Source organism: Carcharhinus amblyrhynchos, chromosome 21, assembly GCF_965287045.1.
Source record: "Carcharhinus amblyrhynchos chromosome 21, sCarAmb.v2.hapA, whole genome shotgun sequence".
In the NCBI taxonomy this organism is placed as follows: Eukaryota; Metazoa; Chordata; class Chondrichthyes; order Carcharhiniformes; family Carcharhinidae; genus Carcharhinus; species Carcharhinus amblyrhynchos.
This window is the reverse complement of record NC_137344.1, coordinates 34,130,233-34,202,321: the sequence shown is the minus strand read 5'-3', so window position 1 is coordinate 34,202,321 and position 72,089 is coordinate 34,130,233. Positions and strand designations below refer to the sequence as shown.

Here is a 72,089-nt window from a genome sequence, read left to right as displayed (position 1 = left end):
CAGGAGCAGGAGTAGGCCATTTGGCCCCTCAAGCTTGCTCTACCGTTCAATAAGATCATGGCTGATCTGATTGTAACCTCAATCCCGCATTCCTGCCCTATCACCACTAAACTTCCACCCACCCCTTGTTAATCAAGAATCTATCTAGTTCTACCTTAAAAATATTCAAAGATTCTATTTCCACTGCCTCTTGAAGATGGAGTTCTAGAGACTGTCAACCCTCCGTCAAGGGGAGGTGATAGCATAGTGGTATTGCCTCTGGAGTAGGAACCCAGGTAATGTTCTGGGGATCAGGGTTTGAATCCCACCATGGCAAATGGTGAAATTTGAATTCAATAAAAAAATCTGTAATCAAAAGTTTAATGATGACCATAAAACCTTTGTCGATTGTTGTAAAAACTGATCTGGTTCACGAATGGGAAGGAAATCTGCCATCCTTACCTGGTCTGACCTACATGTGACTCCAGGTCCACAGCAATGGGTTTGCCTCTGAAGTGACCTATAAGCTGCTCAGTTCGAGGGTAATTAATGATGGGCAACAAATGCTGGCCCAGGAATGAATAAGAACAAATAGAAAAAAATTGTCTTCGCCTACATCTTAAATGAGCAACTTTTTTTAATAAACAATGGTCCCTAGTTCTAGATTTTCTGACAAGAGGAAACATTCTCTCTCTATCCGTTCTGCCAATGGCCCCCAGAATCTTAAAGGTTTCAAACAAGTCACCTTTTCCCATCTAAACGCTAGCGGATATAAACCTAATCTCTACAACCTTTCCTCATGTCAACCCACCCGTTCCCAATGTTAGTCTCTAAAACCTTCTCTGAACTGCCTCTAACGCATTTACATCTTTCCTCAGATAAGGAGACCAGTGCTGTACACAATACTCCACATGTGGCCTCACCAATGCCCTGCTTTAGTAACCTACTCTCCTCACAATAAATAAGCTATAATATACTTCTGTACTCAGCAGAGCCACTGGGGCAGAGTAACCGCTGCCAGTTTGACACCCACCTGAGGCCTGGGATCAAGCAGGGACCCAGGCACAGGCGACCAATGACAGGGTGGGGGGGGCGGTGGTGGTGGCTCGGTCATTGGAGAGGGGGGTGGGCAGCAAGGGCAGGTTTGATGCCTCCTAACAGCTATCACCAACCCCCCCCCGCCCCCGCTTCCTGATGCTGGGACCCTCCCAGGTACTGAGTACCTTTGAACAAGGGAGCTTCCATTCCTAGGAGCCTGTGAGCAAACATGCCAGGGTTCGGTTGTGGTGTACCCTGCATGCCTAGCCCCCTAACCAGTGCCGGGCCTCAGTTGCGACTGGGCGGGAGGAACGTCAACAGACCTTCCTGCCATCGATTTAACTGAGGTGGAAGCGGAAAGCTGGCAGGGTCGTCTCTATCTGTCCCCCCCACCCCTCCACCAAACCTGCCCAGGAGGAGGGCACAATACGCTGCCGTGTGTCTGGATTGGCATTTTGCGCTAGCTTTTCTAAGGGATGGTGAGCACTTATTAAACAGCTGAAATGAAAGCAGAAAATCCTGGCAACATTCAACAAGTCATCTGCGGAGAACTAATGTTACACAACACTGACTTCGCATCAGAACACAGTGAAAGTTCTCCGACCAGAAACAGTGGCCGGAACCTTACCAACATTCACGCCGGTAGGATTTTCCCATCCTGCCGCAGTGAAGGGAGATTTGACTGCCCACTAAATTCTCCATCCTCGCTGCAGCAGGAGCGTGTCTTGAATGGTAGCTAGGATTGCGCACCATGTTGGAGACACGGTGGCACAATGGTTAGCACTGCTGCCTCACAGCGCCAGGGACAGGGGTTCAATTCCAGCCTTGTGTGACTGTATGTGTGGAGTTTGCATGTTCTCCCTGTGTCTGTGTGCGTTTGCTCTGGTTTCCTCCAAAGATGTGCATGTTAGGTTGATTAGCCTTGCTAAATTGCAAATTGTTAGGGGGGTTAGCAGGGTAAATAAGTGAAGTCATGAGGATAGAGCCCTGGGTGGGATTGTGGTTGACGCAGACTCGATGGGCCGAATGGCCTCCTTCGACACTGTCAGGTTTCTGTTATTCTATGTTCTCTCTGCTGATTCTGCCTATTCTGCTGAGTATTTCTAGTGTTTTTTGTGTGTTTTGTTTCCAGTTTCTGGCATCTACAGTCCTTGTGCTTGTGTTAAATGGTTTTGCAACACTTATTCATTTTTTAAAGAACAGCTATCAGCCATTTCTCAAGCTCTCTTCTCCAGTGTATCGTACAGTGTCCCCTCCTCAATGCACTGCACAGCCTGGGCTGACAATATGTTCCTCGCTGGTATGCTGTTCTGCCCTTCTTCAGCAGTGTGTTCCTCTTCAATACACTACACAACTTCTGTCCTGCAGTGCAATGCTCAGATTATCCTCTGGAGTGTGCCGCTGAGCAGTTTAAAAAGCACCCTGTTGCGATAAAATACATTTTTGTTTTGATCTTTGGGCTTCTATTTTGCTGGTTCTTTTTGAAATGATATTTTGTCGTGCCAAATGTGCCTTAAAAAACATCCACATGCAAGCTAAAAATTTTGTTTCTTTCCTTTACAGCTTCAAAGAAGGTGGCCCCCATAGCACCCAAAATCCCATTTGACCAGTCAACTGGCCAGCCTTCCCCTGCAAGCCTTTCTCCCACACCTCCAAGCACTCCCTCGCCATATGCTGCAAACTACCCTCAATCCTACACCTTGCCATCAAGCCAAACACCCCCAGCCGCACCATCCCTGTCATCTCCCCCATCCCAAACAAGCACTTTAACTAAGTCTCGACCCACACTCAAGCCTAGACAAAGACCCACCCTCCCACCTCCGCAGCCTCCAACAACAGGCCTTTCTGGGTCTAGCCCACAGCCTCTGGACCATACAATTTTAGACAACCTCTCAGCTGGAGAAAGCATGTCTACAGGTAGGAGCTTGCCTTAATTTACCAATCATTACAGAGGAGGATACAGAATCACGCTAACATGTTGCATTGCATTGTAAATCAATGGATTTAAGTATTATTAAATTATTCAGTTTGGAATTATAAGATCAGTGAAATGAATTTGAATTCTTGTTTTACAAGTTGTTTAAAATATTCTGTGGATTCAAAATCATACAGTTTCTTTATTTCACTCCCAGAATGTAGACATCACTGGAAATCTGGCATTTATCACTTATCATGTATTGCCCTGAGAAGGCAATGACGGATCCCCTTTTTGGACCACTCCTTGTGGTTTGGTGCAGCTGTATAACTTGCTCAGCCACTTCCGTGGGCAGACAGCCAGAGTGGCCAAAGAGAGCACCATTCATCCCCAAAAAGACATTGGATAATTCATTGGGTCGTTATGACGATTACAGTAATTTTTAACTGATTATTTTTTTTTCCATTTTTTAAAAACCTGAATATATGTTCCTCAAATTGCTGCAATAGGCTTTGAACTCAGTTTCTCTGGATTATTAAAAGTTTTAAGTTTATTTATCTGTGGCACAAGGAAGCTTACATTAACACTGTAATGAAGTTACTGTGACAATCCCCTTGTCGCCACACTCCGGCACCTGTTCGGGCACACTGAGGGAGAGTTTAGCATGGCCAATGCACCTAACCAGCACGTCTTTCAAATTGTGGGAGGAAACCAGAGCACCTGGAGGAAACCCACGCAGACAGGGGGTGAATGTGCAAACTGCACACAGACGGTGAGCTAAGCTGGGAATCAAACCCGGGTCCCTGGAATTGTGAAGCAGCAGTGCTAATCACTGTGCACCCCCCCCCACCCTCCCCCATGTTGGTCTATAACGTAACCACTACATTACCATACCTGGTAGTTCAACATTCGGCAAGATTGATTTGCTCCCTGATACTATCTAATAGTATTGATCAGAGTCCATTTTCAGACAGGTCGCCAGACAAAGCCTCTGATGATAATCAAATGTTGTACAACCATATTAAAAAAAACTGGTGCACCTTGTGTTCCTCTAATGACTTTATACTGGCTGATTGGAGCAATATTGGTGGCCATTGTAAAGTAGCTCCATCTGATGGCCTAATCTCCCAAGCATAGAAAATATCTTTGACCAATGACCAAATTTCATGGCACAATTTGGAGGAAAATATAAATTAAATGAATTTTTTAAAAAAAGATTAAAATCAAACTTCAGAGTGTGTATTTCTACCAGTTCTTACTGTTCAAATATTGTGGTATAAAAGGATGAAACAAGAATTCAAATGCATGATTTGAACCATGGTCATATTTGGCCACGTAATCTTAAAATAAGCAAAGTTTAATGGTTGGATATTGCCCTTAAGAAACACAGCACTTTTCATTGAACAGTCCACGTAGTGAATCTCTCACAATTACTTTATTTCCATAACCTGTTCTATGCTCTACTGGAATTGAAGAGCTACCTCAAAAAATAATGGGTCAGGAATTTCAACCCATGTCCAAGGTGACTAGGGAGCTCTCTGATTTATAGTGTAGGGCACATTTTCACTTTCACAGGCTTATATCTTCAATTATCCATCATAGTCCAATTCCTTCATCACCATACCTTCCTCAATAGCTGAAAATTATTTTAAAAAACAATGAGCCAGACTCCATACTGTTGGTATCTATAGAGAATGGAACCAATTAGACACAAGATCATTTCCAAAGGCAAGCCCAGTTTCTGATTACAGCGTCACCTGGGATGGCTGACCAACATTACATCCTGGGACTCTTGCAGAGATGACCTTGCACATCATTAAAAGGCAATTTCAGTGTTGCGGCGACACCACGTTGCCAATCACTGCCCGCTAAATTCGCCGCCATGTGAAATAATTACATCTTACCAATGGCTCACTTAGCAATGTAAATGTGCCATAATGAATACTGGCAATTTCAGAAAATTTTTCCGGTGGAGAGAGTTAGGGAAAATGGGACCCTTTAAGAGGCATCGCAAGGCAGTGTCTTTCTTTAATTGGCTGATCCATTACTGATTGCCGGTATTGATTTGTTCTAGCGATAAATCCATTTCAAACACCGCTGGTTCAGCTTTTTGAGAAGCAATTGGTGAAAATATGTTGAAACCGGTGAAAATCAAATTGGAAGGCTAAGCATCTCTTTCACTGTTCTTTGATTTTGGGGGAAGAATGCTTCTTCTACCCACTGATAACAGCCTTCGCGATGACCATGAAGTGTGTATTTCTGATCAGTTGGAATGCGAGGTGTAGAGATGCAGCATTAATACGCTATAAAGTACTTAACACAACTCCAGTAATGGGGCTGAACACCCCTTTGGTTAAAGCACCTGATGGATCTGATACCCAATTCATTGACATTGTCATTGACCAACCTGTCCCAAAATTCAGTCATCAGTACTGCAAGAATAAGATGCATGGTTACCAGATATCATTCTGTGAAATTCAATTGTGAGAAATTGGAAACAATTAAGCAATTTCCCAATAAGTAAAAAACGCTTTGGACCAGTGTTCGTATTTCCCAGTTTTTAGCAGTTCTTTCCTCCTGGGTTGGAAGAATATTAATATTACAATTAACACTTTCAAAAGATATTTACACCAGGTCAATTATCTTTTGACGCCCCAAAAAATGCCAACTCTATTTTGGTGGTGTGGACAGCCACATAGTGATTAAAAGCATATGGGGTGGGATTTTCCGGCCTCACTCGTCCCGAAACCATAAAATCCCACCCAAGGTCAACAGACCTTTCCATGTCTGCCCCTCATCGGCTCCAATACCCGTGGCAGGCAGGACAGTAAAGTTCTAGCCTACATTTTACACTGGAATCTGATTTGACGTTTTAAAGAGATTGGGAGGATCAGGACTCTACGAGAATCAGTACATTTTTGTCCCCCGCTGGAAAAAGGAGGGATTCTAGTTTTGTTGCAGATCCGTTAACTCCCAACAAGTCACTTAAAAGCCAAATAATTTAACCAACTCTACCAATTTTACTTCTGTTCTGTCAGATTTGCCATGGCACAATTAGCTCAATGTTTCATCCTGTACTTGAGAGATTACTGCCCGATTCACTAGTCAGAAGATTGCAGGACACACAGAAGGTGTTCATTTACCTGCCATGAAATGGCAAGCATCCCACTAAAAGTGAAATTTGAGTAAATTAGTAGAATTTGTTCACAAATCAGTTTGCTCGCTGATTTAATTCCAGTCTCCTCAAAATGATATGGACGTGTGAAAGCATTGATAAAGCTTCTGATAGTCATCATTTTAATGGAACACTCATTCACTGATCTTGTGGTAGTTTGTTTCTGTTGAAATGTTTTGTACTGTCATAATGATCTCAATTTTAAACTTGAAGTTCAGCACCGTGCCCAAGATTATATGCAAATGTTTCCAGACCATTCCAGTTTATTTCACCTCGCCCCCATTGATTTCCCTTCCTCACCCAGTTTGTAATTATTTTTGACAGTGATACCAAAGCAACAAGAGAGTGCAGATTACCATTTAGCCTCAAGACTGTTCAGGGTTTAAATACGTTGCAATTTACAACCTCATTTTCGTGAATGGAATTTAGTAGTTTGCCAGAGTTTTTGTCCCGAATTATTCCCCCTCTTCCTCATTGATAGACTTTATATAAAAAAGTAATTATTTCTCTTGTTTAGGTCTCTACGTCAACAAGGGGAGTACCACAGTTTTCTGCCAATGCTGATCTCTAGCCAGTAGAGTTCTCTGGCCAGTGCAATTCTCTCATTGCCCTGTGCAGTTCTCTATTTATGATGTGGAGATGCCGGCGTTGGACTGGGGTGGGCACAATAAGAAGTCTCACAACACCAGGTTAAAATCCAACAGGTTTATTTGGTAGCGCAAAGCTTTTGGAGCGCTGACCCTTCATCAGGTTCTCTAATTAGCCAGTTTGGATTGGCCAGTACAGTTCTCTAATGGGGCAGTGCTGCTCTCTAATTATAGAATCAGAGAATCCAACAGTGCAGATGGAGGCTATTCAGCCCATCAAGTCTGCACTGACCACAATCCCACCCATGCCCTATCCCTATAACCCCAGTTATCTACTCTCCTAATCCCCCTGACACTAAGGGGCAATTTACCACAGCCAATCAACCTAACCTGCACATCTTTGGAGTGTGGGAGGAAACCCATAAAGGGAGATCGTGCAAACTTTGCACAGACAGTCACCTGAGGCTGAAGTTGGACGTGACCCCCTCGCACTGTGCTAACCACTCTACTACCCTGCCACCAGTGCAGTTCTCTAATTCATAGAATCATAGAAACATAGAATCCTACATTGCAGAAGGAGGCCATTTGGCTCATTGAGTCTGCACCGACCACAATCCCACTTAAGTCCTATCCCCAAACGCATGCTAGTCCCCCTGACATGAAGGGGCAATTTGGCATGGCCAATCCACCTAACCCGCACATCTTTAGATTGTGGGAGGAAACATAAGAACTAGGAGCAGGAATAGGCCATCTGGCCCCTCGAGCCTGCTCTGCCATTCAATAAGACCATGGCTGATCTTTTCGTTGACTCAGCCCCACTTACCCACCTGCTCACCATAACCCTTAATTCCTTTACTGTTTAAAAATTTATCTATCCCTTACCTTAAAAACATTCAATGAGGTAGCCTCAACTGCTTCACTGGGCAGGGTATTCCACAGATTCACTGGAGCACCTGGAGGAAACCCACGCAGACATGGGGAGAATGTACAGATTCCAAGCCAGGAATTGAACCCAGGTCCCTGACACTGTGAGGCAGCAGTGCTTACCACTGTGCTACTGTGCCTCCTAATTGGCCAGTGTTGTTCCCTGCTTAGCCTGTGCTAATTGGCCCTCTAACTGGTCAATGTGGCCCGAGCTTGTTCTCTGAAATTTGCCTACCTCGTCAGCAGCTGCCAAAACGTGTTCTCTGTCTTCGGGAGCACAGTTGAGTATGTCCTTGTCGGTCATTCTCAGATTATGTTTCCCATTTCTGTGTTGCAGCAATTTGCCTAATCTTAGACTGATCAGTCCAAATGGAATTATCAAAGAGGAAAAAATTCATGAAGAATTGTTACCTGGAAAATCAGATTATACCAGTCAGTAGATAGAACTTCTCACATCAATAAACAGTGACCTGTTTCAAACGGCTGTTTTTGTTTTGGGTCATGGTGAGAGATACAGGAGGGATGTCCGAGGTAGATTCTTCACTCAGAGAGTGGTTGGGGTGTGGAATACACTGCCTGCTGTGGTAGTGGATTCGGACACTTTAGGAACTTTCAAGCAGTTATTGGATAGGCACATGGAGCAGACCAGAATGATAGGCAGTGGGATAGCTTGATCTTGGGTTTGGACATAGCTCGGCACAACATTGAGGGCCCAAGGGCCTATACTGTGCTGTTCTATGTTCTATATTTTAGGTGCCTAGATTTTTATTAAATTTAAAAAGCTGAAGCCATTTTTAAGAAGTGCCCACCCTATAGTTTTCTGCATCTATCATGTTGTTAAATAGAAAAGTTGAGTTCAGTCGAGCGTTTATCAGTTATCCATTTTTAAAGCCTCTAGAGACACTTGCATTGTTCCCTTTACTCCTTCCAAGCAAGTCGAACAGCAGTGGCATTTCCAGTATATCCATGCAGTTCACAAATGTGGCTGCAAAATAAGTTATAATTTTAATAACCCACAGACAGGCAAAAATGATTGGCTCTTGCCTCTGATTCTTTACTGAGTCTACGTTCACGACCAATCTGATTTAACTTCAGTAGTGGCTAACTAATGAATCATTTGACTTGATAGACAGCGAAGATGGATAAAATGATGAATGGGATAGAAAAAGATGGATCCTGAACACAGTTAACCCATGAACGTGGGAGGGGACAGCAAAAATTCAATCTAATATTAGGCAAATTTGAAATTATCTCAGCTTTCACGCGGACGGTAAGCTATGTTATTATGATTTGCATTGGCATCCAGCTTAGAGTCTTTTAAGAGTGTTGCCATTTGACATGAAATATAAGCAAAAGTAAAATGCCAATGGAATTAGAGAAGTGTGAGGGAGGCAGAGAGTATTTTGATTTGATTTATTATTGTCACATGCACTGGGATACAGTGAAAAATATTGTTCCTTGCGTGCTATATAGGCAAAACGTACTGTTCATAAAATAGATAGGGGAAAGGGATAGAGTGCAGAATATAGTGTGTAGCTATAGGTAGGGTGCAAAAGGGGCAATTTGAAAGACTTAAAAGCCAGATTTAGAAGCACAGAACATTATAAAAAATGAAATTAGAGGGTACGCTGGGGACAGCTCACAAGAAGTCACCTTTCTCCGGCGCCATTTTTTTTTAAGGTGATCGCTAATCGATTGCAGTAATGTCATCACTGTGTTAAATGCATTACAAAAATAATATTGAATAAGTAGAACAAACTTCTCCCCTAAATCGTTGCTGGCTCGATGCAAGTGGAACTCCCTAACTAAACAGCCTGTCAGCATTAATTGCCTTTTCTTACATTAGAGTTCCCGCTTGGCAATGTCACCAGTGGACCCCAACATGCATTAGATGGTAACCCAATGAGAGGCAGCACTGTCAGTCTGGAAGTGGAGGGCAGCAAGTAGATCAGAAACATTTGCATATAATCTTTAAAATTGAAGGATAAATTGGAAAATATGAATCTGTTTTAGTTGATAACATTTCACACAAGCTTTTACACGTATACTATGTTTTTTCAGTTATTGCATTTCATTATTCCATGTTAATTTGACTGTAGTTTACATGTTTCTTACCTAAATGGACAGTTAATTTCTTGTGTGTGTTACATTTCAACTTTGTGTGATTGATATAAATATTCTTTTCAAGTGTGGAATTTCTCGGATTATCGTTTTCAAAACTCTGAACAATTTTTCTATGATGTTTTTTTTTCCCTTTTGGGTGCCTATGTTTCATACTTGCAGCTGTTTGACCAGAATGAGTCTGTATTGGCTAAGTGTGAGGGGGAATTTAGGGTAAGCTGGAGCAACAACTTCCCCTCTGGCACTTCAGCTAACTCTGGAACTCCTTCAGTTGCTATTTGTATGTCACCACTAACTCATCTGAACTGGCCTTTGCATGAGACTGAAGCAAAGTTGCATGGCTTGTTGTTGGCACAGAATTCACAAATGTTTAATTCGTGACTCTTGCTCTTTTTTTTAAACGTCCTTATTGTCTGCCCCTTATAACCATGTAATGTACTTGAATGAATCTTTTTGATCCCATGGCTTCAGCAATTCAATGTAACTTGCTTTATTTGTATGAAATATTTGCCCTCTTCCATTTCATTATTATTATTTTTAAGGGATGTCATGATATTCCAGTGTGAGGATAATATCCAGCAAGCCACCATGATACTGTGTATTCTCCATATTCTGAACAGGACTTCAAGTTTACCAAAGCTTGCATCTCCCCCGCAGAGAAATTTAAACCCTGCGTATCATTCTATTTGAACCAAAACACAAAAGAAGAAATAAAAGTGGTTAATTATCTTAACACAAAGCAGGGTTATAAAAAGGACATGTGTGACAAAACATTTTGGCTCTGTTTAAGGCTAGAATTGCATACTCTGACGAGAGTTTACTGTTTGTACGCTCACCAACTCGGAAAGTAAGTGGGTGGCAAAAAGCAAGCTCCCCGTGCTCAGAAGTTAAAACTTCAGCCTTCATTGATATTCGAGACTGTGCTTACATTGAGACTTAATAGGATCTCTCAACAACTGCACTGGCATCACCAGATGCATTTACACAGACACACTTTAAAAACGAACACCAAGTTTGGTGCAGACGCAATCTATGTTGAAATAATTTTTAATATAAAACGTCTGTTAATAACTGAGTTATGAATTCCATACAGCACAGCTGATCATTTTATGAGGCACCGTGACTACATTCTGTAGCTGTAGTTTGTAGTTTCTTATTCATTTCACTGTTCTTTGCTGTGCAGTATCATTGTACATTAAAGATACAGAGATAATGAAGAGTTCACAAACTTAATATGGTGCCAATGACTACAGGAGTCATTCAGCAAAAAGGTTACACGTTAACATGTAAAATGCAGATTACACTTTTAAATCCAATTCTGTTATCAATTTAGCTTTTATTTTGTTGCTGATAGGAGCATTTGTGTTCTGTTGTGTGTGTTTGAGTGCAAGAATTGAAATAAGTAAAATAAATCGAGTGATACACATCAAATCAAATTGCCCAGCCATTTTCTCCAGTTACAGATTTGAAAGGGGATCTCAAGGCAGGAAGGAAGTACAAAGTCTAGAATCGCATGGTGAAATGTGGACTGTGGCTTAGATAGAATCATAGAACCCCTGCAGTGCAGAAGGATTCAGCCTATCGAGCCTGCACCGACTCTTCAAAAGAGCAACTTGCCCAAGCCCACAACTCTACCCTATCCTCATAATTCCGTGCATTTACCAGGTTAATCCACATAACCTACATGTCTTTGGGCACTAAGGGGCCATTTGGTATGGCCGATCAACCTAACCTGCACATCTTTGGACACTAAGGGTCAATTTAACATGGCCAATCCACCTAACCCGCACATCTTTGGCTGTGGGAGGAAACTGGAGCACCCGGAGGAAACCCACACAGACACGGGGAGCATGTGCACACCCCACACAGACAGTGACCCCAGAGCTGGAATTGAACCTGGGTCCCTGGTACTGTGAGGTAACAGTGCTAACCACTGTGTCAACATGCCACCCCTTACTAATGAGCCATCCCCATCAAGCAATAGTATATTGTGTTAAGCAGAATTGACCAGAAAACAAGCAAAGACTGGAACAAGATGCCAGAGGTGCACAACAAGAAGGCAGCTCACCACTACCTTCTCAAGGGCAACTAGGGATGGGAAATAAATGCTGGCTGGCCAGTGACACCCATATCCCACAAATGGATAAAAAAAGTTGATCAGTATTTGAAAGAGAAAGGTTAATGTTTCAGGCGTGGCACTCCATCAGAATTCCTTAGTTCTGAGAAAAGACCAGCGCTGAATATTGGCCTGTTAATTTATTTCAGCTACTGATTGACCTGCTGGGCAATTTCCAGCTCTCTTGTGTTTATTTCAGCTGGTTAATAAAGACTTCAGGTCCATGGATTTCTAAATAGAATTCTAAACAGAGTACACAGCCAAGGAATTTGGATTAATCCTTTGTAAATTGCCGGTTAGCCCTAAGCTGGAGTACTGTGTCATACTCTGGGCACGGCACTTTCAACTCATTGGCGAAGGTGCAGAGGAGAATATCTAGAATGGAAACCTGGATGGGAGAGCTTCAATTACCTTGAATGATTGGAAAAGCCATGATGTGGAGATGCCAGCATTGGACTGGGATGGGCACAGTAAGAAGTCTCACAACACCAGGTTAAAGTCCAACAGGTTTATTTGGTAGCACGAGCTTTCAGGGTGTTGTTCCTTCATAAAGTGAGCAAAGAGTTGTATTCACAAACAGCGCATACATAGACACAGACTCAATTTAGAAGATAATGGTTAGAATGTGACTCTTTACAGATAATCGAGTCTTTACAGGTGCAGGCAATGTGAGTAGACAGAGGGTTAAGCACAGGTTAAAGAGATGTGAATTGTCTCCAGCCAGGACACACGACAACGCAGGAATGCCAAGCGAAAACTGATAGCCAAGTTCCGCACACATGAGGACAGTCACAACTATCTGTAACCGCCACGACTTTCCTGGGCTTGCAAAATGTCAGTAACTGTCCTGGCTGGAGACAATTCACACCTATTTAACCTGTGCTTAACCCTCTCTCCACTTACACTGTCTGTACCTATAAAAACTTGATTACCTGCAAAGACTCGCATTCCAACCATTATCTTGTAAATTGAGTCTGTGTTTGTATATGCCCTGTTTGTGAACACAACTCCTCACTCACCTGAAGAAGAAGCGACACTCCAAAAGTTTGTGCTACCAAATAAACCTGTTGGACTTTAACCTGGTGTTGTGAGACTTCTTACTAGACTGGAGAAACCAAGGCTGTCTACCTTTGAGTTGAGAACAATAAGGCAAAATTCAAGAGAGATGTTCAAAATCATGAAGGGTTTTATTAGAGTAATATGGGAAAACTGTTCCCACCAACCTAAAGGTTAATAAGCGGAGGACACAGATTTAAGGGAATTTGCAAAAGAGCTGGAGGTGAGTTGCAGAGATTTATATTTATTAGTTAACTAATAGCTATCAATTATTCTGACCTGGATTCCACTACCTGAAAAGGCGGTGGAAGCACTTTAAATTGTTACATTCAAAGGGTAATTGGATGAATACTAGAACTTGGCAAGGATATGAGAAAATAATCAGCTAGACTAATTGGATAATCCTTTCAAAGTGTCGACACAAGGCGTGACAGACCAAATACCCTCCTCCTGTGTCGTAAGATTTTATATTTCTGGGATTTTAGAAAATTATTTAAAGAATGCTGGTGAAAAATATAGCGAAAGTTTCTACATTTCACTAAATTTGTTAAAGGTGCAGTTAACAGATTTCATTGGGAACATGAAAATCCAACAATGGTCAACCTGCAGCGGTGTAGCAGGATGTAATGGGACCTGATTTCTACTTGAGAACATTGCCTAGGTCACAATCCACCTTAGCCCACCTTCCTTAATGGTTGAGATGCTGTGCACAAACAGGACTGTACATGACTGAGACATTGCACTGTAAACCGACACACAAAGAACAACAAAATTGATATTTATCTACATTAAACTTTCTCAGCTACGAAGCAGCAAAAGGACAGAACTGGCAGGATCTAAAGCCAGGGACAAAACGCTAAAAGAACCAAGAATCAGTTGTCAGATAACCATATTGTGGCATCCCTATTATTTGTCACAAGCTAATGGCACTAACAAGGATGTTTGATGGAATGACATTTTTTTAAAGTATATATATTTGTATGTGCTATAATGGTAAAATTGTATCGTTGCTAATGAATCATTTCCTTTCACTGCTTGCAGATATTGACAATCCAGATCCCTCTTTTGTACAGTCAGTGGACCTTCATGACGCACTCTACACTGAATCTTCAGACCAAATTTGCACAAACTCTGGGGCAGACTGTAGGATAAGAGCAGATTCTGATGGGGAGTCAGAAAGTACTGTCCTATGACGAAAGAACACTCCCATTTGTGTGGCTCAAGCTGTACATATATTACATCTACAGGATGGTAGATAAGTGGGCATCTCTCCACATAGCCGCAAAGAAAGCTGCTTCCCTTGATGACGGGAATGGAATTCTATAAGAGAAAAATGTTGCTTTGGTTTGAATGTGTTTGGTCAGCCCTTTAAAACACTGTTCTGTTGTCTGTGAATCAATTTTTTTTTACTTTTTATTTAGCCTTGCCAAAATGATTTTTTCAATAAAGAACTTGGCCTTTCAACCTACTACTTAATTTGATTTATATATTTTCATAATGTATAATAATGGCATATTGTACAATGATATTTTCACACACACATGAAAATCAGCATTTATGTATCTTCTTTACAAGGAGATGGTCTTTCTGGGACAGTGATTTGAGTTTCTGTATCTGGCGAAACTTCTGATTCTACAGTGAGAATGGATCCCACAACTAGGAGGTCAGAGTCTTGTGTTTGTAAATCTTCCCATTGACAGGAGGAACGCCCTTTCTGATAGACACTGGAATGAGCTCCATCCTTAGAGTAAGCAGAAAGGTGGGCCAGAAAGAAAATTGTAGATTAACGCACGGTATGGAAATTATCAAAAGAAAATCTTCATTGTCCGACAGACGGAGAAGGTAAACTCAGGATTAAGTCGACAAGCACTGTTGGTGAGAGAATTAACCGTTCTAATGTGTACCCGTGGCAACAGCCAGTCAAAGATTTTGACCCCCTAGAGTTTTACAGAATCGCAAACTAAATCCAATTCTAAAGTAGCTGTTCACAAAATGAAAACCCCAGACTATATTTCCGATGTAATATAAGTGATCATAGAAAATATAATTTTGCGTTCCATTGTACACATCCTAGTACTTGTCTGTTTATACAGTTCAAAGGAGAAATGTGCTAAACACAGTGATATCGTTTCAATTTGTATGATACATGCACAAGAGTCTGGCAATTGCCAATCCTTCTGAAAGTTTAGCCAGAAAAAAAGGGACGAAAGTTGTCAGTATTGTACTTTTTTTAAAACAGAAAAGTCTGTTTGTGGATGGTGACTATTACAATGGATTGTTGTGGCTGTAAAAGCTTACTTGTTATCATGCCAGAATACCTTGTATGAATAGAATTTAATTAATGTCTCTGTAAATGTTGTATTAAAATATACTGTGTATTTAAGGGAAAAGGGCGAGACTGGCGACTAGTTATGTGGCTATTGTCTTCGTAATGTACAGGACTGAAAACATTGCCCCGTGCAGTGACCTATTTTAAATGATCATAGAGTGTAGAGTTATGGGAGAACATAATATATCTGTTATATAAACACTTGTTTCATGCATTATGTTTCACTTGAAAATATATTATAATTATAGTGCTTTACGATAAACACTCCTTGAAATTAGAGGGTTTAGTGGCTATGTCTGAGAAATAAACTAGTGCTGACTCCCTCATCTGTGGTCTCTTGTCTAAAACCTGGAGAAAAAACTGAACTGAAAATAAATGAAATATTACAAAATGTAGAGCAGACTTGGTGTGTCATAGAAAAAAATGTTACAGTTTCATATCAGCAAAAAAATAAAATGTACACATTTTGACAAAATATGAAACATTCCCGTCATTATGTAAATGTGTGGCTATGTGTAATGGATGACAATGGATACAATTTTTTTTTCTTAAGGCCATGATCCCTTGTAGGACCCAGAGATTAATACTGTAAGGTGCAAACCCTTTCATCAGTCTGAAAATTTATGGGTGTCATTATCCAGGACAACCCTTCTGCCACAAGGTGGAAGCAGAGATAGCTGTTGTGTTGCTGTGTGCATTACAATGGAACTAGATTTCAGCTCTGTCCTCAGAGAAACTTCAAGGACGGGATTCTCCAACTTTGCCCGCAGCTGTGATTTTCCAGTCCCACTGCAGTGAACGGAGATTTGGCTGAGTACCAAATTATCTGTTCTCGCTGGCAGCGATGGCAGAGCAAGAATCATAGAATCCCTACAGTGCAAAGGAGGCCATTCAGCCTATCGAATCTGCACCAACAACAATCCTACCCCAGGTCCTATCTCCATAATCCCAGATATTTACCCTGCTATTCCCTCTACGCATTCCAAGACAGTAAGGGCCAATTTAGCATAGCCAATCCACCTAACCCTTACATCTTTGGACTATGGGAGGAAACCCATACAGACATGGGGAGCATGTGCAGACTCCACACAGACAGTGACCCAAGCCATGAATTGAGAATGGCCAGAGAATTCCAGTCCAAATCATAGGATAACGCTGAATGTCTTGCAATAGGACACACACAACAGTGATTTCTTTCAAGTTGATGGCTGAGGGTCTCTGGACCAATATCTTTCATTGTAGGTGACTAATATATTCTCCTTAATGAAATGATTGATATTCCTAAGATCTAAGGTAGCTTTAGTCCTTGTCCTTTAGAAAGTGAACAATAAACAAGGGCGGCATGGTAGCACAGTGGTTAGCACTGCTGCTTCACAGCTCCAGGGTCCTGCGTTCGAATGCCTGTTCGGGTCACTGTCTGTGTGGAGTTTGCACATTCTCCTCATGTCTGCATGGGTTTCCTCTCACAGTCCAAAGATGTATGGGTTATGTTGATTGGCCATGCTAAGAAATTCCCCCTTAATAGCCAGGGATGTGTAGGTTAGAGGGATTCGTGGGTGGGATATGGGGCGTAGGGCCTAGATGGGATTGTGTTTGGTGCAGACTCGATGGGCCGAAGGGCCTCTTTCTGCACTGTAGGATTCTATGATAATGAAATAAAATTGCTGACTAACTGACCCTGAGGTAACTCCTCAGTTTTTGTCAACGCGCCCAAAACACACAGTTGTCTTATTCTCTGGTGAGGGTCAATTGCTCTGGCTGGATTACTTTTTAATTTATCCACAGAATGTGGCCACATCTTCAGCTTTTGCTCACCTCTAATTACCTGTGAGTCTAGATCTAGATTTTCCATCAGTTGAATGAGTAGAGGAAATAAAACTCCACACTGAGATTCACAGTGGAATCATTGTTGTGTGCCCTTTGCTCAACACTCATCAGCAACTCACCAAACCTGGTACTTCCAACACTTTGAGAAAACAAGAGCAGTTCAAAGCCTTTTTTGATACATTAAAAATCTCATTTCTGACTCTAGATTGATTTTACTTTGGTTCAAAGTCTGGTTATTGGGCTTTTCTCAGTAATTCAGCATTTTGTGACCAATTTCTCACATACTGACCTCTTGGTTTCCTGTCAACAATTACTGCCTGGAAGTCAGGCATTTCTCAGGGAACTAGATTTGCCTTAGAACCACAGGACCCAAAACTCACATTGTTTATCCAGCAGTAAGGATCCTCTAGTAGCAAGTAACAACAAACAAAGAACCAACTTCACAAATAAATCCAACGTATAGGTTTAATGACGATTCTTCGGTACCATACCATGCCCTGGGCCACAAGTGTTTTGCCCCCGCAATCCCCATTCTGCTTCCTATCCCTATCAAGTCAGGTGGTTAGCTGACCGCCACAGCATGTTGTCATTGGCTACGTTGTAAGAACATGGACCTGTCACTTACCACATTAAAGCTGAGAGAACCATGCAGATTCGCATCACTGCTTTCTTTGATTGAAGAACAGGAACTTTGGCTGAACCCCGCCCCCACCCCCACCCCCCACCCCGCCCCACCCCCCCGCCCAACATCCAAAAACTGTGATATGAATGGAATTAAAGAGGAACATGGCTCAGTCTGTCTACCCAGCACCCTGTCAAATGGTTTTGAGTCACAAATGACTATTACAATTTTAAGAGGAATGAATGGTGACATTTTCTTATTGTTGGGCTGATTCTGCAATTCCGCTTTACCATTTGTGTTGAAACTGTACGGTTCTTTTATGAAGCTGTTCAATGTATGAATAATCTACATGTTCTAAGGATATGTAATAAAAATATATCAACCATCTGGATTAATGAAGGCATGCTGCTAAAATTTGCAAATTGAAATTGTTCAGCCAGTTAATTTAGATTTGAACAGACACACACATCGGTGCTCCTTCTTCAGCCAGAGTGGGAAATTGTCACAGTGTTTCACAGTACTGATTCATCCATCCATTCTATATTGAACCCAAGTCAATATGGTGGCATAATGGTTCGCACTGCTGTTTCATAAGGCCAGGGACCTGGGTTTGATTCCTGGCTTGGGTAACTGTGTGAAGTCTGCATGTGCTTCCTCGGGGTGCTCTAGTCCCACAGCCCAAAAGACATGCTGGTTAGGGGCGTTGGCCATGCTAAATTCTCCCTGTGTACCCAAACAGGTGAAACTAGGGGATTTTCACAGTAACTTTATTGCAGTGCTAATTTGAGCCTACTTCTGACAATAATAAATGAACTTTAAAAAACTTTATTCGATGTGATATATAATGTGGGCAGTGTGTCTGCCAACACCATTGAAGCCTTCTGTGTCTGGTGGGCACCGTAGGGACTGGGGTGTTTAACTGACCCTCTTAATCACATTTTGGTTTGATGTTTAAAGTTTCCTTTGCAATTTGTTTTTGATTGACGCAGTGTTCCTTTAAGGGACTGCTTTTTGATTTATCCCTTGGTTTATTTAATTCAGTTTAACTTGTTTAGCACAAAATAGTATAATGTCAACAAATGGCACAGAAAAGGGTACTTCTTGTAGAATCCATAGTCTGCCACATGCTGAAATTCAACTTGATGCCCACAACATGTAGTGATATTGCAAATATCCTTCCAGCTCCAAGTCAGTAAGTGACACTGCATCCTACCTAAAACCAAAGCCTGATGGTAGCAAATGTCCATCTTCCCTTCCCTTTAACCTTGCCATCACTTGAATGCCCAATCCTGTTGGCTGTTCTATTTACTTTCATAAGGTACAATATATCAATGTCAATATTGTCAGCCTTAAAGAGTTCAATTTTGTTAAGAATTGGGGAAACTTAAAAACATTAAAAACAAAATCAAACAAGTGTTAAGAGAATATAAAAAATAGGGAGTTGATTAGGGGCTGTCATCTGGAGATGCAAAATAGCCTATCCATGGAAAAACAAGTGTTTACATATGTGACTAGGGAAAACAATAGGACTATCGAAGGACTAACTCCAAAGTGAAGAGATAAAGAAATTGACCAATCTGCCAAAAGCCAACAGGGTGGATAACATTAAAGGGCAAGAAATGGAGTAACTGCTAAACACTAACTAGGAGGGAGAGCAACACAGCTAACATCAGAACTACAGCAGTTGCAGATATAAGCCCCTGAAAGAAGTAGCCATTTTCCACCTTCACTGAACCAGAAGACTGTTTCCCAGACATGGCTATTTGAACATGTATGTGGTAATTATTTGCTAGATTTAACTCACAGACTTAATTTTGGAAGTTGTTTGAGAAAAGGTGCATCTCAGAGTTTCAGGTAACTAGGTAGTTCAGGACCAAGGGATAATTTGTGTTATGTATAGTCATCAGTTTATTTAAGTGTTATATTGTATTATAGTTCTTCTTGTCATGTGTGTTTTTATTTTCCTTTTAAGTTAATAAATATTCTTTATTAATTGTTCACATACAGATTGGACTTCTCCTCACTGGGTTATACATTGTTCATCACATTATATCAAAAAAAGCATACATACCACTATGAAGCGGTGTTCCAAGTTATCCTTCTGGGTTTTGGGAAACTTGTGCAAAGCAACATCAGCAGGGGTCGTAACAATTTCATCTAATGCTGTGCAGCTGAATACACTGATAAAGTAATTAAAGTTTGGTGTGCCAAATGCAATCTGCTAACGAGGATTGCACCTTTGCATTTTATACTATGGGGTCAATTATCTTGAGCTGGGCAATGCCTGTGGAAATTTATGAGTAATATGTGCAGAACGTTGTAGCATCATGTCTCAGAGAAACCTATAAAATTCTGACAGAGCTAGGATAGGGCACAGTGGTTAGTACTGCTGCCTCACAGCACCAGGGACCCGGGTTCAATTCCAGCCTCAGGTCACAGTCTGTGTGGAGTCTGCACGTTCTCCTTGTGTCTGCATGGGTTTCCTCCGGGTGCTCCAGTTTCCTCCCAAAGTCCAAAGATGTGTGGGTTAGTTTGACTGACCATGTTAAATTGTTCCTTAGTGTCATGGGCATTATCAGGGTAAATATATGGGGTTATGGCAATAGGGCCTGGATGGGATTGTGGTTGGTGTAGACTCGATGGGCTGAATGGCCTTCTTCTGCACTGTAGTGATTCTATGACTTAGCAGGGTAGATGCAAGAAGGATGGTCCCAATGAGGGGGGTGTCCAGAACCAGGGGTCACAATCTGAAGATACAGAGCAGACCATTTAGGACAGAGATGAGGAGAAATTTCTTCACTCAGAGAGTGGTCAGTTTGTGGAACTCACTACCATGGAAAGTAGTTGCAGCCAAAACCTTGAAGGTTTTCAAAAAATAGATATAGTACTTTTAGGCCTATACTCTCTGGAATTTAGAAGAATGAGGGGAGATCAAATTGAGGTATACAAGATAATAGGAGGTATGGATAAAGTGGACGTGGAGTGGGACATTCCAAGATGAGAGGTCATAGTCTTAGGATAAGGAATAGCAAATTTAAAACAGAGTTGAGAAGAAACTACTTCTCCCAAAGGGTTGTGAATCTGTGGAATTCGCTATCCCAAAGCGCGGTGGATGCTGGGGCAGTGAATAAATTTAAGGAGGAGTTAGACAGATTTTTAATTGGGTAATGGGTTAAAAGATTAAGGGGGGAAGGCAGGAAAATGGGGATGAGGAGCATATCAGCCATGGTCGAATGGCGGAGTGGGCTTGATGGGCTGAATGGCCTAATTTTGCTCCTCTATCTTATGAACTTTAGATGAAGGATATGGGGAAGTGGAGGGTGGGTGAGTTGGATGATCAGCCATGATGATAATGAATGGTGGCGCAAGCTCAAAGGGCCAAATGGCCTCCTGTTGCTCCTATTTTCTATGTTTTTGTTACAAAATATGGTAATTTGTTCACTATTCATTTTTCTAGAAGTGAAATTGTAGCCAGCTGTGGAGACTTGGACAGAATGCTGAAATACTTCCACTGTTTGTGATATCAGCTGACGGGCCGAATTACCCTGACCCCTTGACAACAGGCACATTGGAACGGTTCTCTCACAAACCCCCATCGGGAATTAGATTGGTGGATATTGTACCTTGTTCTTTTCTGCACTGCAGTACAGGCTAGCGAGGGCACCTCCATGCTGAGTCCCAAACCAACCTCATCAACACTCATCTCAGGCGATGGGATGGCCAACACTCTGGGGCCGCACAGGCCCCTGACTACGCCTGCCGCCTCAAGGGGCCACAGGGCATTTTATGCGCAGGCAGCCATTAGGAGGGGTTAAAAAAAGCCGTCCGCAAGATCCAGCCCACTGTGTCATATCAGCTTCTTTACAAAAGGAAGGAAAATTCTGATTTGCTCATTAGGCACAATATGCCAGCAAGACATTGGAAATGAGAGGGTTGACTTGCTATAATCAAACTAGCCAACAGATGGTGGTGTTTGTTCTGTAAATGGAATGTGAAATTCTGTCAGCAGTCGTGCGTTAATATAATGATACAGTCAATTAGTTTAGAAGGCTGGAAACAATCAGCTTTTCAACATATTTGTACACTTTTAATTACGCTTTAATTACTTCTGTAAATGGTTGCATTTCCTCTTACTTTAATGGGATAACAAAGCTCTCAGCTGTGATACTGGAACAAAATCTGAAACAGAAAATGTTGGAAATGCTCAGCAGGTCAGGCAGCATCTGGGGAAACAGGGTTACTCGTTTTGGTGGAGGTGACTTTTCCTCACAACAGAAGGAAGATAGAAAAAAAAGTAGAAGTAATGTTTATTTATTAATCACATGTAAGGCTTACACTAACACCACAATGAAGTTACTGTGAAATTCCCCTAGTCGCCACAGTCCAGCACTTGTTCGGGTCAATGCATCTAACCAGCACGTCCTTCAGACTGCAGGAGGAAACAGGAGCACCTGGAGGAAACCCAGGCAGACACGAGGACAATGTGCAAACTCCACACAGACAGTGACCCAAGCCAGAATCGAACCTGGGAATGCCTCTAAGTCAGGATCCTGTCTAAAAGTTATACATTCTCCCCATACCTGCAAGGATTTCCTTTAGGTGTTCTGGTTTCCTCCCACAGTCCAAAGATGTGCAGGTTAGGTGGATTGGCCGTGCTAAATTGTCCCAAGATATGCGAGTTAGGGGGATTAGCGGGGTAAATACTTGGGATTATGGGGAACAGGTCTGGGTGGAATTGCCCCTTAGTGTTGGGGGATTATGTGGGGTTACAAGGATGGGTCCTGGGTGTGATTGTTGTCGGTGCAGACTCAATGAGCCAAACAGCCTTTTTCTGCACTGTAAGGATTCTTTGATTTGATTCTATTCTGTTCTATTCTATGACATCAATGCTGCCCACGCATGACCAGTATGTTACTGAGCTGGAGTCACCTGCTCTTTTGAAGCAGTGTTAAACTGAAGCAAAAGCAAAACCCAGTTGATGTTAGCAAATCTACAATAGAAACAGAAAACGCTGGCAATACTCAGTGGCAGCATCATGTCATACAGTCATAGAGGTTTACAGCAAGGAAACAGGCCCTTCAGCCCAACTTGTCCATGAGCCCTTTTTTTAACCCCTAAACTAATCCCAATTGCCTGCATTTGGCCCATATCCCTCTATACCCATCCTACCCATGTAACTGTCTAAATGCTTTTTAAAAGACAAAATTGTACCTGCCTCTACCACTACCTCTGGCAGCCTGTTTCAGACACTCACCACCCTCTGTATGAAAAAATTGCCCCTCTGAACAATTTTGTATCTCTCCCCTCTCACCCTAAAGCTATGCTCTCTAGTTTTAGACTCCCTTATCTTTGGGAAAAGATATTGACTATCTAGCTGATCTGTATCCCTCATTATTTTATAGACCTCTTCTATAAGATCACTTCTCAGTCTCCTACACTCCAGAGAAAAAAGTCCCAGTCTACCCAACCCCTCCTTATAACTCAATCCATCAAGTCCTGGTAGCATCCTAGTAAATCTTTTCTGCACTCTTTCTAGTTTAATAATATACTATCTATAATAAGGTGACCAGAATTGCATACAGTATTCTAAGTGTGGCCTTACCAATGTCTTGTACAACTTCAAAACGCCATCCCAACTCCTGTATTCAATGTTCTGACCAATGAAACCAAGCATACGGAATGCCTTCTTCACCACTCTGTCCACCAGTGACTCCACTTTCAAGGAGCTATGAACATGTACCCCTAGATCTCTCTGCTTCATGTACAGAGAGAAAAAATGAGTAGGTGGAAATTTTCCCAGGCAAGGGCAGGCAGATTTGGGTGCTGGTAGAGAGGTGAATTCCCTAAAAGCATGCCAACATCATCCTGCCGTCTTCCAAGTGTCACCCAGGCAGGATTGAAAGTGAATGGGAAAAATCCCTATGTGGGTGGCAAATGCTTAATTAAAAATATCAAGTGACTCATTAAGTTTGAACTCCCGGTTCTGGATTTAACAGGCAGCAGACCTGTTTCCCAATCTGTCAGCTATTTGCCAGGATCACTGGGGCCAGTGCACAGCAGCCAGTGCTTCTTCAGTGGAACTGACAGATAGGGAAGTATCTGATTAGTGAAACTGAAGAGTTGTAGCCATGGCCAGGTTGGAAGCATAGCACTGGTAATAGGACTTCTTTTCTCAGCAAATGTTCTGTAAGTGATTGTCAACCTCTTAGAAGTCACTTCCCCTCTCTAGCACTTCACTCACCTTCAGCTGCATTTCCATGTTACCAGCATCCAACACAACATGGGAGCAACTTAGGCAGCTCCACCTTACACCCCTGGTGAGGAGAAACACCAGCACCAACATCACCAGAAGGCACACCACCCTTCAGCAGCACCAGTCGCCTTCTCCTCGACCAGATATCTCCCCAAAAGGCGAAGGCTGGAATGTTTTGGTCGTTCGTGCCGGCGGGATTTTCTCATTCCACGGCAGTGAACGGAGATTTGCCTGGGCGCCAAATTCTCCGACTTCACAGGACCATGGTGTAAATGGCCAGTAAGATTGCATCTAAAGTGTTTGGACACCAAAACCAACCTGGAAGGAGGCAAAGTCCCCATCTGGCAGAGGATCATCTCTCTCGACATGTCCCTCAGGTGGCTCAGCCTCTCGCGGCAGCTGATTGCTGACACCTGGAACAGGACCCAGTGGAACGGGAAATTAGCAGCCTACAGGGTGCCTGTCACTGGAGGGCCACCCTCCCACAACCATCGCTCCCCAGGTCTCCACACCTCACTAGGGTTGTGTGCACTCTACTGCAAGGAGAGAAAGCAAAGAGGTACGAGTGAATGTGGAGAGGGGAGGACATTTGTGAAAGGTGCCTGAGAGGGTAATGGGCTGAAGGTGAAAGGGAGTGTTGGTTGTTCAGGTGGGGATGCAAGGTGCCTGGCAAGGGAGGAATGAGTGAAGCTGAACCGTGTGTTTACCTGAAGAGTGGTGTTCCAGCAAAACGCTGGGAAGATCGGAGTGTGGGGCCTCGCAGATGTAAGGGTTCCACTGCTCACCTATCATCCCCCTGGGGTCCGAGAAACTCTCGGTGAACTCTCTCCAGCTTGGAGGGAACACTCTTTTGCTGCTGACTTCCTCAGCCATTTCCATTCACACCTACTGGATTGAAGAAGTGGTCCTTTCTCCCCATCCCTGGGCAAACTCACCTCACTGCAGCCCTGCAAATTCCCCCAGCAGAACCTCCAGATAAGGGAGAGAGACCTAAACAGCCTGAAATCACAAGCATTCAGAGAGTCTTCCCAGGTCTCTCCGTCTTTGTGGTTGCTTCAGCCTCAGCAATCCAAATGCTGATGAGTTCTATAACCCAATGTGTTATAGTCTTATTAATTAGAAATCCTTCAGTCCTTCCTTGGCGGGTAAGTGGAGCTGAGTCCGCAAAAAAATCAGCCGTGATCTTATTGACTGGTGGAGTGGGCTCGAGGGGTGAGATGGCCGACTCCTGCTCCTAGTTCTTGTGTTCTAATGTTCTTAATAGATCCAGCACAGCGTTCCACCCAGCCTCCCTGATCAGATGGGGAACACTAAGATGGGATACTAAGCCCTGGTTCAGTTAAACAGGCTCTGCAAACCTCTGTTCCTTCACCATTCACATTCCTGACCCACAACTGGTCACCATTGTTTGATGTGGAGGTGCCGGCGTTGGACTGGGGTAAACACAGTAAGAGGTCACAGTAAGAATACCATTATTTGCCCAGAGGTTAAGTTGGAAATTCATCTCAGAATCTTTGGTAGAGAGAAAAATTTTAATATAACAAGTGACTTATTGCCAGAATTTTCCGCCCATTCACACCAGTGGGATTTTCCCCTACCCATTCCAGGGAATTGAGGTTTGGCTTGATGCCAAAATCTCAATCTTTGCTGCAACGGGAGCATGGCATGACCAGGTGGTAGGATCGTGCCCAGTTTTCAACTTCATCTTCATGTTGTGCCCTCAACTTCTAATTCCACGTCAGTCAACCTTGTGGACCAGTTTCACATTGGAAACTCATATTTATCAGGACATGTGTTGAGATCAGTGTCCCAACGAAATCTTTTACTGTGTGTGTGGCCTGTTCATTTGAATACGTTATCTTTATTTTTCCCCCCCCCCCTTGGGCTCACACGTACATTATCATTAACGGGAAGGTTGTAAGTTGTCTACACGGTAACTTCCAGGTTATTGAGTGGCTGTGTGCATGCGCAGCTTAGAGGAAACATTATCTGAATCACTGTGGACTGCCACAACCAGAATTCATCCTACCAGCCTGGATTGGATTTGAAGCTGGACATAAAAATATTCATCACTTTACTCATTGCAAACACTGAATTGGTTGGACAATCCAATGTATACATTTACTAAAATTTATTTCGTTGACATGCGGACTTATTTCCCCAAAAATTCTCTTTGACCTTTTGAGGAATTGATGATATCTTGCACATAAGATGCACAGTGGCTAGCACTATGGCCTCACAGCCCCAGGGGCCCAGGTTCGATTCACGGCTTGGGTCATTGTCTGTGCGGAGTAATAAGAACATAAGGTCTAGGAGCAGGAGTCGGCCATCTGGCCCCTCAACTCTGCTCCGCCATTCAATAAGATCATGGCTGATTTTTTTTTGGACTCAGCTCCACTTACCGACCCACTCACCATAACCCTTAATTCCTTTACTGTTCAAAAATTAATCTATCCTTGCCTTAAAAACATTCAATGAGGTAGCCTCAACTGCTTCACTGGGCTTCACTGAGTCTGCATGTTCTCCCCATGTCTGCTTGGGTTTCCTCCGGGTGCTCCAGTTTCCTTCCACAGTCCAAAAGACGTGCTGGTTAGGTGAAATGGCCATGCTAAGTTCTTCCTCAGTGTACCCGAACAGGCGCCAGACTGTGACAACTAGAGGACTTTCACAGCAACTTGTTTGCAATGTTAATGTAAGCCTGCTTGTGACACTAATAAGTAAGCTTTTAAACCATAAAAATATATTGTCATAACAGTGAAAAGGAGTCCATTATGCATGATAGCACCATTCCTTTATTTTTCTGTGGAAGTACGTGTGTGTTCATTTTACACATTCCAGTTTTTCCATTAATAATTCTTGGTAATCACGGCATTTTCAATTCTGAAGCAAACTACAACCTTCTTCACTGATGAGTTCTCAGCTTGTATACGTGGACCAAACCCAGCCCATGTTTAACAAGCACCTTTTCTACTCTCGGGCAATAAATGTTCCGCCTTGGGCCATACAAGTTCTGTAAAAGAGCACATTTATATTAGAAAACAGCCATAACTGACCACATACACATGTCACATAGCGAACGTTTGTGAAACCATCTCTATCCTGCCTTATCCTACTGGATGTTGAATGAATTTGACATGAGCACCGGATAACAAAAAACTAAAGAGGGGAACAGATTAAAAGATTGTCTTCAGTTGGGGAATTAGATGGATTGGGCTGCAGGCTTTGTTGTCTATAGCTTATTGATGTGCCTCTCGAGAGAGAGGATTTGGTTATTCCTGCTCTCCTTCCCCATAAAGAGTACCTCCCACTTGCTCCTAGAAATGTAACTACATTGATTAGTGCCTGGCCAGGAGCCAACAGTCTCGTAGCCAAGATTGGAAGAATGGATAAACTTAAAGTCATGGCAACTAACATTCACCCACTGCAATCATCATTTCTAAATATGGTTCTCTACTGCTGAAGTTCCAGGACTTAGTAAGAGGAGAGATAGAGACAAAATCAGTGTGATGTGGCTGCATGCCACATTCTAGCAGGAAAGAGAAATCTGGAGGTGAGTAGCCTGTGCTATTGTTGATTATGACTTGGAAGTTTGCACTGCAAGGAGGTTAGAAACAGATGGTTTGTCTTTAGCTGCAGACACAGCTCAAATGCAGCAAGTTCACAGAATCATAGAATCCCTACAGTGCAGAAGAAGGCCATTTACCCCCCCTCGAGCCTTCATCTTACCCAGGCCCTATCCCCGTAACCCGACATATTTACTGCGCTAATCCCCATAACCTACACATCTTGGGATGCTGAGGGGTAATTTAGCATGGCCAATCCACCTAACCTGCACATCTTTGGGCTGTGGGAGGAAACCGGAGGAAACGGGGAGAACATGCAAACTCCATACAGACAGTGACCCAAGGCGGGAATCGAACCCAGACTGCTGGTGTTGTGAGGCAACAGTGCTAACCACTGTGCCACCCTTGTTGTATATTTAATGCATTTTAAGATCAATAAGATATTTCATTGCTGCTGCATTTTGTAACATGTATAATTTAAAATAAAATCTTCTAGTATAATTTCTATCCTTTTCAATTAATGTTTGTGATCAAAACTTTTTATGATAATAATTCGATGTATTTGAATAGCCTCCCAGTGATTTCCAATTATCTAAACAGCAGGGACAACAGATTTTAGAACCCTTTGCTGGCTTTACTATTATTTGTACATTGTCAAGTTCTAATCCAGTTTTAGAATGTAAAAGTCATCAAGTTGATTCTTTTTCACATGTTGCCACACCATTAGATAAAAATTAGTTGTATGCAAGGCAGTGTTTTGATTGGTTGCTACAGAAAATTGACACAAAAATTGCCCCTTTTTAACAGAGAGGAACAAATTCTCAACACGGTGCAGCTGAAATGAACGGAATACGTAATCACGATCAGTAAATGTTGTCAGCTGTGCCCCACAATAATATTTCAGCTCTGTAAGAAAGAAGCCATTTGAAAAAGCAAATTTTGAAAAGACACCCTGAGGCAGTGAATAAAGCAATACTCTCTTCTAGCCTGTAATCACTCACGTTCAATGAGTCCCCACATTATTATAGTTAAACATTAGAGATCTTGAATTGTAATGCTCTAAATGAGGGCCTTCGGCTTGTGGCAGCTGCCTGGCAAGTAGGCAGCCCCGAATCTTCGATTAAACCTTTTAAAGCAAATCACTATTATCCCCGTTTCATTGCCGCCTTCCACTCATTCTGCCCCCTTCCTGCCGGGACAGTCCAGGGCTGTTGATTATACCTTGGCTGCAGTCAATGCTGGTGTCTCGCTGCAGATGGAGACACAGCAGCTGCAAGTGTTGGGGCTTTTTGCCCATTTCCTTTCCTTGCCAATCTGCGGGGTATTCCATTGTCTCCAAATCTTTCCCCAAGAACTAATGAAACATTTAATAGAGCAGCAAAGCTCAATCTGCAGCCTTGAAAGTCAGTCGAACTAAGAGCATGACTGAAAATCTAGTGCTGTTTAAATCCAGTTACATACGTAACTTGTACTTAGTTTGAATTGGACACAATCCTCCCAATAAATCAATAGTTGAACTCTAGTTTTTTTTGTGGCTTGGTATTTTTGTTAAACCTATTTCAATAGGCAAAAAAAAACCTTCATGAATTGTTTGAACTTCTAGCAGATGTACATGGAATCAAACCATTTGTTGGTATGGCATGTCAGCTACGACTCTCATCAGCTTTTACAGATGCACCACAGAAAGCATTCTTTCTGGTTGTATCACAGCTTGGTATGGCGCCTGCTCTGCCCAAGACCGCAAGAAACTACAAAAGGTTGTGAATGTAGCCCAATCCATCATTCAAATCAGCCACCCATCCATTGACTCTGTCTACACTTCCCACTGCCTCGCAAAAGCAGCCAGCATAATCAAGGACCCCATGCACCCCAAATATTCTCTCTTCCATCTACTTCCATCAGGAAAAAGGTATAAAAGTCTGAGGTCACGTACCAACCGACTCAAGAACAGTTTCTTCCTTGCTGTCATCAGACTTTTGAATGGACCTACCTTGCATTAAGTTGGTCTTTCTATACACCCTAGCTATGGCTATAACACTACATTCTGCACACTCTACTTACCTTATCTATGAAAGGTATGCTTTGTCTGTATCGCACACAAGAAACAATACTTTTCACTACACGTTAATATATGTGACAATAACAAATCAATTCAAATCTTTCAAGCGCACATTTTATTATACTCTTAATGGGATGTACTCTTAATGGGATGTGGAGGACACAGTGAGTACGAGTAAACATCGATACTGTATCAGCACAACTAAATGACCAGCTACATTGGCTACTTAATGCTGCATTCAAGATATTACTCAAAGACTGGCATGCAGTTAATATGTAACATGTTTCATGCAGGTTAAGGCACAGTCATTTCAATGAGGTAAATTAATGAAAGCACTCATAATTTTAAACCGTGCAAATGGGCAATGTGCGTACTAGCGATGTCTGACAACACCATACCTTCTGTCAGAGAACACTCTAAACAGTTGTTATGTTGGTGCTTCCAAAAACATGCCCTTTAACCAATATAAAAAAGCAAGCATGTAATAAAACAAAAACACAACAGTGCCACAGTACATACTTTAGACTGGCACCTAATCAATGTGCAGGCTAAGCGCAGAAGCTGGCAAAAGTTTTTTGATTGAATGAAAATTGAATGTCCTCTGCAGGTTGATTCTCAACAGTTTGCATTTCTGTAGGACTTTGTCGACGCACGCATTTGTTTTACGAAAGGCAACAATTAGAAACTTAATAAGAGGAGGAAAGGTAAAAGAGAGGGGAACAGTGGACAAGGTTGAAGATAATAGCTCTTCGGAGGCTAAAGAAAGCAGGGAGGGAGTTCTGGAGCTTAAAGGCTTAGTGGCTCAAGGAGCAATCACCAATGAAGGAGAAAAAGTGGGATGTAAGAGGATTGGAGAACATGTGAAGGAATATGTGGCCAGAGGAGTTGCAAGGCTCAGGAAGGACAAAGCCGATGGGGAAGACTTGAAGGTGAGGTGGCCATGAATCTGAAGATAAAAGTCAATTCTCCAGAACACAGGGTGCAGTAGAACTTGGTAAAGCTCGACATAATGGTATTATGGAGAGGTGATGATCTAGTGGTATTATTGCTGGACTTTTAGTCCAGAAAGCCAGCTAATGTTGTGGGGACCCAGGTTTAAATCCCACCACCTGCTGTGGTGGGATTTGAATTCAATAAAAAAAATCTGGAATCAAGTATTTACTGGTGACCATGAAGCCATTGTCGATTGTTGGAAAAACCCATCTGGTTAACTAACGTCTTTTAGGGAAGGAAATCTGCTATCCTTACCTGGTTTGGCCTATGTGTAACTCCAGAGTCACAGCAATGCGGTTGACTCTCAACTGCCCTTGGGCAACCAGGGGCGGGCAATAAATGCTGATGCAACATCCATGACCCACAAATGAATAAAAAAAGGCATGAACCTTGACATTCCAGTCAATTTGTAGTTTACGGATGTTGGAAATGGGAAGGCTGCCACAGGCAACATTGAACATATTCAACCTCAAGGGTTAAACATATATTAAGTAATTGACATCAAAAGGGGAAGGATGGACACAACTGAGCTTTTATTTTTTACAGGTGAAAGAAAGCAAACTGAAATGGTTATTGGAGAAGAGACTGAATCAGAACTGAGCAATTTTGGAATCAGTCTGGGGCTGCTGGGTGAAGGACATTACTGCAGTGCCAACAGGAACTGAAGAAGGTAACTTCAGTTTTGCTGATAAATAATTTTACTAGGTTTTGAATCATCTAAGTTTAAACAAAGTTGATTGACACAGTCAGAGAAAAAAGTGGTGGATATGGGTTTACACTCAACTACAAGAAAACGTCCATTATGGTAATGACTAAAAAAAGGATGCTCCAATACGCAACATCATGGTAAGTGGAGGCACATTAGAAAATGTCAATTCATTTAATAATCTAGGAAGGACAGTAACATTCAATGTCAAATCTGAAAATGGACTGCATAAGCCCAAAGTAAATTAATCAATAGTTTCAAAAGTGTTCACTAGTTCACAATTCTTAAGCATGATTCAACCTTCCAGACGTATTGGGTGTTTTATCTCTGGTCTGTTTATACTAAGACCATTTGTATATATCAATTTAGAAGCATGCTTTTAAGCACAAAATTCATCCAAATAAACAGTATCCATGTTCACCGGAACAATGATGTGGGTATGCCGGCGTTGGACTGGCGTAAACACAGTAAAAAGTCTGACAACACCAGGTTTTAGTCCAACCTATTTATTTGATAATATTCTCACAAGCTTTCGAGGGGACAGCCTCTTCGTCAGGTGAATGGAGAGTTCTGGCCTCAGACAGAGCATATAAAGCACAGACAGTTTAGAGATTACTGATTAAAATGCGAATCCTTACACCTAACCTGCTGTTCAAGACCTGAAGTGGCTGACAATGTGAGTGGTAGGAGCACTGATCACAGTTTAAAGAGATGTGTATTGTCTCCAGACAGTACAGTAAGTGAGGTTTTGCAAACCCAGGCAAGTCACGGGGGTTACAGATAGTGCGACATGAACCCAAGATCCCTGTTGAGACCGTCCTCATGTGTGCGGAACTTGGCTATCAGTCTCTGCTCAGCGACTCTGCGCTGTCGTGTGTTGTGAAGGCCGCCTTGGAGAATGCTTACCCGAAGGTCAGAGGCTGAATGCCCGTGACCACTGAAGTGTTCGCCAACAGGAAGGGAACAGTCTTGCCTGGTGACTGTCGAGCGATGTTCATTCATCCGTTGTCGTAGCGTCTGCATGGTCTCCCCAATGTACCATGCTTCGGGACATCCTTTCTTGCAACGTATCAGGTAGACAATGTTGGCCGAGTTGCAAGAGTATTTACCATGTACCTGGTGGATGGTATTCTCACGTGTGATGATGGTATCCATGTCGATGATCCGGCATGTCTTGCAGAGGTTGCTGTGACAGGGTTGTGTGGTATTGTGGTCACTGTTCTCCTGAAGGCTGGGTAGTTTGCTGCGAACAATGGTCTGTTTGAGGTTGTGTGGTTGTCTGAAAGCAAGAAGTGGGGGTGTGGGGATGGCCCTGGCGAGATGTTCGTCTTCATCAATGATATGTTGAAGACTCCGGAGAAGATGTCGTAGCTTCTCCGCTCCGGGGAAGTACTGGACGACGAAGGGAACTCTGTCCACTGTGTCCCGTGTTTGTCTTCTGAGGAGATCGGTCACGGGCATTCAGCCTCTGACCTTCGGGTAAGCATTCTCCAAGGCGGCCTTCACAACACACGACAGCGCAGAGTCGCTGAGCAGAGACTGATAGCCAAGTTCCGCACACATGAGGACGGTCTCAACAGGGATCTTGGGTTCATGTCGCACTATCTGTAACCCCCATGACTTGCCTGGGTTTGCAAAACCTCACTTACTGTACTGTCTGGAGACAATACACATCTCTTTAAACTGTGATCAGTGCTCCTACCACTCACATTGTCAGCCAATTCAGGTCTTGAACAGCAGGTTAGGTGTAAGGATTCGCATTTTAATCAGTATTCTCTAAACTGTCTGTGCTTTATATGCTCTGTCTGAGGCCAGAACTCTCCATTCACCTGACGAAGAGGCTGTCCCCTCGAAAGCTTGTGAGAATATTATCAAATAAATAGGTTGGACTAAAACCTGGTGTTGTCAGACTTTTCACCGGAACAATGCCAGACCTCCATCAGTGAGGTTTCTTTGGATTTTCTAAGGAGCAGATAGTGTTTCCTACATTACGTAATCAGACAGAAATTACAGGGAAGTTTACTTATATTGGGTTAGTGTGTGGGAATGACAATTTAAACCTTCAAATCCACTTAGAAAGGGGGAAGTCATGGCCTAGTGGTATTATTGCTAGACTATTAATCCAGAAACTCAGCTAATGTTCTGGGACCCGGGTTCGAATCCCACCACGGCAGATGGTGGAATTTGAATTCCATAAAAAATACTTGGAATTAAGAATCTACTGATGACCATGGAACCATTGTCGATTGTCAGAAAAACCCATGTGGTTCACTAACATCCTTTAGTGAAGGAACTCTGCCATCCTTGCCTGGTCTGGCCTACATGTAACTCAGAGCCACAGCAGTGTGGCTGACTCTCAACTGCCCTCGGGCAACAAGGGATGGGCAATAAATGCTGGCCAGCCAGTGATGCCCTTGCCCCACAAATGAATTAAAAAGAAGAAAATTAAGACCCATCAAACTGCAATCAGGAACCTTCCAGAAGTTAATAAGCGATGGTTTGAACATCAAATTAGAGAGAAACCCAGGTGTGGAATTCTCCCATTTGGGATTGAGTCCTGTGGCAAGAGTGGGAACGTCGAGTGTTTCCCACTGCAGAGGATGGCGGGAAACGATGCCGGATCTTTTGGCCCTGACTGCATTAATGATACAACTGAATCTTTTACACTGTCTTCTGTGGCAAGGCAGGCATAATACAGCATAGTCTATCATCGTATCCAGGCACCATGTTAAAAATGGGCTCAACATTACTGACCTACTATTGAAGAAAGAAGATGGACTTCCTGAAAGAAGATGGAACTCTGGGAGGACTCCGAAGCTGGAATATGGGCATCCTGAGAAAGAAGATGGACGTCCAGGAACATTCTAAAGTTGGTAGATAAACCTCCTCGATGATAACACATTATTAGATCCACTTCTAAATGCTCCCCTACTTAATGCTGTGGTGTTCTGGGGTCCAGGCTTGCCAGCAGCCCCCATCCTGAACTCCAGAGGCATCTCCAGGCATCATTCAGCTGAGTTCCCTGTTTTCTCACTGACGCCATGGAGAATTGGGCAAGAGGAGAGCATTATAGTCAAGCCTTCACCTGCATCCCATTAGTGGAATGTAAATCAGATTCACACCGGCCACCAGCAGGTTCCTGATCCACTGCGGGCACTGGAGGAAGGTCCTGCCTGGAAATTCACGCCAAATTGAAAATGAAAATAATTTTTGCATTCTTGCCACATTCCACCCCCCACCCCCATCCCTGCATCATTGAACTTGCTGGTGGGGCCATGGGAGAATTCTACCATAGAATTTCCTGATGCTTCACATCAGTGGTTCCAAAATTAGGTTAAATTAAAGTTGAAAAGGATTCCTGTGAAGAGAAGGAGGTGAGAGGAATTCAAGGATGTGTTCTATAGTGAAGCATCTCCAGCTCTGTGTTCCAAAGGAATAGGGTAAAAACATTGTAATTCCAATTATCCAAGCTACGCACCTTCCTGAGAATGTGGTAATCAATGGAATGAACCCAATGGTTTCAGCATGCTATGGTTTTCATTTTGTACTTCGAGTTAAATAGTTAAAATTCAAACCTTAATGCATCCTGTATGTGACTTCTCAAGAATAAGTTGTAGGATATTCCCACAGCTACAAGTGTAAAGACAGTTTGGAGACTAAAGGATCATTTCCTTATTTAAACTATTATCACATTTCATCTAATTTTAAATCTGGAGAAGATCATTTTCAAATATTGCATTCACTTTGACAAAGACAAGGCTGATTTCTTTATTGAATCTGCGCATTTCTCTCTTTTGAAGAGGAACCTTATTCCATTTCCTCTTATCCCCAGTACTAATCACTCTTTTTAGTCAGGCAGCTTCCTGGCTTTGTAAGCAGAAGAGGGATTTTCTCATTTGCTACAAATTCCTTTGATGTGGAATTCCAGGAGAGCAATCCCAAAAAAGTCAGCACGTTCAATTTTTTTTATATTTACATATTTGTGTCTGTTTATGTTTAAAACAAGGAAAGCTCAAAGAGGAGACAAGGTAACAAGAGGCAGTCACAGGATAAAACTGCCCACTCACTCCTCTGCACAAACTCTCTGTCACCCCTCACCCCCACCTGTACTTTAGTAAACATAAACATGATTAATCTTATATACAAATTGTGGTTCCATACATTCATGTGATTACCCATTGCAATGTTTCCTGGTTCTTTGGGTCACAGGCACCATGTTTTTGTCCTCACGCACCTCAGTGAGTCAGAGAGTTCTAGTTCAGAGCCTTGATCCTACACATTGCTGGCTACCTCCTGTCAGATGACTTTACTCTGCAGCAGATCCAGATACCAATTGACTACTTTCCTAAAACTTAGTGAGGGTGACCACAGAAACTGGGCATTATGTGGCACTTGGCTCACCTCACTCACCAAAGCCTCTCCACCACCTAAAGGGTGCAAGTCTGGAGCATGATACGACATCTTCCATTGCCTGGATCTGTGCATCTCCAACAACACTCAAGAAACTCGATATCTTCCAGGACAACCCATCAGCAACCCATCTGTCACCTTAATCCTCCACTTCTTCCACTACCTGTGCACTGTACTGCAGTGTAGCTACAGGTTGTACTATTGCAGCACATCAAGATTTCTCCAATAGCACTTCAAGCAAGAAATCTCTATCTGCCTAGAAGAACGAGGAGTAGAATAGGGAATGGAAACACAGTCACTAGCAAGTTTTCCACCAAGTCACATGCCATTCTGACTTGGACACGTATTACTGTTCCTTCATTGTTGTTGGGTTGAAATTCTGAAACTCGCCACCTAACAGTGATATGGAAGTATCTTTCCGATAGGGACTGCAGTGGTTAAAGAAGGTAGCTCACTACCACCTTCTCAAAGGCAATCAGATATAGACAATAAATGTTGGCCTTGCTAGCGAGACACTGGCCGGAATTTTCCACTCAACCCACTGCGTATTTAGCGGCGACAGAGGTGGCCCGCCATTGGCCAGCAGTGGCAACTTCTGGCCCCACCACTGTCAACATACTTCCCTGTTGAACGTACCCTTCACGGGTGTGGATCCTGAGACAGGACCAGAAGATCTGACAGACGTGAATGGACAGGAAGTTCAGGCCCTCATCCCAAAAATGAATGTTTAAAAACAGAACCAACCACTGGAGCCAACGTGTAAAAGATCCAACCAAACCCAGTTCACAGAAAGATTAACGCAGCAATGCTTCTTGTGAAATGATTAAATAGCATTTCAAGGCTTAACCAAAAGCACATTTTGCACAGATATTTCTCTTCACCATTCAAATTTCTACATGTCTCATTAGCTTGTATGCTTCTCTGTGTTCTTTACATTCCTTAGAGAATGATCCTAACCTACCTGAATCCATAATTACGCTTACTGAACCATTGTACATGCACAGAAATTGGGCAGGAGTTAAAAGTTCATTGGATCTCAGGAGCCGTCGAATCAGATCCTCGGGAAAAATCAGTTCCGGCACATTGTCTAGCACGGAATCTGCTGGTCTGTGCGGTAATTCCTATGGAAAGAGACAGAGAATGGAAACAAGAAGAGAATTAGGCCACATTGTTGAGGGCAAGTAAGGACCAGCAATGGAGTGACCAAGGAGTTTCCAGCTTCCCACCGCATTTTTTCTGATGGTGATTCCTGACAGCAGGGCAGACCACTTCCTGACAATGGAGCAGATCACTCCCTGTCTGCCTCATCCCAAGTTTCGACATGCTCCTCACAGCTACATAATTAACAAACTGAATAACACAAAAATCTCTCATGTGTTCAGCCTCCCTGCTCCCCAGCAGAAGTGGGTCCTTGATCCCTTTAGCCCCAAGAACCATATCTAATTTCTTCTTGAAATCAGGCAATACTTTGGCCTCAACTACATCCTGTACTAATTCCACACATTCATCACCCTCTGGGTGAAGAAATTTCCCCTCACCTCAGTTCTAAAAGATTTCCCCTTATCCTCAAACTATGGCCTCACTTCTGGACTCCCCCACCATCAGGAACATTCTTTCTGAATCTACCTTGTCTAACCCTGTTAGAATTTTATAAGTTTCTATGAGATCCCCTCTCACTCTTTTGAACTCCAGTGAATACAATCTAACCAATTTAGTCTCTCCTCATATGACAGACCTACCATCCCAGGAATCAGCCTGATAAACTTTTGCTGCATTCACTCTATAGTAAGAACATCTTCCTCAGATAAGGACAGCAAAACTGCACACAATACTCCAGGTATGACCTCACCAACACCCAATACAATTGCAGCAGAACATCCCTATTCCTATACTCAAATCTCCTCACTGTGAAGGCCAATATACCATTTGTCCCCTTTACTGCCTGCTGTACCTGTGCATTACTTTCAGTAACTGATGCACAAGGACATCAAGGTCTCTTGAGTATCCACCTCTCTCAATTTATACCCACTCAAGTAATAATCTGACTTCCTATTATTGCTACCAAAATGGATAACCTCATATTTATCCATATTATACTGCATCTGCCATGTCTATGCTTCCTCCAACCCCCCAACACACACACACACCTTGTCCAAATCTCTGCTTCCTTCTCACAGTTCACCCTCCCACCCAACTTTGTATCATCTGCAAATTTGGAGATAATACATTCAGTTCCCGCTTCTACATCATTAATACATAATGTGAACAGTTGGGGTCCTAACACAGATCCCTGCAGAAACCCCACTACTCACTGACTGTCAATCAGAAAAAGACCCATTATGCCAATTCTTTGCTTCCTGTCTGCTAACCAGCTTTCTATCCATCTCAAGACATTATCTATCCAATGTGCTTTAACTTTACATAATAGTCTGTTATGTGAGACCTTGTCAAAAGCCTCCTGAAAGTCTGAATAAACCACATCCAGGGGTTCTCCTCGGTCAACTCTACAAGTTACATCCTCAAAAAAATTTCAATAGACTTATCAAGCATGGTTTCCCTTTTGTAAATCCATGCTGAGTTTGTTTGATTATACCATTGCCTTCCAAGTGCTGAGTTATAAAATCCTTGATAATAGATTCTAGCAACTTCTCCAGTACCAACATTAGGCTCATTGGTCTATAATTTCCTGTTTTCTTTCTACCTCCCTTTTTGAATAATGGGCCTACATTAGCTGCCCTCCAAGCTGTGGGAACCAGTCCAGAGAATTAAGAATTTTGGAAAATGACCACCACTGGATCTACTATTTCTGCTTCCTTAAGTACTCTGGGATAAAGATTATCAGGATCTGGAGATCTTTCCACCTTCAATCCCATCAATTTCCCCAAAACCATTTCTCTACTAATGCTGATTTCCTTCAGCTCCTCACTAAAACATGTTTCTCTCAGTATTTCTGGTACATTACTCATTTCTTCCTTTGTGAAGACTGAAGCAAAATACAAAATTAATCCCTTGGCCATTTCTTTACTCCCCATTATGAATTCTCCCATTTTTGACCTCAAGGGGCCTACACTTGTTTTTGTCAATCTTTTTCTCTGTACGTACCAATAGAAATTTCTACAGTCAGTATTTATCAACAAAGGCCAATGTTTTCTGGCTCTCCCCCGCCCACAGTGGGATCATCCAGCCCCACCGATGGCAACTCACCACTGTGGGTTCCCCAGCGGCGGCAGGCGACAGCTATGAGAAAAGGCACTGATATTGGCGGGGCTGGAAGATCTAGCTGCTGGCCAATGGCGGGATGCCTCTGCTGTCACAAACAATCACACCGGGTTTGGGGGGGAGAAATTCCACCCAATGTCAACGAAATTAATACTTTTTTAAAAATTTATCTCAGAACTCCTTTCCACAGTTTCTCATTCCATATTAACTTAATTTTAATAAGATTCTTTCAGTTTGTGTTCAAGTACCACTGAAAAGAAATCACTTTTTAAATTTCATCAATATTTCATAGCTAGAGATTGAAATGTGATTATACCGTTCTATAATATAGAGCATGATGTTTTGGAATTATTATTATGTTCTTCCCTGCTGCTGTCACACTTTTGAATGCACCTATCTGGCATTAAGTTGATCTTTTCCTACACCCCTAGCTATCACTGTAAAACTACATTCTGCACTCTCTCCTTCTCTACAAACGGTCTGTTTTGTCTGTATAGCGCACGAGAAACAATACTTTTCACTGCATGTTAATATGTGACAGTAATAAATCAAATCAAATCAAATCAAAATCTAGCTGCTACATCCATATCTGCAATCTAAACAATCTGTTTTGTACCGGTTCAATGGTCAATATGACTAGTAAAAGCTTTTTGTTAAAATAAGAGGGGTGGGGGGAAGAGTTGAGCAGTAAATTACTGAGCAAGTGAGCTGCTAATCAGAAATATCATACAACAATAACTTGCATTCATGTAGCATCTTTAACTTACAAAAACTTCTAAGAAAAATAACTTCCACCATGATTTTCTCAGAAACGAAAGCTGAGTGTGTTTGTTTGCAATTCTTTTCTATTATCTTTAAATGAGAAATTAACCCATTTAAAATAGAAGCCATTTCAGACAAAACATGTTTGTTAATTATCTGTAATTAGTGTCTTCGTTTCAGAGCCATCACTAAAGGGGAGGCGGGATGGGGGCACGATGGCACAGTGTTAGCACTGCTGCCTTCTCAGTGTCAGGGTCATGGGTTTGATTCCTGGCTTGGGTCACTGTCTGTGTAGAGTCTGCACATTCTCCCTTTGTCTATGCAGGTTTCCTCCGGGTGCTCCGATTTCCTCCCTCAGTCCAAAGGATGTGCTGGTTAGGTGCATTGGCCATGCCCAATTCTCCCTCAGTGTATCCAAATGTGGCACTAGGGGATTTTCACTGTAATTTCATTGCAGTGTTAATGTAAGCCTACTTGTGACACTAATAAATAAACTTAAACTTAAAGAACAGAAGCAATATTTGTCTAAATCCAATCTTTGCTCCCTAAGGTATACTCATCAGGGGTAAACATGGACTTTGCTTGGCGTTGTAAGATGGATAATAGTGAGTCAGCAACCTGCTTTAACATCTCCTGATTGTTACGTTGTTGATTTGAGCTCACCCATCTCTTCAACTATTTCTCAGCTAATCTTTAAAGGATTGACTGAAGACATGTCAGAGTAGATGTGAAAACTTTAGGTCAGTGAACAATATGGCCCTCCAAGGTCAGAGGGAATACTAATTTTACACCCAGTCCAACAGGGTCAATTTTACCCAATCCTGCTCGTCACAAAACTTAAGGTATTAGGTCCAATGAAGGTTTTACACCCCTGCTCAATTTTACCATCCACTGAAGTTAATAAGCATTATTCTACGAGTTCAAAATTCAGCATCCTCCCTGATCCTGTGAGTACTGACCAGGTGAGTTCAGAGAAATTTCCCCCTACAACCTTGTATAACAATATTTATAAATGAATTATTCATTCTGATGTCTGCCTCTTTTTAGTATGTTGAAACTCAGCAAAAGTCCAAATCCTTGAATTAATCTGTGTTTTTAACTAGGTAAGTAGGTAATATAACCAGGTAGACCTGGTTATTTTTTAAAGTTTATTTATTAATGTCACCCCCACTGCCCCCTCTCCTATCCTAGCCTGTAACCCCACACATTTACCATACCTAATCCCACTAATCTACACACTTTGGGACACCTAGAGGTAACTCAATATGGCCTATCCACTTAACCTGCATATCTTTGGACTGTGGAAGGAAATTGAAGCACCCGGAGGAAACCCATGCAGACACGGAGAGAATGAGCAAACCCCACACAGAGTCACCCAAGGCTGGAATTGAACCCAGGTCCCTGGTGTGCGAGGTAGCAGTATGAACCACTGTGCCACCCAAGCTCAAATAACATGTTGCCCCACTCAGCTGAGAATGATACGCAGCACACGGAGGTTAAAGAATGAAGTTAGGCAGCATGGTGGCACAGTGGTTAGCACTGTTGCCTCACAGCGCCAGGGACTCGGGTTCAACTCCCAGCTTGGGTTGCTGTCTGTGTTGAGTTTGTACATTCTCCCTGTGTCTGCGTGGGTTGCCTCCGGGTGCTCTGGTTTCCTCCCACAGTCTGAAAGACATGCTGGTTAGGTGCATTGGCCACGCTAAGTTCTCCCTCAATGTACCTGAACACTCTGGCACCAGAGTGTGGGGACTAGGGGATTTTCACAGTAACTTCATTGCAGTGTTAATGTAAGCCTACTTCTGACATTAATAAATAAGCCTTTAAACATTAAATAGCTTTGGAACTGAGCAACATCTTAATTTTTAAAAAGCAAACTTGGTTAAGAGAATCTCTGGCTACCTTGGAAACTTTTTGAATATGTTTTCCCAGCTTAAGTAGCACAGTGATGCATTCACTGATGATCTTCTCCATTGCTTCCCCTTTTAAAGTATCATCCAGTCGTTTAGCAGTGATGTTAAGCAGGATATATTCCCAGTGCTGGAACAGTCTGCTAGGAATGTTGTGCGACAACACCAGAATTTTGGGCTCCAGGAGTAAAGCTCTGAAACAAAGTTCAACAGGAAATCTGGAATTTTAATGAAAATTCAACAACTTTGAAGCAGACAAGTATTTTAAAAATCCAAGGCCCTGAATTTGAACAGAGATTGCCACTCTTCCACTTCCACTCTCCAGCCACAACTTCACCAAAATCTCTTGGACAAAAAACCTGTCATTCTAAAAGAGCCACAGCAGTTACTCAGGAGTTACAATGGGCAATCGGTAACAACCATGTGGAATGTGTGCCAGACTCATTAAAGAGACGGTAATAATCAGAAACATTCCCAACTGCCACCTTAATATTCTCGCTTCCTTAAAAATGTTCTTCTGAATGTTAAAGTCAGATTTGACTTTAAATTGACTTTTGTACAATTATTCAGCAATCTCCATTGAAGCTTGTGTGCAAAATCCTCCTACTTAATAGACTTTTCCATTTCTCTGAATGTATTCAAGAGGCGGCTGGATATAGCACTTGGGGTGAATGGGATCAAAGGTTATGGGGAAAAAGCAGGATTAGGCTATTGAATTGGACAATTAGCCATGATTGTAATGATTGTAAGGGCCAAATGATCTCCTCCTGCTCCTATCTTCTATGTTTCTATGTGCAGGACGTGTGCAGTTTTGATGTCCTTATTTGAGGAAGGATGTCCTTGCTATAGAGGGAGTACAGCGAAGGTTTACCAGGCTGATTCCTGGGATGGCAGGTCTGTCTATGAGGAGGGATTAAGTCGGTTAGGATTATATTCACTGGAATTCAGAAGAGTGAGAGGGGATCTCATAGAAGCTTATAAAATCCTAACAGGGTTAGACAGGGTAGATTCAGAAAGAATGTTCCCGATGATAGGGGAGTTTAGAACTAAGGGTCATGGTTTGACGATAAAGGGTAAATGTTTTAGAACTGAGGTGAGGAGAAATTCCTTCACCCAGAGGATGGTGAATGTGTGGAATGCACTACCACAGAATGTAGTTGAGATCAAAACTTTGTCTGATTTCAAGAAGAAATTAGATATAGCTCTAAGGGCTAAAGAGATCAAGGGATATTGGAGGAAGGGGGGAATCAGGATATTAAATTTGATCATCAGCCATGGTCAAAATGAATGACGGAGCAGGCTCAAAGGGCCAAATGACCTACTCCTGCTTCTAGTTTCTATGTTTCTGTAACTAATAGAAATACCACCATTAAACCTTAAGTATCTTCACTATATGCATTTTCACACAAGGTGGGATCATCTCTCCCATACCTCCACCCGGTGGCAGAGAAAGCCTGCTATTGGCTGGCGCTCCTGTCGCTGTCAGTGGGCTTTCGCATTGTTCCCACCCTCTGTTGCCATGGTACCTGTAGTGGGGGGGGGCAGGGCTTCGCTGTTGCTGGGAACAGAAGATCCCACAGGCCAAAAACGTTTGGCCTATGTGTATCCTTCTCGTGCTGTTCTGAATTTATCAGCAGGAGGAAGTTTAAGTCATTTCTGAAACTACAATCAAGCATGTTCTTCTCACACTGACCCAGCCCCCAACTATTGTTTAAAATTCAGAACTGAGGACATGCGTAAAATTCACAGAAACCCATGGAAACCAGCTGAAGATGACAAGTTAATGACAATCTTACAGAAATCTCTGTACACATTACGCACAGTTAACATCATTTTGACTATCCCCTGCTGCTAAATTTCTCCCACCCGCCTGGAAATGTGACCGCATAAGGTCCTCAACTAGGGAGAGGGCATGCAGGCCGATCTAGACATTGCATATGCCGCCATTAAAACTTGGAGAATTAGGGGCGAGTGAAAGGGCGGCGAGAAGGCCATCTGAGTATATTTCAGGCCCCCTATCCCCCGCCCCACCTCCAAGACTGAAAACCCCCTGACAACATAAAATACTGCCCAATAACTTTGGTGAAAATTCCAGGAAAAAACAGCATCAACTCGATTATGCCAGATAAGGAGGAAATTTGTCACAGAATTCATCCACAACATTTCTTTTCTCTGGTGGAAGTATGTGTGCATGCAAGAGAGAGAGAAAGAGAGTGAGTGAGAAATATGTATACTAATGCATGTTGGTATCTTGTTAATACATTTATCCCAGACATTCACCAAAGTCAAGCTGGTCTAGGAGGAGAATTGTCAAGGAAATTCCCAGAGTTTGTATCTAGTGTTTTGGTTATGGTGACTTATGCAGACAGGGTCTGTACAGTTGAAGAATTTTGACTTAAACCTGCCGATATGTCTGATGATTTAACGATACAGATGATGATTGCTCAGCATGCATGTGTAAGCATGACTGTGGGAGAATGAGAGGAAAAGTAAATGTGGAAGGTTCTCTGACCAAAAACCTCAACAGCAGCATGGTTTCCCAGAAGGAGAGATTGCGAAAGCAATTACAAGTTTGCTGCAGCAGGGAGTTTTACGACCTGTAGCTTCCACCAACAATTCACCAATTTTCCACGTTAGGAAACCAGAGAGCTCTTGGGAGACTGACAATTTCAGAGAATTAAATAAAATGACTCCATTAACAGCACCAGATAATGGTGATCTCCTCAGATAATGATGAAACAGGATCCGTAAGAAAGATATTTTACTGTCCTAGATATTAGTAATGTGTTCTAGTCTATTCCTTTAAATCAGTAATGTCAGTATAAGTTTGCTTTTGTATTTAAATATGCACAGATTTGTTTACCCCAAGGGTTCCACAACTAACAAAGAACAATGAAAATTACAGCACAGGAACAGGGCCTTCAGCCCTCCAAGCCTGCACCGACCGTGCAGCCCGACCGAACTAAAACCCCTTACCCTTCCAGAGATAATATCCCTCTATTCCCATCCTATTCATGTATTTATCCAGACACCCCTTAAAACTCTCTCGTATCTGTTTCCACTACTTCCCCCCGTGATGAATTCCAGGCACCCACCACCCTCTGTGTAAAAAAAACTTGCCTCGTACATCTCCTTTAAACCTTGCCCCTCACATCTTAAATCTATGCCCCCTCGTAATTCACTCTTCCACCCTGGGAAAAAGCTTCTGACTATCCACTCTGCCCATGCCCCTCACAATCTTGTAGCCTTCTATTAGTTCGCCCCTCAACCTCTATCGTTGCAGTGAGAACTCTCCATCAATCTTCCATCTAACCCAATATGTAGACAATCTTCTCCAAACTGACAATAGAGAGGAACAACTTCAATTACTGGATAAATTGTTAAACCTCCTCATTTTGTTGGTACTTAATATAAATTCCAAGAAGATGCAAATTATGAAGCCCCGGGTGGTGTATTTTGGAACTGTGGTAACCCACAGGTAGTGTAAAATTGAACAGAAACACATTGAATCAATTGTGCAAGTTGCTCCTTCCAAAAGATATGAATTCGCTTAGAACTTTTTTTGTGATCAGTGGGTATTGTAGAAATCACATTGATGGTTTTGCTACTAAAGCCTCCCCATTAGCAGAGTTTTTGAAGAAGAATGCTCCATGACAGAGGACTGAACAACACATATACAGGCTATTTCAGAATTAAAACAGGCTTCGCCACTGCAAGAACTCCCCTTTGCACTGGAGGTTGCTGCAATAGACACAGCTATTGTGGTGATGCTTCTGTAGGGACACCATGGGAGACTCAGACTGGTGACTTATGCCTCCAGGCTTCTGACCCCTGTAGAGAAAGGGTTTACAATGTGTGAAAGACATCTTCTCGTAATTTTCTGGAGAGTGCAGCACTTTTCCAATATAACTGGGCTTAATCCTTTGACCATACTGACAGAACACACTCCCATTCAGTTATTAAATGGATGAATTAAAGATGATATAATTAGTCAAATTTGCATAGCATTTTGGGCTTTAACGCTTCAGGATCGAATTATTGCAGTTAAATTGACTAAATTGCCCACTTTCTTAAGCAATTATCTAAATTACAATGGTGAGCCTCACGAATGTCAAATTTTGGCAACAAATGTTCCCAAAGAACAAGTAAAGGGGAATTGAGGCATACAAGAACAGTTGAACATAAGAACATAAGAAATAGGAGCAGGAGTAGGCCATCTAGCCCTTCGAGCCTGCCCCGCCATTCAATAAGATCATGGCTGATCTGTCGTGGCTCAGTTCCACTTTCCCGCCCTCTCCCCATAACCCTTAATCCCCTTGCCTTTCAAAAACCTATCCACCCGCATCTTAAATATATTTAGCGAGGCAGCCTCCACCACTTCAACGGGCAGAGAATTCCAGAGATTCACCACCATGGACCATGGACTAATTTGCAGGTAGATTATGTTGGTCCTTTACCATTATATAAGGGAGGATATAGATATATCCCAGTAATAATTGACACTTTTAGAAAGGATTTGAAGCATTCCCTACCCAAAGTAATACAGCTAAAGTGACAGCCAATATCCTAAGACAACAAGTATTTACTAGTTGGGGACTCCCACATTATATCAGATCAGGTAAAGGCAACACCCCTGATAATATAAGGTGTACATAAAGACTAACCTAGAAGCTAAATCTTAGAAAACTAAACCTTAGAAGACTACAGCTCAAGTACTGCAGGAGGTCATGACCTTATTTGCGGTCAACTAAAGGTTCCATATTGTCTATCATAGTCCGACAGATAATCCATATTCTGATCAGTAACTTCGTCAAACCAATCACAGGAATCAGTGAAATGAGGTTGGGTACAAGATGAGCAAAATGAGTCAGAATCCTCACAGAGAATGAAGGGAACAAGTGATGAGGCAATCGACAGTCAGATTATAGAAATTGGGGAAGGGGGAAATCTGGTTGAGAATGATACGGGTGAGAAAGTGATTGAGTAAGTTGTTGAGCAAGGCTAAATGATGAGACAATTCCTGTTCACCAGAGTGTTCAGGATTAATTGTTTCTGATGCCCAAGAACTGATTTTTATTTTTACTGGTTTTGGGTTGATAGCCATCATCCTCATACATATGTGAAGTATTGGTTTTGACGCCTTGTCTATACTTTTATTGCTGAGGGAAACTTGTTGATGTCTTCCGAATATTTTTATTGTTTGATGTGCGGATCTCTGCGAATTTTGACAAGGGTGTATTTATTCTCGCTGTTAATATGTGGCTCACTAATTAGCCTTCTAAGGTTTAGCTTCTAGGTTGGTTTTTATGTAAACCTTATATCATCAGGGGTATTGTCATCCTAATTATTTATATTTCCATATATTGGTAAAGGTAATGTATCATCCGTTTCTGGATAGTTCAAATGAGGAACTGAATGTAAACCATACTTAATAACAGATCCTATCTTGATTCTGTTATGGTGCAATTGAATATGAAGTTCTTCATGGAAATCATTCTTCTTGGTTTGGTGATTAATGCATTATCATGGGAAGCAGTGTTTCAAGGTGAACATACTGAAGATCAGATTGTGAAAATGGACATTTGTTGGTTGAATTTAATGCATTGATAATGTTCAAGTGTGAATATCAATTTGTGGGGCATTCTTTTGTTAGCTGGTACAATGGGTTTTATTGTGACCTGATTCAAGTCCAACCTGACCCAGGTCAAAATCGTTTTGTTGGCTCTATTTTGTTTACATTTCACAATTCTATGTAAAACCGATATACCTCAAGATTAGAGGGGAACTTTTAAAGAGAATTCAGGATATTCCTTATGATAGTGAAGACAGGGATATTTGCAAGGGATTTTCCTCAAAAAGATCATTGAGGAAACCTAAACCTCCCATTCCTAAACCTAGTGTAGCTCGTACAATGGTGACTACACCTGTAGAGGATATTTGTCCTAAGGTAATCTCAGGACCACAAAATTGATTAGTTTTGAAGGAAACTGGTAAAATTCAATACGATAAATTCTATATGTCCATCACAAGTTAATACCTGTGGTGTTGGATGTAACTGGGGTGCAACTACCAAAATGGTTCCTTCCTCAAATTAGGGATCTGTATTTTCATTTGACTCCAAAGTTGTTAGAGCAAGGGACAGGGAATAGTGAAAGGGAAGTCAGTTTATGCTTGAATAGTTGACAAAAAATCGATTTGCTCAATGAGGGTCAGCATGGTGGCATAGGAGCTAGCATTGCTGCCTCACAGCACCAGGGACCCAGATTCGATTCCTGGCTTGTGTCACTGTATGTGTGGAGTTTGCATGTTCTCTCTGTGTCTGCGTGGGTTTCCTCCGGGTGCTCCGATTTCCTACCACACTCCAAGGATGTGCGGGTTTGGTTGATCGTCCTTTAGAGTCAGGGGGACTAGCTAGGTAAATGCATGGGATTATGGGGATTGGGCCTGGGTGGGATTGTGGTCGGTGCAGACTCAAATGGGCTGAATTGCCTCCTTCTGCACTATAGGATTCTAAGATGGTGCGACAGCCTGTGGTGCAGCCATGTCCACTGTTAATATACTTGATCCAGCCAATTTGGATAATAAACTTAGAATTTTAACACAAAAGGTTTTAACTAACATAAATTCTAATGACTAACTGAACACTAAAGTGGAGTTCATTGAAAATCAAGCTGATAACTATATGGTTACAATATTGGAAGGACATGCTAAGACTATGAATTAAATTATTAAAAGGGAAAAAAGCAGATTATGGTAGACAACAAGACAGGACTCTATGTAGTATTTATGGTCATTGGAAGATTGAAGAGCTTTGGGAGAGCCTTGAATGAGCAAACCAGGGAAAGGTTCCATCTTGGATTAGCAATGAACAATTAGAATATTTGATTCATGGAGAGAGACATCCGAATATATCGAGTTGTCAACTTCAACAGCTGAGCAGAGTTTGGTTTGAGAACAATTGTGGAGCAACTCCATGAGAAGCCTTTGGAATGATATGGATGAAGTTGAGTTAAAGATTTCTGAAGTAGAGATTATAGGAGATATTGAAGAGTACATGAGGATAGGATATAATGATGTCTTACTTTATGTGGTTGAGAAGAGGGGTGGATTAGTAGTTACTAATCTGAACAAGCAGTTGAAATAATTATTAGTTCTTAGCCAATGTATTCTAATGATCAGACTTTGTGTGGTTTTAAAACAGATGTGAATTTAAATTGTACAAAGAAGCCAGAAGTCTTGATACGGTTATTACAAAGATAGCTTACAAGGGTGAGGGAGAATATTGTGTTACTACCTCACTGAATGAATGGTATATTAATATATATTACCAGGAAAGGTGGTGTCATAGAGGTATTGTCAATGGACTAGTAATCCAGAGACCCAGGGTAGTGTTCTGGGGACCATGGTTCAAATCCCGTCTTGGCAGATGGCGAAATGTGAATTCATTTAAAAAAAAGCATTAGAAGTCGAATGATGACCATCCTACCATTGTTGATTTTTGTGAAAAACCCATCTGGTTCACTGATGTCCTTTGATGTTCTGGCCTATATGTGACTCCAGATCCACAGCAATGAGATTAACTCAGGGATGGGCAACAAATGTTGGCCCAACAGGGATGTCCCCATGCCATGGACAAGTACAAAAAAAACTTTTTGTTTTAAAGCTCAGATACTTGCTAGTATAGGCTATATAGAATTAATTGATGTACATAAGAGATACAAAGTTTCTTTTAACATTACAGATGACATTAAAGAGATGTTGAGTAACTATTTTGAAAAATATGACACTATTATTGAACTTTTGCCATAGAATCTGATAAAATAAGACAAAGTTAGCTAAACCCATCAAACTTTTTTAAAGTGGTTCAAAGAACTGAAGAGATTATAAGGGGCATTAAAACTATCAAAGCAACTAATTGGTGGGACAATTTATGAGACTGGGATACAAATGTGCAAATTCACCAATGGATTCTTCTTATGTCACATGTTGCAGAGTTAATAATATTGTTTAATTTATTTGATATTATTTACAATTCAGTTTGTTAAATGGAAAAGGGAGATAATGCGTTAGTTGAATACGGAATTGCTGTTACGTAGGCAAGAATTTAGTTAATTGTAAGGATGCAATAATATGTTAAAAGTTATCTTAACTGAAATCGTAATACTTACTGTGAGAAGCAACTTGGTCATGATTTGTGATCCAATTTGCTTCATGCTCCAGGATCAAGAGGAGAGACTGTGATCGGATGGTCAATGGCAACAGTGATAGTAACAGCGACAATGGGCATTAAGCATACTGGGAATTTGAGTTAAACATAGGTGCAGGTCAGAGAAGATTGCAGCAAGTCATAACTTGTCCTATACGAAGTGACCTGACACTTCCTGTGTTGACCAAATAAGATGGTTGTTTGGACGAGTGTCAAACTACCCAGCACCATTTACTCCCACCTTATTCTATATATGGTGAGGCTATGTGACTTCCATGCAGTTTGGTATAGACATTTGATGACGGGTTATCTAGACTCAAAATGTTAGCTCTATTCTCTCCCCACAGTTGCCGTCAGACCAGCTGAGATTTTCCAGCATTTTCCGTTTTTGTTTCAGATTCCAGCATCCACAGTATTTTGCTTTTATTATAAACATCTGGGAGTTGTTTACAAGTAACTCCATTTGCTATAATCGAACATTGTGATCAGTTTCTGGTGGTATCATTGGCTGAGTGCCAGTGAACTTTCTGGAAGAATGTGTAAAGTTTAGGATAAAAGATGTGCTCTGAGCCTTTGCCCTCAGTAGAAACTCGAGAATCACATTCGCAGTTTGTCCCTAGAAGACATCTTCAGAGGAGAACAAAGAAACCACAAGGAAAATTCATACCAAAGAGTAAACCTGGCCAGTTTGCTCAAGTGGGTACTATTTGTTTGCAGTCAAAGTGTAAAGTTAGAATTAAAATTAACCTTGCATTAAAAGGATTAAAGTTAAACGAGTTAAAATAAGTGTTGCAACTAATGTGGGTAAAGTATTGGTACCTTATATATCAAATAAAGAGAAAGGTTTTGTTTAAGTGAATTCCAAGTCAACGCTGTGTAGTTTGGTTGATCACATGAGGGGAAAATATCTGGGAGCAAGGTTTAAGTATTTCAATCGGATATCACAGGAGATTGTTAAATGGCAGAAATTATATTCATCAGCATAAGACCAAAGAGGGCAGCAAAAAAAAATTAAAGCAATTTTTGAAACACTGAACTGTGTAAGTTAGGAAATGGGAGATGTAATAGGTGGCAAAGGAAGCATGCTGAGCTATCAAAGCAGAGAAGGCCCCTGGAATCTAAGAAAATAAAACTGTGACTTCTAAGCCAGCACAGCAAAAAAATCACAGGAACACAGGAGGTGGCCATCCAGCCTGTTGTTTCTGTGTAGGGTTTTTTGAAGGAACGGTTCACCTTCAGCCACTCCCAGCCTTACTCCTGTAATGTGTAAGGGGAGGCAGTGGTGCAGTAGCATTGTCACTAGACCCAGGGTAATACTCTGGGGACCCGGGTTCAAATCCAGTCATCGTAGATGGTGAGATTTGAATTAAATAAAAATCCAGAATTCAATGATGAACATGAAACCATTGTCGATTATTGTAAAATCCCATTTGGTTCATTAATCTGCTGTTTTTACCTGGTCTGGCCTACATGTAACTCCAGGTCCACAGCAATGTGGCTGACTCTCAACTACCCTCTGAAATGGACAGATGGGCAATAAATGCTGGCTCAGCCAATGATGTTCACGTACCATAAAATAAATTTCTAAAACCCCAGGACATTCTTCCATTTCAGATAAAAATTGAATTTCCTCTTGAAGCCTCGATTGAACTTGTCTCCACTGTACTCGCAGGCAGGACATTTCAAATCTTACCATACATTGCATGAGAAAGTCCAAGTACCGACCCTTTGGGTAACACTGGCACCCCATTCCCCACACACCCCACTGGGAACAGAAACTGGGATTCATTTGAAATGCAGCCTTGACAAATAGTTGTGGAGACCATTATTTCAGCAAAGAAGTTATCCCATCTGCATTTGATTTTCCAGTTGAGCAGAGATGGCACCATGAGTAGTGAACTCGGGTGGAATTTTACCGGCACGTCCGCCCAAGATTCATACGATCCTCTCCATGGCCAGTGGAGAATGCCGTTCTCCGAGCCTCATCAGTCCCTGGAATTGGGGCAGGCGTGCTGGTAAAATTCCAGCCACATATCGGAATTGTGTCAAATGTACATAAATCATTGACTCAACAAGAGAAAAAAGGTTGAGGTTTGAGGTAATGGTCTGGAAGTGGGTAATGGGCTGGATGTTGCACAGGAAGATCCCAGGGAAGAGGAGAAAGTGGTGAAAGAGTGAACCAAGTTGTCAGAGAGAACACAATTCGCTCAGGAAGCAGAGCCAGCAGGGAAAGATATGACTCAGACCTCAAACATCTAATTTCTTTCCGTAGGTTTACCTTTCTTGCTGTTGTTGCATGTCTCTTAGATCCTGGATCACTGAAAACAGCACGTCATTGGAAGACTGTGGGGAAAAGGAAAGTGGGCAATGAAATGGATTTTGCATCCCAGGTGCTGGCTTTCTAGAAAAACATACCTTTTTAAAAGTTTATTAGTTTCGCAATTAGGCTTACATTAACACTGCAATGAAATTACAATGAAAATCCCCTAGTCACCATACTGTGGCACCTGTTTGGGTACACCGAGGAAGAAGATAGTATGGCTAATCCACCTAACCAGCACGCCTTTCAGACTGTGAGAGAAAACCAGAGCACCCGGAGGAAACTCTCGCAGACACGGAGAGAACGTACAGATTCTGCACAGACAGTGATCCAAGCCAGGAATTAAACCCAAGTCCCTGGCACTGTGAGGCAGTGGTACTAACCACTGTGCCACATGTTATATTAATGTTAGGTGTGGAATAGTTCTTTTGTAAATCAGTTTACTCCAAGAAATTACCTTGGTAGAATCAAATTGCCATGGTCAACTTTCCCAGGGTGACAGTACCTGGTTCAACAAACAGATTGTCATTGGCAAACAGTCCAGTTCATCCAAAGTGAATAGGCCACCTCTCTTCCAGACTAACAGCTATTGAATAAATTCAAATGAAGCTTGCTTTCTCTCTGATCCACAGTAATAAAAATAATTATAGTGGTATGGAATTATCATTGAGATGCCCTGTGCCAGTCTGAATGGTACAGGCCTTGAATTTATGATGGAAGATTATTTACCTTTCATGCGCCATTTTGCCCATTAATCCCTTCTCTTGTCTCCTCGGCCATCCACAGAAAAACAATGGTTTTCTTCATGTAACTCAATAACCAAAGAATGAATCGTTCTTCCTTGCATTTTTTATTCATTTGTGGGACATGGACTGGCCAGCATTTATTGCCCTTGTTCAGAGTTAAGCACATTGCAATGGGTCTGAAGTCACATCTAAGTCAGACCAGGTAAGGATGATAGATTTCCTTCCCTAAAGGACATTAGTGAACCAGATGGTTTTTACAACAATCGACAATGGTTTCATGGTCATCAGTAGATCCTTAATTCCAGATTTTCTTTTTAAATTAAATTCAAATTCCACCATCTGCTGTGGTGAGATTCGAACCCAGACCCCCAGAACATTAGCTGAGTTTCTGGATGAATAGTCTAGCGATAATTCCAATAGACCATCACCTCCCCAATGGGCTTTAGAGCTTTCACAAATTGGTACAATGGGCAACAGCAGAAATAGAGAGCAATCTCTCGGGTACAATTTCTGCTGGGCAGTGCTGTTATTTCCAGCACAATTTATTCAAAATTGAACAAGCCTCCACAAAAGGCCACAGCATAAAGAGTAAATTGCACTCAACATGCACTATCTTTTGTGCTAGCTGAAAAAATTGTGCTTGAAGTTAGCCCCCATTCTCAGAATTGGTAAGGTCCCCAGCTCGAATTAGAACTGATTGCAAGTATCTGCAAATCGTGGGCCCATTGAGGCGATTTTAAAATTAAACTTTTTTTTGCAGAGGTGAAGGGCAGTGCGAGAACATTGTAAACATACACATGTAACTAGGAAACACTTCTGTAAAATTTTTTTAAAGTAATTTTTGGCCATTTTTAATCAGGCTTACTCACAGCTGGTGGACCAAACTTACTGATTGAAATTTATTTTTTTGTGATAAACTCTTTTACAGCTGGATTAATCAAACCACATCACGTTATCAGTTTTAAATATATCAAGAAATATGTTTTAAAGAGAACAGTATTTTTTAATAAATACTTTCTGAAATGCTTCCCAATTCCATTGGTTCATGGCAGATTTTATGTTTGGTGATATACAATTAAGTTTGAATGCAAATTTGAGGTGGGGGGGGGAGAGAAACTACTTCTGAAAATCAACACAGAATTGGGTGTGGTTTATACCTGATCATGGGTTGCATCCAGAGCACAAACTGTACCCTGTGGGCCTGATCGGGCGTGAAAGCGTGGTAAAGTCAGGTGCGAAGCCATTAACGTGATCCGCACCTGCGTCTGCGCAGATTGCCACTTTACCAAAGCCCGAGAATGGCAGCGATTCGATTCACACCCAAAACTGGCACAACGGCAATTTACATGGGCAAACTCATTATTCCCCTGACTGCTTTTCCTGTAATCTCCTGCTATCTTCCTCACAATCACCTAACCTAGAATTTGGTGCCACCAGTAAATTTTGCTACAAGTCCCTCTGTGTCTGAATCCAAATCATTTATGTACACAGAGAATAAGAGGGGTCCCAGTGAGATCTCTGGCGAACACCACCTTTGCCAATCAGATAAGTAACCATTCATTCTACTGGCTGTTTTCTATATTTCAGTTCACCTTCCTTCAGATACCACTTCAACAACAACTTCATTTCCATTGCACCTTTAACATTCTACATGCTCAATGTGCGATTAAATGCTGTTATCCAATTTTATTTTAAATCTGGAACTGGCGCAAGCTGGTGGAGCAGTGCCTAATCTCCTAGTTGTACAGGTTGCAGCCGTCAGGACTCAGCGTTGATTTTGGCAGCTTTAGATTGTGACCTTTCTCCTACATCTTAAATATCTTTTTCAAAATATCTCAGGCATGTATTGCCTCAACCAACAACTCCCTCCCCACCCCTCCCTCCAGGGGCAACATGGTGGCACAGTGGGTAGCACTGCCACCTCACAGTGCCAAGGACCTGGGTTTGATTCCTGGCTTGGGTCACTGCCTGTGTGGAGTTTGCACATTCTCACCATGTCTGCACGGGTTTCATCCGGATGCTCCGGTTTCCTCCCACAATCCAAAGATGTGTTGGCTAGGTGTATTGACCCGAACAGGTGCCAAAGTGTGTGGCGACTAGGGGAATTTCACAGTAACTTCACTGTAATGTTAATATAAACCTTACTTGTCACTAATAAATGAACTTTTTTAACTTTCCCCTAAACACACACCAGGTAGGTTTGCTACATTTTGTTGCAATCTGTCACAGCTACACTTCAATATCTAACACATTCTCCCTCTCAGTCCTGACAAAGAGCCAAAAGAACTCAAAATGTTAACTCTGCCTTCCCTTTTCCAGACACTGCCAGACCTATTGAGTTTCTCCAGCATCCTCCATTCTTGAAGTAGAAAGTGAGTCTGGCATGGCTTGGCCAAACAGAACATCCATTGTTAGCATAGGCCAAGGCTCGCAAAGAGTACAATTTTCACTGTGTGGAAGTAGTCCATTCCATTTCAGCAGTGTTGAAATAACCACTGTGCGATGTATTAAACACATTCAGCTATATTGTTGAGAGATTCACTAATAAATATCAGACATCTTGAAGGCCAGCCTTTTTGTTGACTGCTTTCCATTCAAAGGTGAGTTGAATTGAAGCAAGTCCTACTTAAGGGCGCTCATCAGCTTCTGATTAATTTCCGTGGTGACACATTTCAAAATGTCAGCTTATGAAATTATTTATCACCCCCACAACTTGCTTTGTACTGCTTTGTCTGACAATTTCGCAACCAAGCACAACCAATTACAATGGAAATAATTGAAATGGATTGACAGCATATTGATAACATCTCATTCAGTACAAAAGGTTAGCTGGTGTTAGTAATGGAAAACCTGCTTCTGGAACCAGAATGTGCTTTGATGCAGGAGGAAGTACAGAATTCACTGACATTTTAACTTATTTTTGGCTTGTTGGGTGCGTGAGAGATTGTTCAGCTTCGGTTTAGTAAGATGGCCCATTGGACTGAGAGAGAACCGTTTTCCTATTGTTACACAACTCTACGTTGGTGAATCTATAATATCATAGAATCTCTATGGTGCAGAAAGAGGCCACCTGGCCCATTTTGCCTGCTCCAACAACAATCCCATTCAGCCCCTATCCCCATAACCCCAAGTATTTACCCTACTAATCACCCTGACACCAAGGGGCAATTTAGCTTGGCCAATCCACCTAACCCGCACATTTTGCTTTGACTGTGGGAGGAAACTGGAGCACCCAGAGGAAACCCATGCAGTCACAGGGAGAAGGTGCAAACTCCACAAAGACCGGAGGCCAGAATTGAACCCAGGTCCCTGGCACAGTGAAGCAGCAGTGCTAACTGTTGTGCCACCTTGCCGCCCGATCATTCAGGTGCCTTAGACTGGAGCAACCACATTTACAGTTCAAACCAAATGTCACCCTGTCTAAGGTGAACATGATCCACCTTTGCATAGATTAAAGAAATACACCCTCAAAGGACATGGACAGCTAGTTCAGGTCAAAAGGAGTTTTATTGTTCCTACACCAGTTTATGCTACCATACAAGTAGATAAAAGACAGGGTGAGTTAATTCAATAAAAGTCAGACATGCAGGAGACAGGACATCTTCATTGCAGCCAAGAAGATGCATAATTAATGTAGAACACTCTGTACTTCTTTCTTGTAGCTCAGTTGTGCAAATTGACATATTTGGTATCTGTACATCCTAACTATTTTAGGGGTTATGGGTTTTAACATAAAGAACATGGTTTGCACATGTAGATTCAAGCCAACAACAACAAGGTTTATTTTGAGAGCTCTAGCCTATCCAGGACTGAAAGTACAACAACAGCCTATGGCAATACCATAATGACATCACCATCAAGTCATGGGATCAACTCTTAAAGCATTCGTGCCCTGTTGAATATACAGCAGTATCCTTGAATAAAAGTGTGTGGTGAGAGCACCGTGTTCTCACATTTAAGTTATTTTGTTGTGTCCGCCCCAAAGTTTTCTCTGCATTAATGACACATGAGCATATACCAACTCATCAAAAGCTAACGCTCAAGAATTCAATGTAAAATATTCCCCCCCCACCAATTTGACCATTTCCAGTAGTTGTTGCTCTTACCTCTAGTATATGAATAACATAGTTTGGATATAGCAGCAGGAGTCCTGTGACCCCTTCTTGATGAGAGCGCTGGAGTTTCTGCAAAAAGCCTTCATAGTATCCTGCAGTATAATACAATGCAACCTGAAGTTACTCATTTCCTGATCAATGTCAAGGCATTTTCATTTCCATTTGTAAATTTAATCTTACAGAAACAAAATTATAGATATTGACTTATGGTGCAACAGTCTTATTAACTCAATTATCAAATAATCAAGAATTGTAATAGCTACCAATATCTAACTAATCTGACATAAGTATTTATATCATTAATTTATTTCCTCCGACATTCCTCTATGCATTTCAAGCATTGTAAACTACATTGCTATGGGCCGGCTGCAGGAATGTGGGATTAGAAAGGGCATCAAGATGGCATCGATAAGATGGACCAAATGGCCTCTTTCTGTGCAATAGCTTTTCTATGGTTCTATGTGTTTTAATAGAAAAAAATTATTCTACAAACCTCAAGAGGCTAGTGGTATTTTATAAAACTGACAGTTTTCCAATGCCAGAAGTAATCTATTGCCAAATTAAAGATTCAAGGACTACAAGAAAACTGAGTTAATTTGAAAAATGATTGAATAGACCTTTCCAATATCACCTGCTCAACAACTTGCCTTTATGTGGCACCTTTGGCACTCTGAATTATGCCAAGGAGTGATCCTTAAGCAAAATTTGACACCAAGCCACATATGAGAATATTAGGACAGAATTGTTTTAACTTGAAGCCCAAGAGGTAGAAATAGGGAGAAAATGGCAGAACTCACTCGATTTTCAAATTCCCACCCTTGTTTACAAATCCTTCTGTCTCATTGCCCTAATCCCCTAATCTCCATCTACCCTATAATCCCTTGGGAATTCTGAGTACCTCAAACTCTGGTGGTTGTGCATTCCCAATTTTCTTTGGGTCACTGCTGGTGACCCTGGTTTCAACTGACTAGACCCTCAGCAATTCCCTCCCGCCTCTTCTCTCCAACATTAAAACAGTTCTTAAAAACTCTCTCTTTGACCAAGCTATCTTTCTTCAGTTCAGTGCACTTTTTGTCTGCTTGTGTTCATGTGAAGTGCCTTGGGATTTTAGAGATGCTATAAAAATGCAGATTGTTGTTGCAAATTGAATTATGTGATGGAAACAGTCAAAATTATTTTGAAAAGATGCCAGACAAGATCATAGTACAAACACTGCCTACATTTTGATATCATAAATGAGTGCCTTATCTTCCTTTTAATGCTGTCAGTGCCAGCCTGACACCCTAGCACTGCCCAAGGGGCAAACTGGCACTGACCAAGGGGCACTTTGGCACTTCTAAGGAGGCAGGGCTTATTGGGGGGGTGTGATCACTGAGGCAGGCACCCTCTGCCAGTCTGCAAAAGGGTCGATAGGGGAGGGAGGGAGTGAAGGTGATTGGGGATGGTCATCAGGATTGCGAGGTATTCAGGACTGTCCTGGGTGGAGGGAGTCAGGGAGATCACGGCTGGCCAGTGTGTGGTGAGGTATAGAGATTAGCCTGGGGAGATCTGAGAGGCCAGTAATCAGGGATACAGGGGTTTGGTAAGCCAGCGATGGGGGGCTTACAGAACTGGCCAGTGATCGGGCTGGCCAGGGATCTGCAGGCCAGCAATGGGGTGGCACTGCGCATGTACCAATCTCCACTATGACAAATTGGTGCATGCGCAGTGGCCCGCTCAGCACTATGCTGCTGGCTGTCAGGCACGAAAAGGCCCACCACCCCACTGATTTTCACAGTGAATCCTGCTGAAGCACTGTGCGATGCACAAAGTGTCAGTGGTTCATTTTGGAAATCACATCGAAAAACTGGTGGGATTTACCACCATTTCCCTGCATGTTGGGAATTTAGAATTTTTTGGGAAGCATCCCAGCCCCTTTTTAAACTGTGGTCTCCTTTGTAAAACCCCATTTCAGGCAGACAATGAGAAATCTAACTTCTTCAGGTTTTCCAACTGAACCTTTCAGCTACAGCTATGCACAACCTTTCTGAGCATTTCAATGTAATTGTGCCATTGAACAGCTAATCCTGGTGCTGTGCCAAGATGTAGGTGTCCTGTTTGCACAGGGTTTATAATGGGCCAAGGTGACGTCAAGTGTTTGTTTATAGGGGTCCTGCCTTCATGGGAAAGTAAAGTGTTTGGCAAGCCCTTGGCTCTTCAGAAGGAAAATAGCTGGTGTTAGCTTTGCTCCTCTGTCACAGTGTGCAATTACACATCTTCCTGTAGGTGATTGCAAACTGTATCGGCAAACAAATGAGAGTTTTATGGAGGAAATCAAAAAGAAGTTGGTGTAATCTTTTCTACCATGCCCTCATTACCTTTCCAATGAGTTTCAGACTGGCCAAAAGACAATGGCATCCACTGACCAGGGAAGAGAAATGAATGAGGTAACAAGAGAGGGGAGTGGAAATTATAAGACAAAACTGCAAAATGCATAAGGAAGTATAACGCAACACAGTAAGAAAACGTTATAAAAATACATTAAGAAGCAAAGAGAGTGCAGAAATTAACTATGAAAGTCAGAATTCTGAAGCTTATGTAAAATTTCTTATTTGTTTATAAGGAGAAAAAGCAGCAGAATTGTCAACTGGGCTTATCAGCTTACAAACAATGATAGCTCATAACTAAACTATAACCATTTGTTTCCTCTCAGAGGACAGAAAGTGACCTGCTGGCGATCTTACCAGCTCGTCCTGCCGGTCAATCGGCGTGGTGAGCTGGTAAGATTGGACGAGAGGTGAAAAATCAGGTTCACGCCCAGTTTTTCACCTCTCGCGATGTTCCCGTCCCAAAAGGAGCCCAAGGCTGATTTCAATATTTATGCCTTAATTTAAGTATCGTCCAGGTTCGCTTGTACTTACCCCTTCACCGGTCAAGCTCCTCAGCAGCGAGGATCACATATAGTCCCCAGCAACAGAGACCAGAGGTGATGACCTCGCCGGTGGGAACGGAGCCCATTAAAGCCCCCCAAGTGGCCTGGGGCAGGGCCTCACAGTGAGGAGATGAATCGGGATCGCTTCCTTATTGTCAGGAATACATTATTACTTTTCTTACTTTAACCCCACAAAGTGGAAAAAAGACACAGCATTTTCTGTTTTTATTTGGACAGTCCTGGCAAAAGACCAGAAACATTAACTCTTTCGCTCTGCACAGAATATTACCTAATATGTTAATTCCAACATTTTCTATTTGTATTTCAAGTAGTGTTTGATGGACTTGTTCAATGGCATGATATCTACCGTGGTTGTAAATTTTAATTTCCCTACTCCCACATTCCCTATTTGATACAGTCTCCTTTCGTCTTGACATCCCAAGTTGGAAAGTAGAATAAAATTGCGGTCATTCACAAAACAAATGTTGGCAATCCAAATTCCTTCTTGTGTTCCAATAGATAATGTTGAAACTTGGGGCAGGCCTCCATACCAGAGATGAGCAAGTGAGCATTCCTCCCTCTGTCTTTAGAAGGGATAGCACACTAAGCATTACAGCAATGTATCCTTCTTTTGAATGTCCCACCCTGGAAAAGGCAAGGCTACAGGTGGTGAAACTTCAAAAAAAAATTTTTCCCAAAGTAAATGAAACAAAGGCTGCCATTAAAGAGGCAAAAATTCAACAGTTTCAAAAATAAAATGATAAATTTTGTTTAGGGTGTGTAAGGTTGTTGTTTATGGATAAAACATTTTTATGACTGTTGCCATCAGCCATAAATATGTCCTTAGCAAGGAATAAATTCAGATTTACATAATTCAGATTTACATAACTCAAGTCTTGTTTTTTAGTTTAATTCTATTATTCTGCAGTCACATTCTACTTATTGGTCTTTGCAAACTTGATCTGTTGAACAATAGCAACAATAATAACATTTTTGAATTAAGTTTTGTGCTGAATTCATTGCCAGATAAAACAACTCAGGATGCAATGGGAAGAAGGAAGAACTCACATCCTACTGTGTTATTGCAGTATCTGAGAAGTACTAAAGCAGCTTCAGTTTGGATCTTTCATACAAAGCTAATTGCCATTGATGCTATGGTAATAAAGAGAGAACTCATGTTTGCACAATCCTTAATCACATCCTTAGGTCCAAATTGTGTTCCAATCAACTACATTTTGAGGTGATATTACTGCTGTTCTGAAGCCAAGTGCAGCAACCAATTTATGCACAGTAAATTCCCATGAAAATCTTATGAGGAGAGGTTGAATAGATTGGGTCTGTTCTCATTGGAATTTAGAAGAATGAGAGGAGACCTAATTGAGATGTATAGAATTCTCAGGACGGTTGACAGAGTAGATGCTGAGATATTGTTTCCCCTTGGTTTAGGACCAGAAGGCATAATCTTAAAATAAGAAGTCACCCATTTAAGACAGAGATGAGGAGGGAATTCTTCTCTCAGTGGGTAGTGAATCTGTAGAATTCTTTACGATAGAAGGCTATAGAGGCTGGATCATTAAGTATGTTCAAGATAGGCCTTTTTAATCAGTAAGGGAATCAAGGGTTATAGGGATAAGGCGGCGAGTGGAGTTGAGGATTATCATATCAGATCAGTCATGATCTCATTGAATGGCAGAGCAGACTCGATGGGCTGAACGGCCTACTTCTACTCCCACATTTTATGGTCTTATCAATTGAGTAACAAGTGTTCTTGTTGGTAGTGAATGATAGAGGAATGTTGGTGAGATCACTAAGGGAATTTGCCATGCTTTTGAATAAAGAAAGAAAAGCCTTGCATTTATATAGTCCAAAGATGCGCAGGTCAGGTTAATTGGCCATGCTAAATTGCCCTTTAGTTACCCAGGATGTGTATGTTAGCGGGATTAGCAGGGTAAATATGTGAAGTTTCGGAGATAGGGCATGAGTGGGATTGTTGTCGTTGCAGACTCAGTGCGCCAAATGGCCATCTTCTGCACTGCAGCGATTCTATGATTCTTTCAAGACTTCAGGATACCCCAAAATGCTTTTGAACTTGTAAAGTAGAAAATGCAGCAGTCAAATTGTATACTACGTCTCAAAAACACTAATGTTACGCAGGGCAGATAATTTATTTTAGTGATGTTAATTGTCTAAATATGACAAAAGATCCATCTAAAAAGCACGTCATCTAAAAGTGGGCACCCACCAACTATACAGCACTTCCTCAGTACTGCACTCAAACAGTTCTACAGCTTGTATATATCTACCTGAACAGGCAGGCTGTGGCCTGAGTTTCACGATTTTTCCATCCCGCTGGAAGAATGGAGATTTTGCTTGTCAGCAAATTCTCTGTCTTTGCTGCAGCGGGAGCGTGGCGTGAATGGGTGGTAAGATCGCACCCAGTATAACTGAACACTTAATTTCCTGATTATAAAGGTAGCACTAACGACAAACAAAATCCATGTCTTTTCAGAAATGAAAACTGTGCATCGCTTTAAATAAAATAAAGATATCTGCAATATCTAGCCCTTCACAGAATCACAGAATTGTTACAGCACAGAAGGAGGCCATTTGGCCCATCATGTCTGCACCAGATCTCCAAACAAGGATCATGACTTTGTGCTATTCCCCTGCCTTTTCCCCATACCCCTGCACATTGTTTCTATTCAAATAATCATCTAATACCCTCCTGAATGCCTTGATTGAATGTACCTCCACTACACTTCCAGGCAGTGTATTCCAGATCCGAACCATTCATTGTGTGAGAAGGTTCTTTTCTTGCATCATGTTTGCTTCTTTTGCAAATCACTTTAAATCTGTGCCCTCCCGTTATCGACCTGTGGGGGCACAGTTTTCCCCATCATGAAGGGGCTCTACCCAGCCCCTTCATGAACGCCTCTACCAAATCTCTTCATAGCCTTCTTCCAGCAGTTCCTGCAGCTGTTTGAAGGCACAACTGCTGCAAGTTTCAGCTGAATTGGCCTTTCAAAACCATGAGGACAGCTGTATATAATGCTGGTTAGGCCACCACTGGAATACTGCATGTACTGAATGGCCTTTTCTGCACAGTAGGTATTGTATGATTTTATGTCTCTTTTCGATCTCTACAGTGGCCTAGCAAGCCACTCAGCTCAAGGACAGTTAGGGATGGGCAATAAATGCTGGCCCAGCCAACAACAATCATCGCATAAAAGAATTTAAAGAAAGAATACCTCAAGCTACTTACCCTGCTTGAGGATATTGCAGTTCATAGAATCCCTACAGTGCAGAAGGAGGCTATTCATCCCATTGAGCCTGCAGGAACAACAATCCCACCCAGACCATATCCATCTAACCCCAAGTATTTACCTTGCTAATCCCCCGACTCTAAGGGGCAATTTAACACGGCCAATCAGCTTAACCCACACATCTTTGGAGTATGGGAGGAAACCATAGCACCCGGAGGAAACAGGCACACGGACAACGTGCAAATTCCACACAGAAGACAATCACCCAAGGCCGGAATTGAACCTGGGTCCCTGGCGCTGTGAGTCAGCAATGCGCCACTATGCCATTGCTGGAGGCCTGGACATCCCCTTGAGTTGGGACCAAATTTTAGCTGACATCGGGAAATCCACACCTTAGAGATAGCTAGGTGTTTGTGGTCAGTCTTCTGGCATTCTGATTGCAAGTGCCATTGCTCTGCCACTGAGTGCAATATGCACAGTGAGGACTCCAGTCAATGTTACAGAGTGAGAAAAATGTTTCAATTCCCATTTGAAATACAGTTAGATCTAGGTCAGGTAGACTGGTCACAACCCAGTTATGATATGGAGATGCTGGTGTTGGCCTGGGGTGAGCACAATAAGAAATCTCACAACACCAGGTTAAAGTCCAACAGGTTTATTTGGAATCATGAGCTTTCTGAGCGCTACTCCTTCATCAAGCGGCTCAGCCGCACTCCAAAAGCTCACGATTGGATATTAACCTGTTGTTGTGAGATTTCTTACTGTGCACAACCTGGTAGTTATGGTGTGCATAGTGTCATAGAATCTTAGAATCCCTACAGTGCAGAAGGACATCATTCTGCCCATTGAGTCTGCACCAACCACAATTCCACCCAGGCCATAATCCCATAAATTTTACCCTGCTTACCCCCCTGACACTAGGGTCAATTTAATGTGTCCAATCAACCTAACCTGTACATCTTTGAACTGTGGGAGGTAATTGGGGCACCTGGAGGAAACCCACACAGACACGGGGAGAATGTGCAAACTCCACACAAGGCCAGAATTGAACCCAGGACCCTGGCATTTGAGACAGCAGTGCTAACCATTGTGCCACCATGCCACCCACACCATTGACATTGTAAATCTTACCATAGACCTTGGTATTTTATTAAGCTTCATCAGCACTGCCTTCTGCACCATCATCCCCAATTGTTGTGGATGATGGTGTTCAGAATGGAAATTTCTCAGATTTGGGCTGGAATGGCTGTATGGAAGCAATCCGTTCATGATCCTGTTCTGGCATGTGGGATGGAGGCGGGGCGGGGAGACACAGGCATTGATCACCTACTTATGCTGTAACAATAGGGATGTTTAATTTATATCCAGCCTTAGAATCATTGCCAATTCTTGCTGTGCATTTTGTGAAAATATTCTAAAATCAGAGAAAATACAGCATGTTGGCGCTGGGGAAACACTCATTGTAGAAGGCCTTTCTGAACTATTTGAGAGGTATTTGGAAGGGCCGCGTCCTTTATTCTCTGTGGCTGTTTTATTGCTGCTGAAATCCTCAGAGATGCATTCCAGGTCACACTGTTCTCTTACACTTATCTCCTTTACTCAGTCACAGCTCTCACTCACAAACATTCCTTTCACTTTCCTTCCCTCTATTTTTTGTAAGTAAAGTGACTCTTACCTCCCGGATCCCTTTTGCCAGCCAGCTCGGGGGTTACTCTGGCCAGGAAGATCAGTCTGTGCAGGAGGGATTTCTATAGGGCGGCAGAAATTGGCAAACTAGTTACAATCACCGTTATAAAGAAACAACGACACCTCGTCCAGCGGTTGTAAGTAAACTGACCATTTCCTCTTTAGCGTTTGGACCTATTCCCTTCTCGAGGAGATGCTGAAACATGCTGTTTCTACCGTTCCCCACCAAACCCTTTGAGCCTTTCATTTTTCCAACACTTTCCCCCGCTGAGCACATTTTCATTCGATTTGTCCCTCTCTGGGTAAACACTCACACAAATCCGCCCCTATTCTGCAACTCGGGTCCCCTCCCCACACACACACACACACAAGCCCGTGGCTGGTGAAGACTCAGTCCCTTATGCACACAACCCGGCTTAAGACAATATCTGTTTTGGTTTACACAGAGAGTCGGTAGTCCAGGTAGCGTAAGCCGGGGTTCTGCCTCCTCTCTGCCCCCTTTCATTCATTCCCTTGTCAACAGATCTTTTTTCTCTCTCTCTGTTCTGGCATTCTGAATTTTCTGTTGATAGTTTTGGCAGAAGGAGACAGTTGCTTAGGAAACGGATTAACTTTTGTTTCTTCCCCGCCCCCCGCCCCCCAGTTTGGCTGTATCAGACTTCCCCCCACCCCTAGCAAGAGGGGTCGTGTGTCACTCTGAAATGTTAACATCGATTCCAAACCCCGGGCTTGGAAAATGATCCCAAACCCCGGGCATTGCCTTCATTCTATCCAAAATACTTCCCTCCCTCCCTCCATCCTCCCAGGACAACCCACCACAGTCAACTGATCCCTGTAATCGGGGAAGTATAAGATGATGGGTGAACCGTACACGCTTCATAATTTAATCTTTCCAGAGTTTAGGGAAGTGTTGCTTTTTGTCTGGAATTGTCTGGTAAACCACGAGATAAGATTTCTGAGATCAGTAAATTGTTCCCCGTTTAAAAAGAAAAGCTAGGAAATCGCCTGTGTGCATGCAGTTTGATTCAGCGATGGGAATACTCATCCTTCCCTAAACCCTAGCTATGACTGTGACACTACATTTTTCACTTTCTCCTTTCCTCCTATATGCACGGTATGCTTTATCTGTTTAGCGCGCAAAAAACAATATTTTTCACTGTAAATGACAATAATAAATCAGATCAAATATTTGCAGGAGGGAGGGGGCCAGTGCTGGTTTGAGAAATCCAGGAAATTCCCACTTAATTCTGGAAAACTAGAGGGGATGAGAAAGATCGCCTATCAGTGGGGGGGGGGGGGGGTGGTATTTATGGCACAGTCTAAACTGTTGAGCTTTGGTCTAGACATGATGTCAGGCTGGTCCCTTCTTCAGTGCAGTTCCAACTTGGAATTTCACCTTCGCACTCACAAGGGTTTAATTGTCACAAGATTTGGGTGGTGCTGGGGTTTTTTTGTTTTAAATGCTTAGTGCAATTGGAGAGTTGGCGATTTGTAGATACCATAGTAAATAATAGTGGGGTTTAGTTTCAGCTGTTGCAAAAGTCACTCGGAGATGAACAAGCTAACGTGTGTATGTTTTAGATAGCAAACTCCCCTCGGCTTGCTGAGGAGAGTTGGGGCACTCTGTGCAATTCAGGATTCCAGTGTGGCCGCTTTAAATTAACGGGTTACATTCAATGTTGCATTCCCGGCCCCAGTGTAGTGATCGAAAGGCATGATCATTCTGCAATTCGTGAAAAGGACAATGTTGTGATTGGAAGCGGATCGATGATCCGACTGCAGCAAAATGTATTGACGGATGGACAAACCTTTCTCTTTTCTCTACGCTTGGCTTGCAGTAGCATTAGCAGCGAGAGTCCAGTCTCGTAGGTCATATCGTCAATTTCAACCCGGAAACTTCGTATCCGCCGCTTGGTTTTGGACGCCATGGTTAACAATGTTTGTGTTGGTTACCCGGCAACTGTGTCTGTAGCGAATAGGACTCGCCACTCTATCATCGCCAAGTTGTGTTCATTAAAGGGAAACTTCAGGATGCATTGTGTTCATATTATCACACCGAAAATGTTAACGTTTTGGGCATAGAATATTTTTAATTTTATGCATCTTGTTTCCCCCTCTGCCGAAGACCAAAAGCATCAGCTATTCTCTAGAACCTCTCTCCTGTGAGTATTGGCAGAGTATTTAACAATAATAGGGAATTGAACTCCCTTCCTGCAGTGAATTCTTTCAGTAAATCAGAGGATAGAGACTAAAATTAATCTCACTCTTTTATTTGATTCACCTGAAGGAGCAGTGCTCCGAAAGCTCGTGATTCCAAATAAACCTGTTGGATTTTAACCTGGTCTTGTCGGACTTCTTACTGTGTTTACCCCAGTCCAATGCTGGCATCTCCACCTCATCTTTCAGTTGAGTTTCAAATATGTTAAAATGTCACTCATTTTGACTCCCATTGGATTATCCCAGCCATATCATCACTCAGCTAAATACTGACAGCATAAGATATAGGAGCAGAATTGGGCCATTCGGTCCATCGAGTCTGCTCTACCATTCAATCATGGCTAATGAGTTTATCTACCCCATTTTCCCGTGTTTTTCCTGTAACCTTTGTTCCCTTTACCGATCAAGAACTTATCTATCTCTGTCTTAAATACATTCAGTGATTGAACAAAGAACAACCCAGCACGGGAAACAGGCCCTTCGGCCCAACGAGCCCGCGCCGCCGCATCTTCCTACACCTACCCTGCCCTGCGTGTCTGCGCGTGGAACCCCTAATGTAGCCAGATTCAGGGGAGAATAGTGTCAATTTGGTACACAAATCAGCCTAAGAGCACATCTTTGGGGTGTGGGAGGAAACCAGAGCGCCCGGAGGAAACCCACGCAACCACAGGGAGAATGCGCAAACTCCCACAGACACAGGCCCAAATCCATGTATCTGCACAGCTAGCAGTGCTAGTTACTGAGCTGTTGCAGCGCCCGTCTGCTGGTCCAGGATTAAGCATACACAATGACACAAAGTACTAGGCCACTCCCGGAACCTCTAAGAGCAGCCCACACACGACCCACCGTGTGCATGCCCCTCGTTTGACAACAAGGTGGACCGACAGCTGTGGAATAAAAAGACAAAACATTAACATGTAATACTACATTTCCGGTGTCGTCCCGAGGCTTTGACCCTATTTAATACCCTCTACTATAACCCTCCATCCTTGTTTCACTCATGTGTCTATCTAAGTAAACCTTAAACAAGTCCAACGTGCCTGCCTCCACCACCCTACTCGGTAGCGCGTTCCATACCCCCACGACCCTCTGCGTGAAAAACCTTCCTCTCGTATCCAAATTATACTTCTCCCCCCTCACCCTTAGATCATGACCTCTCGTAATTGTCCCCAATCTAGGGAAAAGCCTACCACTGTTGACTCTATCTATTCCCTTCATTATTTTATACAACTCTATCATATCCCCCCTTAATCTCCGTCTTTCTAAGGAGAAGAGCCCCAGTTTCTCCAACCTTTCCTCATAACTCAGTCCTTCCATGCCAGGCAACATCCTGGTAAACCTCCTCTGCACCCTCTCCAGGGTCTCTACGTCCTTCCGGTAGTAAGGTTACCAGAACTGGACGCAGTGCTCCAAATGCGGTCTAACCAACGTTCTGTACAACTGAAGCATTAGACGGCAGCTCTTATACTCTATACCCCTTCCTATAAAGGCTAGCATTCCATAAGCTTTCTTCACCACCTTCTCTACTTGTGTTGACACCTTCAGAGACTTGTGCACCTGCACTCCCAGGTCCCTCTGTAATTCTATACTCTTAATCAGTCTACCTTTTATCACGTAACTCCTCCCTGCATTATTCCTTCCAAAATGCATCACTTCGCATTTGTCAGGATTAAATTCCATCTGCCATCTATCTGCCCAATATACCAACCTATCTATTATCCTGCTGTGTCACCTGACAGTCCTCCTCAGTATCTGCTAATCCTGCCATCTTGGTGTCATCCGCAAACTTGCTGATCACACCACGTACGCCCTCTTCCAAGTCGTTTATATACTACAAAGAGGAGAGGTCCCAGTACTGAGCCCTGCGGCACACCACTGGTGACTGACCTCCAGCCAGAAAAGGACCCTTCCACTACTACTCTCTGTCTCCTATTGAGTTGACTAGTGATCACCCCATTAGCTCTGAAGTAGTAACCTGACCTGGTTATTTAAGGGTTGTGAGTTCAAGTACCAACCCAAAAGACTGAATCAAATGATAATTAGCTAAGTAATGGGATCACTAGAGGTGTCACTTTTTGGTGGTTGGTTAAAATCAAAGATCTGTCAGCTCTCAACAGTTAATAGAAATGTTAGCAAGACAATGATCTGAAGAGTAGGGAAGTCCAGGCCAACTTTTGTTCCCCAAATAATGTCACCAAAACAGACTAGCCCAGACTCCACACTCAGCAGTCAAATAACAATGTCAACCCTCTCCTAGAACCTGCTGCTTTATTTCATTGTAAAGTTTATTTATTACTGTCACAAGTAGGCTTACATTGTCACTGCAATGAAGTTACTGTGAAAATCCCCTACTTGCCACACTCCGGCAAAATAGAAATAGACCTGAGGATTGGGAACAGTTTAAAATTCAGCAAAGGTGGACAAAGGGATTGATTAAGAAGGGGAAAATAGAGTATGACAGCACGAAGGCAGGGAACATAAAAACGGTCAAAGTTTCTATCGGTCTATAAAGAGAAAAGAATTGAAAAAAGTCACAAATGGGGGAATTCATAATGGGGAACAAAAAAATGGCTGAGGAACTAAATTTGTACTTTGCTTCAACACAAGGTGGGATTTTACTGCCTCACTCGACCCAAAACCAGAAAATCCCGCCAGAGGTCAATGGGCCTTCCCATTTTCCGCCCTTCGCCTGCTCCAATTCCTGTGGTGGGTGGGGTGGTAAAATTCCAGTGTCAGTATTAGTAGAGAAATGGTTTTGGGGAAATTATTGGGATTGAAGTTGGATAAATCTACAGGGCCTGATCATCTTCATCCCAGAATACTTAAAGAAGTGGCCCTGGAAATAGTAGAACTGGAAAAGAGCAACCCATTCCTCATGGAGAAGGTTTAAATTTAGGAAAGATTTCAGAATTTCATTACAATGAACTCCTGATGAGAAAACAATCTTGGATGTCCAGCTTGTTGAAATAACCAATTCTGATTCTAGGCATTTAAATAAAAGGTTCTGAAAATGCAAAAAATCCAAGTATAACATCTAAAGAAAGACTTGGTAATGAAATCAGTAAGCTGTCAATTTGTATTTCTGACATGTAATGTTAAAATGTTGAAAATTAAAGCTTGTCAGATATTGCGCCATATATCAGCTAAAAGAAATTAAAAATCATTAAATATAGATTTGGAAAGATCTTTGCCTTCAACCCAGAGCTCCTTTGAAATGTCAATGTCTCTTCAGTGCTTCACTAAAAAGACTTTATCTTAGCAGACCTCATAAAAATCAATGTTGGTAGACACTTCCTGTTTCTTTTTCAAGTCTTGTTAAATTATTGATTAATGGTTGCCAAAAGCTTCAAAATGTGAAATTTTGCCAAGTTAGATAATGTAACAGATGAAATATAGAATCCCTCCAGTGCAGAAGGAGGCCATTCAGCCCATCGAGTCTGCACAGGCTCTATCCCCATAACCTCACCTATTTACCCTCCTAGTCCCCCTGACACTAAGGGCCAATCTAGCATCGCCAATCCACATAACCTGCACATCTTTGGACTATGGGAGAAAACCCACTCAAATGCGGGGAGAATCTACAAACTCCATGTGGACAGTGACTCAATCTGGGAATCAAACTCGGGTTCCTGGCGCTGTGACGCAGCAGCCCTAACCACTATGCCGCCGTGCCGCCCTAAAATATGATAATGATATGGTAAGATATGCTAATGAGCCTGCTAAAATAAATAAAGTAGCAATTTTTCTAATGCCAGGCACATCAGTAGCCTCGTGGTGAGAAAAGTGGTTAGTTACGGGAGTAACTGGGAATAAATCTCCTGGATTACTTTGCACTCGCCTACAATGGGAAGCTAATTTTGAAGGCAATGGGTATTTTGCCCTTTGGCTTTGTACCATTTGGTACAAAGAGATTTTCCCCTTTGGGACAACATCCCCAGACAACAACCATGACTCAGAGGATTGTCATTTGAAAAAAAATAGTGCAGATGCTAGAAATCTGAAATAAAAACAGACAATGCTGGATAAGCTCAGTAGGTCTGACAGCATCTGTGGAGAGAGAAACAGAGTTAACATTCTGAGTTCAAATGGCCCCTATAGAAGGGTATTGGGTGGGATTCTCCGGCCACCCAGCCACATGTTTGTCAGTGGCATGCTGTTCACTGGCAGCAGGATTTCCCACTAGAGCCACCCCACGCAACCAGGAAGACCCCAAGTAGGGTGCACTGCTGCCAGAGAATTCCAGCCTCTCTTTCTCTCTCCACAGATGCTGCCAGACCTGCTGGGTTTTTCCAGCATTTTCTGTTTTTATTTGGGAGGTAGTGTCAGTGAGATTCACTAAAATACCTGAAAAGCTGGAGCACAGATCTGGTCGGCATACTTTAAAAGCCATATATCAATGTAAGACTATCCAACTCAAATATCTGGTACCTCGTTTAACACTACAATGAAATTCACATTTACTTTAAATGCCTGGCCTTCATACGATCTTACACCTAGCTCAATCTTTTCATTCAGTTCCATATATCAGTGGATATATAGATAGGGTGAAAGGTTTATTTAAAAAGATATTCACAACTTACAAGGGCTTCATGTATCAACCAGTATAAGACAAATATGGTCACTAACAAATACTTGGTATTAGTTTCAGCATGGGTCCATGGTTTCCATCAGTGACCCACCTACCCTTTGGGAAAGGCATCATTGTGGTAATTTTGTGTAATTAAGCCATGGCCATCATTGCTATAGATTATTACTATTTTTATTATAGAAAGGATATTATTAAACTAGAAAGAATGCAGAAAAGATTTGTTAGGACGCTACTGGGACATGATGGTTTAAGTTATAAGGAGAGGCTGGATAAACTGGGATTTCTTTTTCCCTGAAGCATAGGAGGCTTATGGGTGATCTTATGGAGGTCTATAAAATGATGAGGGGCATAGATCAGTTAGATGGTCAACATCTTTTCCCAAAGATTGGGGAGTCTAAAACTGGAGGGCATAGGTTTAAGGTGAGAGGGTAGAGATACAAAAGGGTCCAGAAGGGCAACTTTTTCACACTGAGGGT

General features: G+C 42.2%; 2 protein-coding genes across 10 annotated transcripts in view; one reads left to right on the top strand and one right to left on the bottom strand.

Annotated features, from left to right (window-relative positions):
• The window catches only part of LOC145356355 (rho GTPase-activating protein 44-like), a 314,302-nt gene extending 298,476 nt beyond the window's left edge, over positions 1-15,826 (top strand). For 7 of the 9 annotated variants that reach the window (XM_080209018.1, XM_080209013.1, XM_080209011.1 and 4 more), the window contains 2 exons: positions 2,581-2,934; positions 13,953-15,826. In XM_080209018.1, the coding sequence (XP_080065144.1) occupies positions 2,581-2,934; positions 13,953-14,104 (506 nt within the window). In that variant the 3' untranslated portion in view covers positions 14,105-15,826. Of the gene's footprint in view, positions 1-2,580; positions 2,935-9,901; positions 9,953-13,952 lie in introns of all 9 variants that reach the window. The other 2 variants (XM_080209012.1, XM_080209014.1) reach the window with 2 other exon arrangements.
• Positions 15,827-26,730: 10,904 nt separating this feature from the next.
• Positions 26,731-66,736, bottom strand: LOC145356488 (testis-expressed protein 47-like). Its single transcript, XM_080209217.1, has 7 exons — positions 66,617-66,736; positions 64,798-64,870; positions 56,940-57,040; positions 52,046-52,110; positions 41,554-41,755; positions 36,635-36,794; positions 26,731-26,952 (listed from the first exon to the last, which is right to left on the bottom strand). The coding sequence occupies exons 1-7, from the start codon at positions 66,734-66,736 to the stop codon at positions 26,894-26,896; spliced, it is 780 nt and encodes a 259-aa protein (XP_080065343.1). The 3' UTR covers positions 26,731-26,893.
• Positions 66,737-72,089: the final 5,353 nt, after the last annotated feature.

Coding starts and splice junctions, on each gene's coding strand:
- LOC145356488 (XM_080209217.1), bottom strand. CDS start 66,736: ATGGCGTCCAAAACCAAGCGGCGGATACGAAGTTTCCGGGTTGAAATT. Junction 64,871..66,616: donor AGCGTAGAGAAAAGAGAAAG/GTTTGTCCATCC, acceptor GCCGCCCTATAG/AAATCCCTCCTGCACAGACT. Junction 41,756..52,045: donor ATGCAACAACAGCAAGAAAG/GTAAACCTACGG, acceptor ACTTTGTTTCAG/AGCTTTACTCCTGGAGCCCA.